Source organism: Felis catus, chromosome C1 (genome assembly GCF_018350175.1).
Source record: "Felis catus isolate Fca126 chromosome C1, F.catus_Fca126_mat1.0, whole genome shotgun sequence".
Classification (NCBI taxonomy): domain Eukaryota; kingdom Metazoa; phylum Chordata; class Mammalia; order Carnivora; family Felidae; genus Felis; species Felis catus.
The window spans coordinates 33,363,424-33,432,840 of NC_058375.1; the positions used below are offsets into that span (position 1 = coordinate 33,363,424).

General features: G+C 47.7%; 4 protein-coding genes across 10 annotated transcripts in view; 2 read left to right on the forward strand and 2 right to left on the reverse strand.

Annotated features, from left to right (window-relative positions):
• Positions 1 to 1,055: 1,055 nt before the first annotated feature.
• P3H1 (prolyl 3-hydroxylase 1) lies at positions 1,056 to 21,659 on the reverse strand. The gene is made up of 15 exons (XM_003989962.5): positions 21,131 to 21,659; positions 18,044 to 18,196; positions 16,038 to 16,227; positions 15,709 to 15,840; positions 14,299 to 14,438; positions 8,623 to 8,712; positions 8,273 to 8,325; positions 7,977 to 8,098; positions 6,038 to 6,165; positions 5,817 to 5,912; positions 5,247 to 5,397; positions 2,814 to 2,931; positions 2,356 to 2,431; positions 1,937 to 2,077; positions 1,056 to 1,519 (listed from the first exon to the last, which is right to left on the reverse strand). Exons 1-15 carry the CDS (start codon positions 21,593 to 21,595, stop codon positions 1,385 to 1,387), a joined length of 2,190 nt encoding a protein of 729 aa, XP_003990011.2. The 5' UTR covers positions 21,596 to 21,659; the 3' UTR covers positions 1,056 to 1,384.
• A 251-nt stretch (positions 21,660 to 21,910) lies between these two features.
• CC1H1orf50 (chromosome C1 C1orf50 homolog) lies at positions 21,911 to 30,830 on the forward strand. The gene is made up of 5 exons (XM_045035652.1): positions 21,911 to 22,045; positions 22,165 to 22,280; positions 28,795 to 28,881; positions 29,377 to 29,508; positions 30,307 to 30,830. Exons 1-5 carry the CDS (start codon positions 21,913 to 21,915, stop codon positions 30,490 to 30,492), a joined length of 654 nt encoding a protein of 217 aa, XP_044891587.1. The 5' UTR covers positions 21,911 to 21,912; the 3' UTR covers positions 30,493 to 30,830.
• On the forward strand, positions 29,377 to 55,427 carry TMEM269 (transmembrane protein 269). Of its 6 annotated transcripts, XM_045035650.1 has the most exons (9): positions 29,377 to 29,508; positions 38,504 to 38,615; positions 39,495 to 39,557; positions 40,603 to 42,881; positions 43,626 to 43,764; positions 48,517 to 48,614; positions 49,297 to 49,440; positions 50,071 to 50,271; positions 55,196 to 55,427. In XM_045035650.1, exons 4-9 carry the CDS (start codon positions 42,827 to 42,829, stop codon positions 55,330 to 55,332), a joined length of 774 nt encoding a protein of 257 aa, XP_044891585.1. In that variant the 5' UTR covers positions 29,377 to 29,508; positions 38,504 to 38,615; positions 39,495 to 39,557; positions 40,603 to 42,826; the 3' UTR covers positions 55,333 to 55,427. The 6 variants fall into 6 exon arrangements, with proteins under 6 accessions (XP_044891585.1, XP_044891586.1, XP_044891581.1 ...); XM_045035651.1 differs by lacking the exon at positions 29,377 to 29,508 and having other exon boundaries at positions 38,492 to 38,615; positions 40,603 to 40,711; positions 43,620 to 43,764; XM_045035646.1 differs by lacking the exons at positions 29,377 to 29,508; positions 38,504 to 38,615 and having other exon boundaries at positions 39,335 to 39,557; positions 40,603 to 40,711; positions 43,620 to 43,764.
• A 7,470-nt stretch (positions 55,428 to 62,897) lies between these two features.
• The window catches only part of SVBP (small vasohibin binding protein), a 6,875-nt gene continuing 355 nt past the window's right edge, over positions 62,898 to 69,417 (reverse strand). The window contains exons 2-3 of one of the 2 annotated variants that reach the window (XM_023258578.2): positions 68,672 to 68,812; positions 62,898 to 63,331 (exon numbers count right to left, since the gene is read on the reverse strand). In XM_023258578.2, coding sequence (XP_023114346.1) covers positions 63,245 to 63,331; positions 68,672 to 68,785 — 201 coding nt within the window. In that variant the 5' untranslated portion in view covers positions 68,786 to 68,812 and the 3' untranslated portion in view covers positions 62,898 to 63,244. Of the gene's footprint in view, positions 63,332 to 68,671; positions 68,831 to 69,417 lie in introns of both variants that reach the window. The other variant, XM_023258579.2, reaches the window with a different exon arrangement.

Genomic DNA, 69,417 nt, shown 5'->3' on the forward strand with positions numbered 1-69,417 from the left:
AACCTGCTCGCTTCCACCACCTTCACCGCCGGCACCCTGATCCACATTACCCTCCCCTCCCCCACTGAGGACTGCCGCAGCCTCTTCATCTGGTCCTTGCCCCAAAGCCCCTCCTCCACATACACCCTTCACCGAGGCCTTGGCAAGGTCAGCAGATGCTGTCACTCCTCCGAGGGCTTCTGTCTCACTGAGTCACGGCCCAAGCGTCCACGGTGACCGATGAGACCCGTCTCATTGGCCGTCCTTCTTGCCTACTCTGTGCTATGTTGGCCTCCTTGCCCTGCCCCTGCCTCCTCTGGGCCTGACTCGCTTTCTTTCCTACCTTGAAAGGTCACACACACATGAGGGAGCACATGCACACACGTTTACACGTTTGTTACCTGTCTCCCCCCACTAAAATAGAAGCTCTGTGAGGCCAGGGACTTGTTTGCTACTGTATTTCCAGCACAGGCACTTCGCTGGCGCTCAGGACATCACTCCTGGTGGAGTAAATACATGAGAACTCAGAGTGCAGGTTCCCAAACTCCATACCCCACAGCATCTCAAGCCCAGGAGGAGAGACGGGCTTGTGGCCAGTGGAGCCGTCTGCTCCTTGTCTCCCGGAGGTGTGCGTTGTCCTGCACACGAAGGCCCTGAGGTACGGGGACTCTGAGGCCAGACGACAGAGCAGGACGCATGTGGCTGACATGGAGGCATCACGCCAGAGCACTGCTGACCAGCTGGTCGCTGCCAGAGAGGGATTAATAATAATCCCTACCATTCATCCAGAGCATTCCAGTGTACGAAGTGCTGTCACAGCCGATACCGAACCCGGGCCACACAACTGCCAGGAGGTGGGCAGAGCGAGCACCGGGGTCCCCATTATACCGATGACAGCTCTGAGGTTAAGTGTCTGGCCCACGGCTGCACAAGAAGTGGCCGAGCCGGGCCCTGAGCCAGGCGTCCCCACACGGCACCGGAGCTGTATCCTGCCCAGAGCGATCTTTATCAAGTGAAAGTTCTACAGCAGGTGGACATATTTCGACCCTCCAAATAAACTACTGAGTAAAAAAAAAAAACCCCACAAATCATTTATTCTTTGGTTGTCTACACAGACACTTAAATACCATAGTGCTGTCATGTGGCTGCCTGTGCAGGCCTCCAGGGGCGGCTCGGGGCCTGCGTCCCGAGCCCACAGCCAGGTCCAGAGGAGAGAGGGCCATCCTGCCATGTCCACTTCGGGGAGCAGTAGCACCGTGCGGATAGCCGTGAGCAGGGTCCCGTTGGCCGGGCAGCAGACGGAACCTTCTCACTGCTCCGCAGCCCCCAGGGGCCGGCCGGTCCAGGGCGCAGGACGTTTACTCCAGGTGGGTCTGGCCACCCACCCACAGTGAGCCGGACGCCGTCAGAGCTCATCCCTGCGCCCAGCCTCACCGCCAGAGAGAAACTCCTCGACGGGCTGGGGGGGCCCCTCCTGGGGGAGGACCATCTCTTCGGGGTTGAAGAGCATCTTCACCAGGTCATCCGCCTGCACCCTGTCCTACGAGGACAGACCCGCCTATTCAGAGAGGCCTCGGGACCAGGCACTCCCCTCTCTCAGGCGCTACTCGCCCGAGAACAAGAAAGTCTTCCTCCCTGGCTTCTGAGCTCCCCTCCTTCCCAACAGCTCCTCCTCTCTGGGCGGACAGCTGGGGTGCTGCCCAGCCAGGGAGTCAAGCACCAGGATCGTCCCCGATCCTGGCATCCCTGACCTACAGCCCCGTTTACAAGTAAGGAAGAAGGGCCGGGGAGGACAAGGAGACGTGGCCACGGCGACACATCGCTGGAGGGAGGGGCCTCTGTGGACTCAAGGCCTGGGACTCTTGTCATGTCTAAGCCACTGGCAATGAGACGGGAAGGTGGGAGCAGAACCCAAGCCCTTCCAGGAACAGACCACAGCGGTACCAAGTGCTCTCACCCGCTCGCTGTGCCGGGCGTCCAACGTGAACCACAGGGCAATGGCACAACGCTGGCCTCTGGTGACAGCCCTCACTCCGTGCGGGTTTTCGGTGCCTGAAGAGAACCCCACAGCCCTTCCGCACTGGGGCTGTACTTCTGCCTGAAGGAGACACAATGTGTGGGGTGGTGGGGTGGTACATGGGATGGAGACTGTAACCTGTCTTCAGAAGGGACACGGGATCATCAGGGTCCGGGATCAAGGGTAGTTCCTCAGCCTGGTTTCCCAAAGACCAGAGCTGGAGAGGTGGCCATTCAGAGGAGTAGGTGACACATCTCAAAGCCCCCCGCCCCCGGCTTGAGGAGGGGAGCCCTGGCCGCTGGGCCCATGGCGCTTTGGGCGTTTCTGTCTCCCAGGGATGGGGACAAGGGCATACTCACTGTCACAGTCTTGGCGTCTAGTTCAGTGAAATAGAACGTTCCTCCATCGAAGTCTCCATTTAGATAAAGAATAGCACTGGGAACAACAGACAGCGTCTTGCCAAGGGCCTCCTCCTCCTCCCCACCCTCCCTTCCCCTCCCTTCCCTGCCCTTCCCCTCCCTCAACAACCCACAGCTCCAGTTCCTTCATCTCCAGGTGCTCTCAACCAGCAGCTGGAGGATGGCTTCATGGAAAGAGAGCCTTCTAGACCCTTCTCTGAAGCCTCAAACATGACCCCAGCCTTCCCACCCCTCTACCCTCACTCCAGAGAATCCGCTGTCCTTCTCATGACACCACACTGGAATGACTCCCTAACTGACCTCCTAGCCAGAGGGCGTGGGGATAGGGATTGCATTCTGGGGACAGCTGGGCCCACAGCTCCGTGTGCGTGTGTGTTGGGGAGGGGGACAGCTGTCACCTGTAGTCCCGGAAGGTGTAGGCGGGGGGCTCCTTGATGCATACGAGGGCCTCGGCGTTCAGGATGCAGTTGTCCACGTGGACTGGGTGGCTGCTGTCCTTCCTCTCAGCCTGTGCCTCTGGGGCCGGGGTAACGCACATTAACGCGGGGACACCTCAGGAGACACTGCAGCTCTCCTGTTGGCATGGGGGGGGTACTTCCCCAAATGTGTCTGGGTCTATGGAAATGGCCAATGAACTAGGGGGGTCTCTGGCTCAGCCACCAGCCCAGAGGCCAGGACAAATCTGCAGGTTTCCCAGGAAGGTTCTTGGTGGGGCAAACAGGTGCAGCAAGTAGGATCAGGAGGCTCTAACCAAAGGGCAGGTTCTGGGCTGAGCTGCACGACCCTACCTTTCTGGCTACAATACAAAACAGGAACCCCCAGGTAAGTAAAAATGAGGAGTCAGGAGGGTGGTAGGATGCAGGCAGGGTACGGTGAGACTCTATATGCAGTGGGAGACAAGGTGAGGACGGCATGGAGGGGGAACAGATAGGAGCAAAGGTAAAGAGTTAGCAGGGTGCCTGGGTGGCTCAGTCGGTTGAGCGTCTGACTTTGGCTCAGGTCATGATCTCACGGTTAGTGGGTTCAAGCCCTGCGTGGGGCTCTGTGTTGACAGCTCAGAGCCTGGAGCTTGCTTCAGATTCTATGTCTCCCTCTCCCTCTCTCTCTCAATCAATCAATCAATCAATCAAAAGGTAAAGAGTTAGTCTCAGTAGGGCTTTGCAGGTGGAGGAGCCATGCAGGAGGAAGGTCGTGAAAGAGAACAGACGGCACGTACTCTAGGACGCCAGGCAAGCACGCACATCACACGGAGCCATCGCCCCCAGCGCAAATGTCTGGCATGCCCTGAGCAGGCTGGTGGCCCTGTCAGGTCACCATAGATTCCTCCTACTTGTCCCCACCTGTGCAGCCAGTCATCAGGCCCTGTCCCTCCACCTCCTACACCCCCCTCGTGTCTTCCCTTCTCTTTACTCCCAACACCACCTGCCAGCTCTAGGCCTTTGTCCTCACCCACCCAGGTCACGGCTGACCGGCTTTCCTCCCTCTGGCTTGATCCATGCCCTCCGAATCTCTCAACACAAAGCAGCAAAACTAACCTTGTAAAAAAGAGGTCTCACTGAGTCCTTCCTGCTTGATGACTCTTCCCAGCTTCCCACTGCCCATGCCCCCAGCTTGGGATGCCGTGACACATATAGTTGTGTATCTGACACATTCCTTTGGGTGTGTCCAGATTTTGATAGAAATCCAAACCTTCCGGGGGAGAGTAAAGCTCTCTAATCCCTACCACCTAGCCACAGTGCATCAGTGCGGAGAGCCTCTGAAAGCTGTGGCACGACAGATCTAGCTGTAGGCCACGTGTGACCCCCGCCCCCCTCCACAGGCACTGGCCATCCCTCACCCCTCCTCAGGACAGCAAAAGGGATAGAAGAGAGGGCGAGTGGGCAAGGAATGACCTTGAATGTGCTCTGACTTGGTTTTTGTTTTGTTTTAAAGATTTTATTTTTAAGTAATCTCTACACCCACTGTGGGGCTTGAACTTACAATCAAGAGCTGCATGCTTGGGCTTCCTGGGAGGCTCAGTCAGTTAAGCATCTGACTTTGGCTTAGGTCATGATCTCATGGTTTGTGAGTTCAAGCCCCGCGTTGGGTGAGCTTGAGTTTTGGGCTCTGCGCTGACAGTGCGGAGTGTATGTGGGATTTTCTCTCCCTCTGGGATTCTCCTCTTTCCCTCTCTCTGCTCCTCCCTCGCTTGTGCACTCTTTCTTTCTCTCAAAAAAAAAAAAAAAGAGTTGTACGCTCTGACTGAGCCAGCTGGGTGCTCCTTAATCTTCCTTGATTTATAAAATTAGATCTCTCACAGATTTGGTATTTAACAGGTGGTGACGGAGACCTTGCAACTTAGCTCATGATTGATCTACACACCTGTACGTCCAACACCACTGCTGAGAACCAATGGCCTACAGGATGAAAACCAAGTCCTGAATGTAGTTCTCCATAATCTGGCTTCTGAAGGCCTCCCCAGTCTTATCTGACTACCCCAACTTCACCCCCACTCCCCAGAAACGGCCACTTTCTTAGCCCCATCACCAGGTTGTCCAATGCCTGCCCTCGTTTGCACATGCTGTTCTCTCTGGCTTAAACAACCTCTCATCACCTGCGCACTCCACAGCTCCTATTCATCCTACACAACTGTCATCACCTCCTCCGGGAAGCCCTCCTGTCCTCCCAGTTGACTGTAACTTCCTGGGCTGCACTGATCGCACTGGGCTGCCACTTTCTGGTTCCCCAACTAGGATGAAAAGGACCTTGTCCTGTTCCTCCCCACATCCTCGGCACCAATGCCAGGGCACAGAGCGTGTGCAGTGAGAGCGGCAGGGATGGAGAAGGCCCACCTTCGATGGCGGTGCGGCACACCAGGTGGGAGTAGGAGAAGTAGAGGGGGGTGTCCAGGCGGAAGTAGGACTCCATGACGCGCCGCACCTTCTCGGTCACGTTGTAGTACAGGTGGGCGCTCTGCAGGGGAACCTTCCCTTCCTGTCCCAGCTGCCAAGGAGACCAGCGGTCGGCTGCCCTGAACGCCCGTCTGTGGGCTGACGGGACCCACCGAGGCAACAGGCCCCCCTCCCTGTCCCTTGCCCAAAGTGCCAACGCTGCACCCACGCACAACAGCCCCCCAGTGTTACACCCGCCCCTCCTCCACCCTTCTCTTTATGAACAGTTTGTGCAGCCCTTCAGAAAGCACTCTCCCGGCTCTGGACACCGGTCAGTCTTGCTGCCTCACTCTGATCACACTGAGTTTACTAGCCAGGACTCAATAGTCCACCTCCCTCAACTTAATTCATCCCGTGACAGGCAGATACCTTCACCTTTCCTGCCTCCACCCCCAACTCTCCCCTCTCCCAAAGCCTGAGTGTCCCCTCTCCCCATCCCCCACACTTTAGAACACTGAGTATTGGTTTTACCTTGAGGGCCTTGAAGACAGTGACTCCATAGAACTTTTCACTGGGGGTGTGTGGGGAGGTCTGACCCCGGTAGCCATCTCCTGAGGTCGCTGCTGCCTACAAGGCCCAAAACACAGGACGTAGACAGGGCAGCTGGGGTGGTTAAGGGTGAGCAGTGAGGGGCACTGGTGCAGGGGAGGCTGGGCCTTGGGGTGAAGGCCCGGTCACCGGGTTTCCCTTACGTTGGTAAGTCTCTGCAGCTCTCGGCACTCATCATCGGAGATGACACCATCCATCACCACCCTCTGGGAACCATTCAAGACTTTGGAGTTCATGGTGAGACTGATGCCTTCGTAGAGCAGGGGGCCACCTGCAAAGCAGTCATGAGACTGGGCTGAGACCTGCAGCAGTTCTGTCCAGACACTCTCCATTGGATGGGGATAGAAATTCCAGGTGTTTCCAGGTCACCAGAGAAACCTCCTACTCGGTCACTTCCAAAGGTGGGGTGGCCAGGAGGACAGAACTTGGAGCTGACAAGACAGAAGAGCCAAGCGCTAGTCCTGGCTCCCAAACAGTTGTTGGTTCTTGGGGCTTTGCCAATAAGGAAACATCACCAACACATTCCTAAGACCATGAGCCCCAGAATCAGAAAGAACATACTTATTAGCTGTGTGACCTTAGCAAGTTACTTAACCTCCCTGAGCTCTAATTTCCTCATCTGGAAAATAGCATCTACCTAAGTCTGATGCTTGTTTGATGTAAGAGAACAACAAGGCAAATTAAAAACCTAGCACAGGGGCGCCTGGGTGGTTCAGTCAGTTAAGCATCTGACTTCAGCTCAGGTCATGATCTCACAGTTTGTGAGTTCAAGCCCTGCGTTGGGCTCTGTGCTGACAGCTCAGGGCCTGGAGCCAGCTTCTGATTCTGCATCTCCCTCTCTCTCTCTCTCTGCCCCTCCACCACTCACACTCTGTCTCTCTCTCTCTCAAACATAAACATAAAATTTTTTTTAAAGGGGAGCGGCTAAATTAGCTGCCCCGTTTCAAAAAACAAAAACAAAAACAAAAAAAACGAGCACAATCCCTGGCACATAGTTAATGCTCAAAACTTTAGTTCCCATCATATCATTGTCACCAGCAGCAGCGGTATTTATTTACAATGGGGACTTCCATCTGCCCAACCCACCCCCCCAGGCAGTTATGAGGATCCAAAGAAACAATAGAGTGAAAACGGAGGAATGCTGGGCCAATTCTTTTCATATGCTAATCTTGTTAAATTAACCACTGTCAACTTAAGCCACAGCGGAGCAAAGGCCAACCTTCTCTTCTATTTCTCGTGGCCTCCCTCCATGCTGGGGACCCACTGGAGACGCAATTCAATTCCATCTATTTACTGAGGCTGCACTGTGTGCCCGGCCCCCGCGAGGGTCTCACACCTGAAGGTGGCACCTCTTCCAACAATTATGCACACGGGCAGACCTCGTGCAAGCACAGAGAAGGCTGCCAAGGAAGCTCAAAAGGAAGACGGAGGGGATCCTCAGGGCTGGGAGTTTAAGAAAGGCTTTGTGGACAGAGATGATGGGCGGGCCCTGGGAGGAGGGACAGGCTGGCAGATGAACAGAAGATATAAGCAGGGGAAGAGCTCAACATGAGGTGAAAGGGGCAGGCAGGGTGGGTAGGGGCAAGGTCCTTGTATTTGGAAGACTGGTCTAGCCACGTGGCGGGGGAGGGGAAGGACAGACCAAGGAGGGACAGGAGTGCTCTGACAGCACCGGGGCCTGCAGCACCGGGAGAGGAGAGGCCTAGGGAGACAGGTGAGGAAAAGCAGTTTCAGTGCAGGTTGGAGGGGGCAGGCACGGGGGCAGAGCCCTCGGATCTGGAGGCTTGGTAATAGGGTACATGATGGAAGCGGTGTGTGTGTGGGGGGGGGGGGACAGGATGAGGTCTGTGCTGTAAACACTGACTGCAGTGAGCTGAACCAGCATTGCAGTGACAACAGGAATCCTATCTCTTAACCAAAGACCAATCGTCAGTGCCCCTTCTGGGTGGAAGTCCTGGTGAGTTAAAAAGGGCACCAGGCGAGGCTAAGCCTGGCACAGGTCCTGGGGCTGGTCAGCTTGCGCAAGGACACCAGCTTGCTGTGTACATGATAGCCGCAGACCCCCAGGCTCTGACCTCTCACCTTCCCGGGTCAGCCTGCTCACATCCAGCGACTCCTTGGTCTTCTCCTCCACCAGGGTCTCAATCTCCTTCATGAGGTTTCCGATCTCCTGGGAGATGCGGACGGCTGTTTCCCTTTCGGACCTGTGAGCACGGCCACCCTGAGCACTGTGTTCTGGGGCCACCCTGGCTCCCACCCCAGCCTCCCAGCCTGGACCAGCCCACCCCCCTGCCAGGAGTTCACATCTGCCTGGGCTCAGGAAGCCTCGAGTGCCTCATCAGGCCGGTCCAGCCATGCAGTTTCTTCAGGGGCCTCACTTTTGTTTCTCTTGCAATCTTTTGGGAATCACCTCTTCTGGAGTCCATGAATCCTAAAAGCAGATCAGGAGAAAGATCAACACTGTAGAGTGACCTGCATCCTCCTCCAAGGTCTCCGTGCGTAGATTAGGGCCTACGGGAGGACCCGCCTCATCGCCTGCCTCCTCTCAGGAGGTAAAGTGAGGTGTGGGAGCCGGAGTCACCCCTGGCTGCCCAGAACTCCCCTTTGTCTTCCTCTGCCTCTCGTCCACAGGTTTCACAGATCCCATGTCTGGCTCAGGCCCCTGATGGTTTTTGCCCAGAGTCACACAGCTAGCCCCCTCACCCCCAGCTCCTGCATCCTGGCTCACCGGGTCAACAAAGGGAATTCCGAAAACATCGTAAGCGAAGAAGAGCAGTTCTTTCTCCAGCAGGCTGCGCTGTCGGTACTCCCGGGCACTCTGAGGAAAAGGAGTGGAAGGAAGGCCCTGGAACTCAGTCCTGTTAGCTCTGCAGCAGGGGTGGGGAGGGGGGAGTCCAACCCCACATGCTGCGCTGTTGCTCCCTGCGTGACCCGAGACTCCTCTCCCACTCCCACTAGTACTAGTGTGTCTGTTCTCCAGCACCTCTGTGCTCCGGGTTCCTCTGGCCTGGCGCAAGCAACGCCTCTGAGGGTGGCATAAGGCCCTCTGCCTCCCCCCATTAATCTCCGAGACAGGAAATCTGATGATTCTCAGGAGATGGGGAAATACTCCTCAAAGAAGGAGAGTTCTTTCTGGACTTCCATAGGGGTTCAATGCTGAGGCAGGAGACCTCGGTGCTCCGTGACCCATGTGTTATCACTTAACCTTTACAGCCACCTTTGAAGTTGACAGTATTCATTTTAGAGACAAAGACGCTGAGGAGCAGAGGGGATATGTGACTTGTTTAAGGTGACACTATAGGAAATGGAGCAGGGACCGACATTCAGACCCAGGTCTTCCCAATCCTGAAGCCCATGTGATTTTGGTTAGGCCCCTGCCTCCTCTCAGACTCTGAGCAGACCGGATCCCTCCCGGAGTCCCACGGCTGCAGCTACAACAGAAGGGTCTGGCCTTCCGGCCCTCCCCACACATGCTCACAGAGAGGGCTTACCCAGGGCAGAGAAACTAAGTACCTTCCAGGGTCACATCTCTCCCTAGGTGCCCTGCTAGCCTCAAGCAGCAGAAGGAGGAAAAAAAAAAAAAAAGAAAAAGAAGACACCATCAATTGAAAGAAAAGATGAGGGCAGTAAGGAAAGTGTTAACAAGACATCAATGAGTTCTACATCATCTATCATATTTACCCAACGGGGAGATGGAAATTTTCTCCTAAGGAGTTTAAGTGGTTCACCAAGTTCTAGACACCCAGCTAGGTGTGTTCTCCCATTTAACCCTCTCCCACAGCTCTATGAGGCTCCTAGGAAGAAAATCCCACTCCTGTGTCTATTCACTCGGCAATGATTTGTGGAATATCAGCTATGAGACAGGAACTGTGCCAGCCCTGGGGTAACGCAGGGCCAGAACTGGGTCACCACCACCAGCCACAGGCCACTGTGCGAGTCAGCCCATCTCCTGGAGCCAGAATGTTCTCATCTGTAATGTGGGAGAATAGCGCCCCCTACCAGGGCTGCTGCGGTGATTAAATGAGATGATGGGTGTGAACCACACAGCACAGTGCGTGGCCTGGGACAGGGCTCAGCAAATGCTAGTTACCTTCTTTCCAGAAAGGAAAAGTTCTAGTTAAAAGTGGTTTATTTTCTCCCTCTGCTCCAAACTCACTAATACGACTATAAGTGGAGGGAAAAGGGTCTTAACAAGACAAAGGCACCTGAAGCAGCACCCTCTCAAATGAGACGGTCCCCACCTAGTGGCCAAAGAGGACAACTACAAGGTCGGGTCTCCACAGGAGAGGGGATCGCAAGAGAAGGGTTATTTCTTTTTTTTTTTTTTTTTAATTTTTTTTAACGTTTTATTTATTTTTGAGACAGGGAGAGACAGAGAATGAACAGGGGAGGGTCAGAGAGAGGGAGATACAGAATCTGAAACAGGCTCCAGGCTCTGAGCTGTCAGCACAGAGCCCAACGCAGGGCTCGAACTCACGGACCGCGAGATCATGACCTGAGCGGAAGTCGGCCGCTTAACCAACTGAGCCACCCAGGCGCCCCGAGAAGGGTATTTCTATTGGAGACTCGGGATTCCAGAGCCAGGAAGGAAGAACCTTGCTTTTTTTCCTTCAGGGCAAGCTGGTGGCCCTACCTCACCATATGAGAATCAAATGAAACAAAAGCTGTGGAAGAATTTTTCAGACTAAATGCCACACACATCGGAAGAGTGGTTATTTTCAACAGTAAGCTCCGCAACAGCCACAATGGGAAGTTGGCTACTGCCTCATTCTCTGCCTCCTTCTCCTGGTGAACAGGGGAGAATTTAGCTACCTGGGGCTGGAGGACAGACAGGGCAGACCTGTGGGGAAAGCGCCCTGCTCCACCTGTATGTACCTGAGTTAGGTAGGCAGCACCACTCATGTGTCTCCAAAGCTGGAAGTTTGGTTCTAATTAGATGGGAAGATGGAGCAGTGAACCATTCTGCCATCGCCACCTCCTATTCCACCTAGACAGTTCCTTCCTCCAGCCACTGCCTCCCTCCGCCCAGCAGCCCCCCTCTGCCTTGCCACCGTAGCCCTGTACTGGTCTCCTGCTTCTAGCTCCTTCCTGTTCTGAGCCTTGCACCGTGTCAGCTGGTCGGGCTACTGTTTAAATCCCTTCGCGCACCCACTACTGTCTGCCTTATGGAATAGAGGCCAAGGTCCTGGGAAGGCACTCAAGACCCTTCAAAATCTGACCCTCCCAGGCCTCGTTGTCTGTAACTCCCCAGTATCATCTTCCATTTATGTGGGACAATCGTCCAGGTTGTTTGCACATGCTGTTCTTCATCTAAAAGGCCCTTCCTTTCCTCATTCACCTGCTGAAGGCTTTTAAAACCAAATGTCAATGGCACTTCCTCTTGTGAAGTCTTCTGTGACTTGTCAGTCGATTATTTCCTTTTTTTTTCAATTTGAGAGAGTGAGAGAGGGCACATCGTCAGGGGAGAAGGGGAGAGGGAGAGAGAGAGAGAGGGAAAATTTGAAGCAGGGTCCACACTCTGCATGAAGCCCAATGCAGGTCTCGATGCCATGACCCTGGGATCGTGACTTGAGCCAAAATCAACAATCAGATCCTCAACGGGCTGAGCCACCCAGGCGGCCCAGTCGATTATTTCTCTTCCATGATTCCACTACAGCTTGCATACGTATCCACTATTAGATTTACTATGGTAGTCTGTAAATTTTGGATTAAATGCCTTTCTGTATCATCAGTGCCCTAAGGTTGTGCTTTAGATGGCATTCAAGGGCACTTGGGTGGCTCAGTCGGTTAAGTGTCTGACTTCAGCTCAGGTCATGATCTCACGGCTTGTGGGTTCGAGCCCCGTGTCAGGCTTTGTGCTGACAGCTCAGAGCCTGGACCCTGCTTCAGATTCTGTGTCTCCCTCTCTCTCTACCCCTCCCCTGCTCGTGCTGTCTCTCTCTCTCAAAAATAAACATTAAAAAAATTTAGATGGCATTCAAAAAGACATGAAAGTAATACATTATAGTGATTCTAGCTCAGGTTATGATCTCACGGTTCATGGGACTGAGCCCCATGTTGGGCTCTGTGCTGACAGTGTGGAGACTGCTTGGGATTCTCTCTCCCTGCCTTTCCTCTCTCTCTCTGTCTCAAAATAAATAAATATTAAAAAAAATTTTTTTTAATGTGTATTTATTTTGAGAGAGAGATACAGTGTGAGCAGGGGAGGGGCAGAGAGAGAGGGAAGCACAGAATCCGAAGCAGTCTCCAGCTGTCAGCACAGAGCCCGACTTGGGGCTCAAACCCACTAACTGTGAGAGCATGACCTGAGCCAAAGTCGGACACTCAACCAACTGAGCTACCCAGGCGCCCCATCAAAATAAATAAATATTAAAAAAATCCCACATGTGTAGCTATAAGAAATCCACAAAGTGCCAACAGCCATAAATACAAACATTTTGGTCTCTCTCCCTACCCAGGACCTGTAGGCCCATTCCTTGGGGGTAATTTGACGAACAATTTCTCATCAATCTGTCTAAAAAGTATACAGTTGAAAAAATACCTATGTGTTTTAAAAAACACAAATAGGATAGAATATAACTACAGATCTCTTTTGTTTTCCTTACCTAAAACAGTCTCATGGAGACAATTTCACAGTGGTGCACAGTAATCTGCTCATGCAATAAAACAGGTGTCTTGTATACCATTGAACAGATGTACTGCCATTTACGTAGACAGTTCCCAAACTGACGGCATTTAGCGTGGTTCGGTTGGTTGCTTTCGGTGGCAAGGTTCTGATGCATATCTGTGCCCGTTTACCTCTGCATACCGGGGCAACTCTGCTGCGGGCCAAATCTCTGGCGGTAGAATCGCCAGTTAAACGAACAGTCCCACCGACAGTCCCGCCAGCGGCGCGGGAGTGTGCTTGCTTTTGCACCCCCTACATTTGTCCCAGAAATTTGGTGCATAAGCAAATGGGTTGCCTCTAGAGTAACAGTAGCTTTTGGCATCTGTTTGAAAAACTGGTCCAAAGTTACTTTTACACAGTATGTAGACAGGGTTTGAGAGGAGCCAGCAGGACACAGGCGACAGGCTCGCCGTCCTAAGTCTCACTCATTCTCCTGTTCTGAAACCAGGGATCGCTCCTGCAGTGATAGGCCACCCCCTGTTTCAAGAGATGGCTGAGGTAAGAGGTGAGGAAACCGGCCACTGGCTGCTTGTGTCATATACCATCAGTAAGGCCCTCGTGATGCTACCTGTCCACAAAACACTTGGGAGATATTTGTGCCTGTTGGCTTACAAAGTGCATTTATACTCAGTATGTTATTTGACCCTCATGCCCATCTTGTGTTAAAGAAAGAGTAAGAACCACAATCCCATTCTATGGAAGGAAAACCCGAGACTCAGAGGGGCCATGCCATGTGCCTGAGATCCCACACGACATGCAGAAGTTTATACAGCTAGTAACTAGAGGAGCAGGTGCTTGAGCCCAGACTAGTGACTTCAAATCCAACTCACCGTTCTGGGCTCAAGAAGAGGGTCCAGGGCGTGTACAAGGCGTATGTGAAAATATCAAGGATCATAGTACCACATTTCACTAAGTTTAAAAACAGAACTTTAGGGGCGCCTGGGTGGCTCAGTCGGTTAAGCAGCCGACTTTGGCTCAGGTCATGATCTCACGGTCCGTGAGTTCGAGCCCCGCATCGGGCTCTGTGCTGACAGCTCAGAGCCTGGAGCCTGTTTCAGATTCTGTGTCTCCCTCTCTCTCTGCCCCTCCCCTGTTCATGCTCTGTCTCTCTCTGTCTCAAAAATAAATAAATGTTTAAAAAAAAAAACAGAGAACTTTCTATGTTTCTAAGTGCAAAAATAATACCATTCGCTGAAGGGAATTTAGAAAATATAAATGGGCAAGATACAAACATCACCCAAATTCCACCACCTAGAAATAATCCACCACCTAGAAATGACCACTGAGCATGTCAGAGAGTTTCACTTTGGTCACTGGGTCTGCTTGGGAGGGAGTCGGGCATAATGCTGAGAGAGGGAGAGCTCAGCTCACACAATGGCAGAAAGAAGGGACAGGGAGGAAACGGAGGCAAGAAAATAGGTGAGTGAAAAAAGAGTTTAGCTTGAAGTAAAAAAACGATAGATGTTGGCCAAACAGTATCAAGTCTCAAAGCAGAGGTGCCAAGAAAGGGGCAAAGGGGTGCCCGCATTGCAATTCTGTTTTTCTTTTACGACTCAGACAACAGACTTCGGGGCCCCGATCGCACCGAGAGAGGCTGTTCCCTTGTTCCTGAGTGACAAGTGCATTAGTGCCCTCACACCTCCCTGTCCAAGCAGTGCCAGACCGCACCCCCCCCCCCCCTTCTGCCCTCTGGTCTGGGTTCAGCTCGCAGCTGCCAGAACTAAGGCAATCTCTCACCTCACGGGGGCCAATGGATCTGGCTGGTTCTTCTCCAAGCATGGCTGTGTAGTAGGCCAGATTCTGGTTCATCACCTCATCGTTGGGGAAGAAGAGGAGGTAGGTCTTGGCACATTCAATAGCCTGTGTATAATTCCCAACTGCAGAGCAAAAAAAGAGACGGCTGGGAAGAAAGGGCCTAATCCTGGGTACCAGGAACCACTGAGGCCGAGTCTCAGTGCAGCTCGAGGCGGTGATGACACACAAGATGGCCCTGCTACCTAACACAGCTGCTTGATCTGAGGGGGAAATTCTAGAATAAGAACAGAAGTTACATAAATACAGAATATAGAATTGATTTAAGATGCTCAACATCCTCAGGCCTGCCTAATGTTTAAAAAAAATTTTTTTTAATGTTTTATTTATTTTTGAGAGAGAGAGAGAGCATGAATGAGGGTGGGGGGCAGAAAGAGAGGGAGACACAGAATTTGAAGCAGGCTCCAGGCCCTGAGCTTCAGCACAGAGCCTGACACGGGGCTTGAACTCATGAGCTGTGAGATCATGACCTGAGCCGCCCCTCAGGCCTGCCTAATGTTGAATGCCCACATCTTTAACATTTCATAAGTAATTTAAACACTACCCTCACATGAGACCAATTTCACGAACATTCCCATCTTCCTACCTTCTTTTCCCTACAGATTTTCAGAAGATGGGGACAGACCAATAGCAGAGTGCCTCTCTGACAGGACAGTTCTCATGCACATGTGTTGGTCTCCCCAACTCAACTAATAAACATTTTATACTTGGGCCGCCTGGCTGGCTCAGTCAGAAGAGCATGCGACTCTTGATCTCAGGGTCGTGCGTTCAAGCCCGTAGAGATTTCTTAAAATAAATAAAATTAAAAAACAAAACAAAACAAAACACTAGATGCCTATCTTCTAAAAAAAAAAAGAAAAATAAATAAACACTTTACACTCTTGAGTGTGTGGCGATGCTTAGCACACAGAAGGAACTCAGGAAGGATCTGTTCATTGCTGCTTGTTTGGATACTGGCAGTCCCCTGCCCGGAGCATCAGCACTCTCCTAGGGAGAAGGGCCGGAAAATGTCCTGTGAACTGGTTTAAATGGCAGTAATGGTAGTATATACCCTTGCCTTTGCTCTACCTTAATTCAGATGGGAAATCAGGTTATAAATGTTACAGAAGGGAGGAGAGAGGTCCTAGGTCCTCTCCCAGCTTTGCTGGTTGCTGGCCTCGGCTCCTGGGGCCAGTGCCTTGTCACAAAGCACCCAGGGGTCACCTGGCTGGGTGCCTCCCAGAGTCACAGTGAGAAGCCAAACACGTTGAAGCAGCACAGGGGCCATCGTCCCTGCCTACCTTGCTTTGGGCATTCTACTGAAAAGCAGCAGAGAAGGAAGAAAGTCGGTCTTACTGTTATAGTAGGCAAACTGCAGATAATTATAATGTGATGGGAGGAAGTCTTCAAAGGGCTTCTCTCGGCTTGGGTGGGAAGCCAGCTCCGTGACGCAGTTCTGCTTACAGCTGAGGACCTGGATGTAATGATCTGAAAGGAATCAGAGGGGTAGTAACCATCAGGTCGACCTTCAGGATTCAAATTCTGGTGAAGATGAACACGTTCAAGCGAAGGGAACTTTCAGGCCCATCCTCAGACGGCGGGGATTGAGGCGGAAGACGCCGTGTGCGCATCGTCAACCCGTGGCCCCCCGGGCGGCAGGCGAGGGCAGGCCCGCGGCCGCGCACCTGCGATGGCCTGGAAGAGGTCCGCGTTGTACTCCAGGTAGTTGTAGCCGTCATAGTCGTAAGGCCCCTCGCAGAGCGCGCGGCACTCCGCGTCCGCCACCGAGTACTCTCGCAGCGCCGCCTCCAGGTGAGCCACGGCTTCGTGCGGCTGCTCCTCCGAGTAGAGCCGCACTCCCAGCCGGAACTCGTGCTACTGGGAGGAAGGGGGGACTCAACTGCGGGCCGCCGCACCCAGCCCCCGGCCCTCGTGCCCCCACCCCCACCCTTGGCCACCTGCACCTGCGTCCTCATGGCCTGCCTCGGGTTAGGGACGCAAAACGGTGGCTGCTACCCAGTGGAGGCCTTTCGTAAACGGCCTTCACAGGTTTCTCTGGACACTCCAAAGCATTTAACTCAATCTCGATAAAAGATACACGGGAGTTCGTTGCAATTTTCTTGTACTTTTCTATAGGGATAATAGTGTTCAAAATAAAGATTTAATGAAAAAGGGCTCTTAGATGCTAGAATGAGGTCGGTGCCGATGGTAGCAACCTTTCCAGCATAAGGGGTGATGTGGGCTGCAGATGACTGTAGAATGGGTTTTGCTATCTGTGACACATAGCTCCCATTCTCGTGTACAGCAATTTTCATTTGCCACAGAGTCACTAAGACACACACACACAAACTGTGTGTAGTTGTATAACGTATTTGATGTACACAATTTACTTTTAAAGTCATTTCGGTATTGTTTGTTTCTAATATCTCTATTTCTAAACTATTAAAACTTAAGAGAACATAAGCTCTTTACAAAATGCTATTAGCATCACAGATAATATCTCTTGTGGGACATGGATTTCTGCTAAACAAATAGAATAAGATTATCAAGGAACACTGAACCACTTATTGTAGTGAAAGCAAAAACCTACACAGTAGATTAATATAATTATGCAAAAAATGGACTGTCATGCAACCATTAAAAATTGTATTTTCAAAGAAAATCTGAAGTCATGAGAGAAGCCTCATGATATAGTGTTAGTTCAAAAAGGATTTTGAAAAATACAACATGATACCAAATTGGGTTTAAAAATTAAGATATAGTGGAGGCGCCTGGGGGCCGAGTTGGTTAAGCATCCAACTCTTGGTTTTGGCTCAGGTCCTGATCTCATGGGTTGTGGGATCAAGTCCTGGATCTGGCTCTGTACTGACAGTGTGAAGCCTGCTTGGGATTCTCTCTCTCCCTGTCTTTCTGTCCTTCTCTGACTTGTGCTCTCTTTCTCTTTCAAAAATAAATAAATAAACATTTTAAAAAATTAAGATATAGAAGACTTTAAAAATAGGCTAAAATATGAACTACTGGTTTTCTTTTTTTTTTAAATTTTTTTAATGTTTATTTATTTTTGGGACAGAGAGAGAGAGAGAGAGAGAGAGAGAGAGAGAGAAAGACAGAGTGTGAGCAAGGACGAGCAGAGAGAAATGGAGACACAGAATCCAAAGCAGGCTCCAGGCTCCAAGCTGTCAGCACAGAGTCAGACACGGGTATCAAACCCATGAGCTGTGAGATCATGACCTGAGCCAAAGTCGGACGCTTAGTCGACTGAGCCACCCAGGTGCCCTGAGCTACTGGTTTTATTAAGATGGCAGTATTATAGATGATTACTTTCTCCTTTGTACTTACCTGCATTTTTCTAGTGTTGTACAATGAACATTTACTACTTCTGTAATCAGAAAACAAGCCTAGTAAAAGTCACTTTAATAAAAAAAGAGAGAGGGGGGTGCCTCGGTGGCTCTCCGTCAGGTAAGCATCCGACTTCGGCTCAGGTCATGATCTCACGGTTCATGGGTTCGAGCCCCGCGTTGGGCTCTGTGCTGACAGCTTGGAGCCTGGAGCCTGCTTCGGATTCTGTGTCTCCCCCTCTCTCTCTCTGCCCCTCCCCCGTTCATGCTCTGTCTCTCAAAAGTAAACAAACATTAAAAAAAATTAAAAATAATAAAAATAGAGAGAGAGAAAGGGACAAAGTTTTTTTCACCATATGGGGTTTGGCCTCAAGATCCTTGAAGTCAGCCTCCTTCACCCCAGACATGGTTTGGTAATAGTCCAGATTCTGCCGCATCTCCATGTGTTCAGGATTGCCCACGAAGAAGGTATGTGCAGCTGCTACTGCTTTCTCCAGCTTGTTTATCTAAGAATAAAGCACAAGAACATAATCCTCACATCCAAGCCCTGAAGGTTTGTGTCCAAATGCACAGTCCACGGTAAACAGGAAATCCCAGCCTTCCTGAGCCATCCACTCAAACAGTATGCTCTAGACCTTGCCAGCCGCAGAAAACACACCTATTACAGGAACTACATACCAGAAATTAGGAGCACAGAGCCCTGGGCAGAATTAGCCTTTCTCAAATCAGGCGTAGCAGTTCCCCAAATCATTGGAGGTGAAACCTTCAATAGTGTAAACATTCCATTTTTATTTATTTTTTAATTTTTTAAATTTCTATATATTGTTTAATGTTTACTTATTTTTGAGAGATAGAGACAGAGGACAAGCAGGGGAGAGGCAGAGAGAGAGGGAGACACAGAATCTAAAGCAGGCTCCAGGCTCTGAGCTGTCAGCACAGAGCCCAACACGGGGCCTGAACCCATGAACTGCGAGATCATGACCTGGGCTGAAGTCAGACACTTAACTGACTGAGCCACCCAGGCACCGCTAAACATTCTATTTTTAAACAAAGGTCATATTGTGGGGGGAATGCTATGGAAGATTGACTGCCCAAATAATATATTTGCAAGATTCAGATGTGGCAACTGAGCTGAAAAATGTGTAATGCTTCAAGAATTTAGTAGTAGAGGAGAAAGAACAGTTAACAACGACGCCGTGTCTAAGGATTTCCCTAGAAGATACTTTTCTTTCTTTTGCATGAAATAGAATCAAGTGTTTTTGACACATTCAAGGAAAAGATGAGTGACTGAAAAATCCTAAGGTCTTATGCAAAATCCAGACACGGCATCTTCTGACTCAAAGCCTGGGGCTCATGAGGTTAAAACAAGTGGTTATGTTGAAACCTGAGGAGAAAAAATTGTGCTACATGCCACAATAATGCCCATAGCAATGGACTCAAGCATATCCGTGTTACACAGTTTCCTATGTAGAAGCTAAAATAAATCACTGATGATCTAATGATTAACATGGGCTTAAGTGTCAGACAGATCTGTGACAAAGCTAGGTTTAATTAGTCACTTGCTGGGGCTTTAGATAAGTCACTTCAAGTTTACTCTCTAAATTCAGTTCCCTAATCTGTCATCTGCAGATAGCACTCACTAACTCACAGGGTTGTTGGGAATGTTACACAAGGTGATATACATGCAGCTTCTAATACATGGAGCTGGGCACATACAAAGCGCTCAATAAATGTTAGCTGGTATAATCAATATCCTAAAAACTTTTTCCTTTTCCTCTTAACCATCAGAACTAGTAAAGGCCCATTAGATAAGGAGTTGGCCCTGGCTCTGACCCTAAAATAGCTAGGTAACCTAGGGTCAATGATCGCCATCTCTGTACCTGTTTTGTTAATTGTACAGTTAGAAATTCTCCCACGCCTGTCCCCTTTATGGATTTATTCTCCCACTGTTATCTTTCTACATTGCTCGTGCATTTTCTCGTTCTCTCTTATCTTCTCTCTCCACCCCCAGTCCTACTTTACTAAGCACCAAGGCACCTAATTTCCTTCTCTCGTGTGGACAACCCACACTCATCTCCTAATGGTTAGCCCCGCCACCTCTTTCTCCTTCTCCCAAGGCTGATTCCACCTTCCAGAAATAGCATTCTAAAACCTGACACTGGCTCCTGAAGCCTGCAGAATTCTCTTCTGAGTCTGGCCTCACTTTACCTGGAATGGCCATTCTTCCTCTCCTCTAGCGAGATTTAGGACTGACTTCAATTGTCAACTCTTCTTTCAGTCTCCCTGGTTTCTCTGAGACAAAGCTAGGTTCTCCCTCCTTTGTGCTCCCACAGCCCTATGTACATACCTTTTTTAGCCTCTTCTATAGTGATTCTTAATAGGGAAGCGATAGGAAACAAAACAATGTAAAGTTAAGCATTTTAATGACCTGTACAAGAACTGGAATGTAGTAGGTATTCAGGAAACATTTGTCAAAGAATTTTAGAAAGTGCTGTTAAGTGACACGACCAAAGACATGACCCACTTATTTTGGTTTCAAATACAGTACTTGCCCAAGTAACAAGGAGGAAGGGAACAGAATTGTGTAAGCAAAATGCTTGTGGAGAGGTGGAAGTCTGGTCTCCACAGTTCTCTTAAGTCTCTCTTTAGGTGGAATTGAAGGTCTGTGAAACTATGGATATAATAAATATGCAGCACAGCTCCTCCTTCTTTGTTTCCCCCCAATAAAATGGGTCTAAGAATAGCACCTACCTTACAGGATATTGACAAGATCTGGGCAAATAAATCAATAAACACAAAGTTCTTAAAATAGCGTCTGGAACAATGTGCTGGCTATCATCACCACCACCACCACCACGCAAGCCAGGGACGCTCCAAATCCATGGATACACTTGGTCTTAAGCCACTCTGGAATTCCTAAAAATACTCATTTTCTTTGAAAACCTGACAATAGCCAGAGGGTCCCCCCACAGCCTTAGTGGCTAGACAGCCCCTACTGGCGACGTGGCAAACTCACGTCCTGAAAGAGAGCTGCAGTAATCGTGTGGCAGGAAAAGCATCACTGAACAACGAACCGGAAGGAAGATATTGTAGAAAGGTCCTAGCTTCTCACTCGGACACTTACAATGAAATCCGGCTGAGAGACCCAAGCTGCCGCTTTAGTTCCCTCTAGGAGGCCTCCCGGGGAATACAAGGCCAAGGTTTGCTTGGTCGTGCCTTAACCCCACGCTGGACCTTTGGGGTTACCATCTGCCTATGCGAACCTGGCGTAGCAGGTCTTCCGGCAGGGTCCCTCTTCTCCCTGGGTCCGAGGAGAGCTCCCCGGCCAGGAGGCCACCTTCCCTCTCCGCGGATACTTCCCCGGCCCCCCAGGTTCGCCCGGGTCATCTGCAACCACGCCCAGGAGGATCCCTGCCGCCCAGGGCCGGACAGGTCTGCACCTTGAAGTAGGCGACCTGCAGGTAGTTGTAAGGGCTCCGCTTGCGGAACTCCAACTCCAGCTCCTCGCTGAGCGAGTGGGCGGCCGGCGGCCCGAGGCAGCGGCGCAGGCAGGCGGCACGACGCAGCAGGCCCCCAAAGAAGCGCAGGTCGTGCAGGGCGGCGGCGCCCGAGGCCTGCGCCAGGCTCGGGGACGAGTCGGGGTCCAGCTCCCACGGGAGGTCGGCGGCACACCGGGTGCGGCAGCGCAGGCGAAGGGCGCGCAGGGCGGCCCTCGAGCGAAGCGCCCGCTCCATGCTCAGGACCACCCCAGCCCAGTCCCCGCGCGCGTAGGCCGCGGTCCCCTCCGCGAAGAGCAGATCAGGCGCAGGCATGTCCCATCCCGTCTCGGACTCGACCTCGGCCCGGGAGGCAGCGGCGGCAATCGCCAGCAGTGTGGTCAGCAGCCTCAGAGCGCGTGCAGCCATTGCCGCCTCAGACCTAACGGGACAGCCTGCCACCCGCCACGGAGGCCGGAGTCCCACCCCCGAGGAGCCCCGCCCACCACGTCCCTCCCCTCCCCTCCCCACCCCTTCCCTGAGTGGAGCCCCGCCTCCCAAGCCCGGTGGCGCATGCCCACGAACGTTGCACTGCCCTTTTTGGCTTTCCCTAAGCCAGCACCCCGCCCCTCAGCAGAGCCTAGGGCGTCAGCTGGAGCCCCGCCTCCGGGTTCAGGCGGTGCCCCTCAGCCCTGATGGCCAATGGCCAGGGAACACGGAAGCTCCGCCCACAGGTCTCTATGCGCATGCTCTTCCCTCTCGCGCCGCGGTTGGGGACGCAGGGAGGTCTGGCTGTTGTCATGGGGGACGCCGAGGCGCCGGGGCAGTCGGGGGGAGTCCCCGCAGACCAAGGCGTTCAGCCGGCTACAGGTCGGGGAGGTACGCAGGGCGGGAGTCCGAGCGGGGAAAGAAGCCCTCACGGAACAGCTAGTCTCCCGGGCTGCGCGGGAGGCCGAGGGCGGGCGCTCACGGGCTGTGTTCCTGGGTATGTGTCGCAGGAGCCCTGGTGGAGTTCACCCCGACCCCCGGAGGCCTGGCCCTAGTGAGCCCCTACCACACCCACCGGGCCGGGGACCCCTTAGACCTCGTGGCGCTCGCAGAGCAGGTGCAGAAGGTGAGGAGGCGCGGCTGGGGAAGTAAAGAACCGTTTTGGTTCACGTTTGGCCCAGCATCTTGAGACTGGGACCTCACAGCCAAAGCCAAAGCGAAAGCCATTTGCTTTTTGTCTCCATTTTACAACTCGGGAAAACTCATTGTCATTGAGGGTCGGTAGTCTGACTCGCACTCTGAGCTTCTGAGACCAAAGGCTCCATCTGCCATATGAGTGCCCATAATCTCCTTTCGTGGGAAGTTTTGCACAGCACTTTGAATATTCAGTATTTCATTTGGGCCTCAGGACAGCCCTGTAAGGTAGGCAGTACAGAAGTTATTCTTCCCATTTGACTCGTGAAGAGAAGTTTCCATGCAAGTGTCAGATTACCCTAACGGATTCTGCAGGGATGCATAGTCCACTTACTTTAAACCGCTTCCCATTAGATCGTTATCTGTGCCCTGAACGCTTTTAGAACGTAACATCTTTTAGAAGGACAGGGACTTTTTGAAATTTATTTTCATTTAATTTATTTTTAAAATTTATATCCAAGTTAGTTAGCATATAGTGCAACAATGATTTCAGGAGTAGATTCCTTAATGCCCTTTACTCATTTAGTCCCATCCCCCCTCCCACAACCCCTCCAGTAAACTTCTGTTTGTTCTCCATATTTAAGAGTCTCTTATGTTTTGTGCCCCTCCCTGTTTTTATGTTATTTTTGCTTCCCTTATGTTCATCTGTTTTGTATCTTAAATTCCTCATATGAGTGAAGTCATATGATATTTGTCTTTCTCTGGCTAATTTCACTTAGCATAATACCCTCCAGTTCCATCCACGTAGTTGCAAATGGCAAGATTTCATTCTTTTTGATTGCCGAGTAATACTCCGTTGTATATATATATATACCACATCTTCTTTATCCATTCATCCATCGATGGGCATTTGGGCTCTTTCCATACTTTGGTTATTGTTGATAGTGCTGCTATAAACATTGGGGTGCATGTGTCCCTTTGAAACAGCATACCTGTATACTAGAAGGACAGGGACTCTTAAATTTTGTCCTGTGTTCTCATTCACTGGGCACAACATTCCCAAGCCCAGTGCTTACACATTCATTGCCAAGAGAATAAGGAGGAAATGTGAAATAACAAAAAGCATCAGAAATTTTGACACGTGCGTGTTAATCCCACTGTTGATAATAACTTGCACTGTAACTTAAGGGAAATTACTTTTCTCTGGACTTCAGCTTCTTCATCTGTAAAATGCAGGGTCTCAACTAGGAAAGTTCCTAGATCTAAAGCTGCGAAAAACCAAATTCCATCTAATTTTTTTTTATAAATTTTTTTTAATGTTTATTTTTGAGACAGAGAGAGACAGAGCATGAACGGGGGAGGGTTGGAGAGAGAGAGAGAGACACAGAACCTGAAACAGGCTCTAGGCTCTGAGCTGTCAGCACAGAGCCCGACCCAGGACTCGAACTCACACACCGCGAGATCATGACCTGAGCAGAAGTTGGTCGCTTAACCCACTGAGCCACCCAGGTACCCCTCCATCTAATTTTTATCAAGACTTCCAGTTGTAGAACCCTCTTCAATATGTACAGATAAGGGGCCCTGCTGCTCTAAAGCTTCTGATACTCCTCTCACCCTTGTGTGCACTATCACATTTGGTTTTGGTTATATTCAAAGGTCTTTATTTTGTTCAAAATATTTAATAATTAATGTGCTCAAATTCCCTCACATAAACATCTCTGTACTTCAGGTTTTGTTTTTTTTTTTAATTTAAGAAGTATTCAAATGCTTAGGAAAGTGCTTTTGATTCAAACTTAGTGACTTGTCTTTTCTAGAGAGGTGGGAAGCAAAGCATAACTTTTATAGATTAGGAGAGGGGCGCCTGGGTGGCTCAGTCGGTTAAGCGGCTGACTTCGGCTCAGGTCATGATCTCGTGGTCCGTGGGTTCGAGCCCCGCGTCGGGCTCTGTGCTGACAGCTCAGAGCCTGGAGCCTGTTTCGGATTCTGTGTCTCCCTCTCTCTGATCCTCCCCCGTTCATGCTCTGTCTCTGTCTCAAAAATAAATAAACGTTTAAAAAAAAAATTGTATAGATTAGGAGAATACCATGTGTCTGTTTAACTGGATCACTTGTTGGGAGGGAGGCAACTAGGCCCAAAGCTTGGGCAAACATTTTCATGGCTTACTGAGTGACCATCATATTTATTACAATGGCCTGAAACAACAAAAAAAAGAAGATGGAACACAGTTTTTGCCCTTCAGCGTATGATCTAGTAAAATACAGAGGATGCATTATGGTGCTGCCTCCTTTTTTCCAATATTATCAATATTGAGCAGCTGGAATAAAAACACTAGAAACAAACAGATTGAATCAAGCATATTTACTGTTTTTGTCCTGAAATGTACTTTGTAGCAGGACTGACTGCTGCCATGCCATTTTGGTATTGATGTGTGTTTAGAATGCTCTAGAGGTCTGGTATTAAGGCAGAAATTTGGAATCAGACTGATCGGTGTTCAAATCTTCAACTGCCATTTATTAGCTGTTATTAACCCTTGGACAGGTTGCTTTACCTCTCTGGGTATAATTCCTAAAATGAGACTGAAGTTATCATCTCCAACTTCATAAGGTATTATAAAAATTAAGTTAGATAATATATGTGAAGGGCCTCAGAATGATTGGGGCCAGTAATTAGAAGTACTCTTTAGTAATTAGAAGTGTTTAGTAATTAGAAGTACTCTTCTCATTTCTGTTATGAATTAGACTGTTTTGTTTATAGGGAACAGATTTGCTGCCACCACCTTAAGAAGAAGATTAATAATGAGGCCACTCCTAACCTAGAACTCTCTTAGCTCTAGAAACCACCTGCTTTCTCTTTGGCCACCAGGTGCCTCACTGTCCTTGGAACAAAATGCAGTACTTTCACCATGGGCCATAAGGCCTTGCATGATCTGGTCCCTGCCCCCTTACTGACTACTCATTAACTACTGCCCCTCGCTAACTGCCTTTCAGACATAACTTCTCCAGTTTTTGTTGCATGGCTGGCCCTTTCTTTTCTTCAGACCCAAGTCAAATGTCACATCTTCAGTGAGGCCTTCTTGTCTATTGAAGGTTATACTCCACTCCATCCAGATGATGGTATTATTAAATTGAATATGGGTACCTGGTGGCTTAGTCAGTTAAGCATCTGACCTTGGGTCAGGTCATGATCTCATGGTTTGTGAGTCCGAGCCCCACATCCGGCTCTCTGTGTCAGCAAAAAACCCACTTCAGATCCTCTGTTCCCCTCTCTCTCTGCCCCTTCTCAGCTAATGCTCTCTCTCTCTAAAAAAAAAAAAAAAAAAAAAAAAGTAAACAGGGGCACCTGGGTGGCTCAATTGGTAAGTGTCTGACTTCAGCTCAGGTCATGATCTCCTGGTTCACGAGTTCGAGCCCCCACATCGGGCTCTGTGCTGACAGCTCAGAGCCTGGAGCCTGCTTTGGTTTCTGTGTCTCCCTCTCTCTCCCTGTTCCGCCCCCACTCATGCTCTGTCTCTGTCTCTTAAAAATAAATAAACATTAAAAAAAAAAACACATTAAAATAAATAAATAAATAAATTGAATTTGCATCTAGCCTGCTCATGCATGCCAATCCCTGCGGTGCTTACCACTACCTATTAAACCAGTTACTCCACTCACTTGTTACCTCTGATCTGCTTCTACCACATAATTCTGGTTATTTTCTTCATAATAGCACATCATTATTCTGAGTCCACATAATACTAGCTCTAATTGTCTTTCTTGTTGGTGTCTGTATCTCTTACCAGAGCTGTGTTCTGCATTATGGTAGCCTCTAACCACATATGGTTGTTGAGCATTTGGGCTATATGGTTAATGCAGCTGAGAAACTGGATTTTAAATTTTATGTAATTTTAACAATTTACATTTTAAAATGTAATAATTGATTCAATTATTGGACACTTTTGAAGTATATTTGGAACAAGCTGAGTATGTGAACTGACCCTTTTAAATGCAAATTTTATGAAGTTTAAGTACCGATTGAGTATTTCTTTTAATTTTTTTTAATGTTTGTTTATTTTTGAGAGAGAGAGAGAGCACACACGAGCAGGAGAGGGGCACAGAGAGAGGGAGACACAGATTCTGAGGCAGGCTCCAAGCTCTGAGCTGTCAGCACAGTGCCTGATAGGGGGCTCAAACCCACAAACTGTGAGATCATGACCTGAGCCAAAGTCAAACGCTTAACTGACTGAGCCACCCAGGTGCCCCAGATTGAGTATTTCTCATGATAATTTGGTATCTCGATAGTATGAGTGTAAAATATAAGTATATACTTAGTATGAAATGTAAAGTATTTCATTAAAATTTTTTATACTGATTACATGTTGGAATAATGTTTTTTGATGTATTGGGTTAAATAAAATATTATAATTAATTTTACTTATTTATTTTTATTTTTAACACAGCTGCTAGAAAATTAAAAATTTACTACTTTGGGGTACCTGGGTGGCTCAGTTGATTAAGCAACTGACTCTTGGTTTCGGCTCAGGTCATGATCCCACAGTTTGTGGGGTTGAGCCCCTCATTGAGTTTTGTGCTGACAGTGGAGCCTGCTTGGGATTCTCTTTCTCTCTTGCTTTCTCTGCCTCTCCCCCACTCGTGCTTTCTTTCAAAATAAATAAACATTAAAAAAATTACATATTTTACTTCATATTCTGAAGGACAGTACATTAGGCTGCAATCTTGATGGAGGTAGGGACTTCTTTCTCCTGTTTCTAGTATGTCCAGGGCCTGGCATGATGTCTCATACACAGTGGCTGCTCAGTCTCTATTTGTGGAGCAGATAAATGATTGACTCTGTTGACTCCATTGTTTTCTTCTCATGTGATGCTGGCTTATACCTGACTTTTACCTTGAGCTTCCTCAACTCACCAGCAAATTCTCTTAATATTTCTTTTTTGTATTTTTATTAAAATAAAATTTAAATATATATAATATATATATATAATTATATATAATATATTAATTATAATATATATTTTATAATATTATATTATTATAATATATCTTTAAATATATTACAAAATATTTGTAATAAATTTAAATTAAAAAAATTTTTTAATGTCTATTTTTGAGAGACTGAGACAGAGCATGAGGGGGGAGGGGCAGAGAGGGAGACATGGAATTGGGATCAGGCTCTAGGCTCTGAGCTTTCAGCACAGAGCCCAACATGGGGCTTGAAACCACGAAGCCTCAGTTGGAGGCTTAACTGAGCCATCCAGATGCCCCTAAAAAAATTTTTTTTAATGTTTATGTATTTTTGAGAGACAGAGACAAGAATGTGAGTGGGGGAGGGGCAGAGAGGGAGGTAGGCACAGAATCCTAAGCAGGCTCCTAGGCTCTGACTTGTCAGCACAGAACCTGACGTGGGGCTCGGACTCATGAACTGTGAGATCATGACCTGAGCCAAAGTCAGACGCTTAACCGCCTGAGCCACCCAGGCACCCTCTTGATATTTCTTAGTTTGAGTTTAATCTCGTAATTTCTTCTTAACTTGCCATATACCCCTAGACATTAATCAGGTTTTCTTGATAGTAAGCTGGAAGTCTTTGACAGATTTCTGATGCCTGAGTGATAATCCTTCCCATTGGTCACACCAGTCTCTCTGGTTTTGAAAAGTGTTTGATTTATTTTAAGCAATTTCCATTGCCTTCATTTGCACTTCCTAGCACAAGACAGGAAGTCTTACGTGCACAATATAACATTGTTTCAGATCTACATCCTAGTATAGTCTTTAAAGGCTCAGTGGGTAGTTAGAGCATGTGACTCTGGATTTCACGGTCATGAGTTCGAGCCCCACATTGGGCCTGGAGCCTACTTAAAAAAAAAACAAGAAAGCATTTGAAGTAACAATTAGGAAGGCAAATATAAGTTAAAATATAACTAGGTATGATGTAAATAATTCAGCTGAGGCAACGGTCAGATTAATAGGTCCTTCCTATATATAGCTAGATTCCTACATAACAGGTGATAAGAACTTTATCACAAGTGTCTTTTTATTTTAAGACCCATTCCAGATCTCAGAAGTATTTAAACATGAGAAAAATAAATGGAGACCTGAGGAATAAGTGTGTTTATTTGGGCAAAGAGTAAGAGGGGAAGTATTTTCTGTTGAGGAGAGGGCATATTCTGTACATGTGTTAGCATGTGAGAGTAGACCATGTTAGAGGACTGAAGAAGTGCAGAGTGACTGCAATACAGAGGGTAGAAAGCTCTGGGACGTAGAAAAGAAGGAGGACTTAGTTCTGCTGTGTGGGGTCCTGGCAGGGTGAGCTTCTTATAAACAGTGCTATTTGAGTTGGGTGGGAACTGGGTGAGATGAGTGCGAGTTCCCAGGACTGTGTTGAGGCTAGGAAGGGTATTTAAGGCATAAGCGAGGATGTTGAGGTAACTCTTCACTCTGAGCTCTAAATACGAACATTGTCGAAGTCTTATCCTTTTTCCACCCACAGTTTGGTTTTGTCTCACCTGTAGGCTGACGAATTCATCCGAGCAAATGCCACCAACAAACTAACAGTCATAGCTGAGCAAATCCAACATTTACAAGAACAAGCCAGGAAGGTGAGTAACATGTAACAGCTTTTAGGTCGGGACTCCTTTTCCTCATTTAATTCATAGGTCTGCCTGGTCTTGCTTATAATCGTTAAACTATTTTGTCTTCAGGACCTCCTAGAAATATAGAAGTGTTGAGCAAAATAGAGTAAGCCCAAGAAGTTAGGTATGAGGTAAGCTTTTTCACTGGGAGACAGTTTCAGTGAAGTAAAGCATTTTGAGGGGAAAAACATGTTCTCAGTTTTAAAAGAAATGTACATACTGCAGAAAAATAGGAAAGAAATTTAAAAGGCACTCAAAGCCAGTGACGTTCACCAATGCAATTCTTCTAAAGGCATTTTTACAGTCTAGTAGCATAGTCTAATTTTTGTCTCCTCAGAATCATCTGGGTCCTAGTAGTGACTGTGTGCTATGGGGGAGCAATTCCTAAGCATTGATTGGGATAATCGCTGAGTGTGCCTGTTATGTCCAATACTTAATTTGTTACATCTCTGTGGTTCTTAGGTACTGGAAGATGCTCGCAGAGATGCCGACTTGCACCATGTAGCTTGTAATATAGTAAAAAAACCTGGCAACATTTATTACCTTTATAAACGGGAGAGTGGTCAGCAGTATTTTTCTATTATTTCTCCAAAGGTAAGAACATGTATTTTTGCGCAGAAATCTACTCTGGTCTTTGAGAAACTCTTGGCATATGTGCGTGAAGATGTAGGCATAAGGGTTTGTAAATGGCCTTCTAGAAAATTGGAGGTTTTCGTGAGCCCTGGCATGACTCTTTTTTTTTTTTTTAAACATTATTTTTTTTTTTCAACGTTTATTTATTTTTGGGACAGAGAGAGACAGAGCATGAACAGGGGAGGGGCAGAGAGAGAGGGAGACACAGAATCGGAAACAGGCTCCAGGCTCCGAGCCATCAGCCCAGAGCCTGACGCGGGGCTCGAACTCACGGACCGCGAGATCGTGACCTGGCTGAAGTCGGACGCTTAACCGACTGCGCCACCCAGGCGCCCCTATGACTCTTAAAAAATATACATGAAAAACACAAATTATCTCACAGTCATTATCTCTGTTAAGGGAGGTATCTGATGTATAATGCAGTGAGGATGATTCTGACTGGTCTGAAGTGAAAACCCAAAAAAGAAATTTGTGGCATACAATGAGGAAGTGAGGGGAGCCTGGGTGGCTCAGTGGGATAATGATTCTTGGTTTTGGCTTAGGTTATGATCTCACTGTTTGTGGGTTCAAGCCCTGCATCAGGCTCTGCACTGATGGCTCCGGAGCCCGCTTGGGATTATCTGTCTCTCTCTCTCTGTGCCCTTTCCCCGCTTGCTCTCTGTCTCTCTCTCTCAAAATAAGTAAATAGACATTTTAGAAAATGAGCTCAATTTCTTTACCTTCTACCCTGATGAGAACTGACTCCTTTGCCTTCTTTAGGAATGGGGGACAAATTGTCCACATGACTTCCTTGGCGCCTACAAGCTCCAGCATGACTTATCCTGGACTCCGTATGAGGATATTGAGAAGCATGATGCTAAAATCAGCATAGTGGACAGGTTGCTAAGCCAGCCAGCGGCCCTGCCTCCAAGCACTGAGCCCGCCTTCCAGGGACTGACTGACTGAGAGAGGTCTCTGACAAACAGCTCTCACAACAAGGACTTACCACTATCACCTCCTTGTTGCCCTCATTTTCTGCGTTGATGGGAGGGGGCATGAGAATTGAAGTCTTGTGGGGGAATCATGCACTTCTTGAGAGGAGACCCTGTGTGCATATAAATGCTGTTGTAATTACTTTCAGTTCCGATGGTAATGAATCATACCAGACCCAACCAGTGACTTTCAGAGTACTGGCCAGTGTACTTTCTTTCTCCTTTATCTCCATCTGTTCTCCCGTAAGTCAGAGCATTGGAGAAAGAGGGGTGTCTTCTACCCACATAAAGGTTGGCAAGGCATTTTCCAGAGAGGACTGTTTTTAGTCTTTTTGTAACTGGAAGTGTTTGAGATTGGGTTGAGGTTGAACATAGTGGGGAAAGAGACAGAGAGAGAGGCAAACCATAAAACAAACTTTAACAATAGGGAACAAACTGAGGGTTCATGGAGGTGGGTTGGGGATGGGCTAGATGGATAATGGGGATTAAGGAGGGCACTTGTGATGAGCACTGGGTGTTCTGTGTAAGTGATGAATCACTAAATTCTACTTCTGAAACCAATATTACATGATATGTTAACTAGAATTTAAATAAAAACTTGAAACTTAAAACAAAGATTGGGTTGAGGCTGTTGAGCAGTTAGTGTAGCTCCAACTTCAGATGTGTCTGGGAACAGGAATGTTGCGTAATGGAGGATGATGAACAGCTCGGCTTGCCTGGACTAGACAGTGTGTGATTCTGGTATTTTTGCACTCTTGCGGAAGTGTGGCTTGCCTGTTTTGCTCTTTCTGCCTACTTTGAGTGACTGGAGATTCTGGGGCAGCAACAATGGACAGGTTTGGGGAAGGTCTACCTGTAACCTCACAGAATTCTAGACTTGGAAGAGATGTGGGAGGCTGCCGCGGACCACTGTATGGATCTGTGCTGTAGCCTTGCTGAAGAGGAGATCCAGAGTTTAGCCATCTGCAGCAGGCCAACTCCATTTAAATGGCAACCTCAAACTATTGTGGAAGAGGGGCAGTGGGTGAGAAACAAGAAAAAGAGCCAACCTGTTGATCATGAGTTAATTCAGATTGAAACTTATTTTAACCTGAATTACCCAGTAATTTAGCAGAGGCTTTTTAGCTGAGTTCCTCTAGTTCTCATTCTGACTAGACTCTTGTGGGACTCTACCTCACCTCGTGTGTTCAGTGGAATTAACTAAATTTACAGCATATCCAGTGTGGCTGTACTTCAGTGCCATATATCTTATCACAGTCTGCTGTAACCACAGTTGCCCAAGTTCCTTTCTGGGTATGGATGTCTCTTGTGCTGATCTGCTTGGTAATATCCTAACCTCATCCTAGTTTTCATGGCCTTTCCTCATAAGGTGTATTTCTTGTTAGCTGTAAAATGGTCCATTGAAGGCCTCACACAGAATGGGGCTAGAACCGGACAGGTGATACTTGGTCATTTGTTTCATGGGGGGATGCTCTGTGGGGTCAGCTGCAAAAGCCTCTGATGGGGATGGTGTAGGGGACGGACACACACACACACACACACACACACACACACACACACACACTTTAGTGGTATAATAGTTGGTTTTGTAAGTTTCCAGGTTTTCAAAAGGTCCTGACCTGCATGGTAATGACACATTCTGAGTAGGTGTTTATTAGTTATCTGTTGCTGCATAAATTACCAGAAACTTAGTGGCTTAAAACAACACACATTTATGATTTCATAGTTTCTATGGGTCAGGAGTTCAGGCACACTTAACCTGGGCCCTCTGCTTCAAGATTTTTCACAGGCTGCGTTCTGATTATTGGCCAGGACTGGGTTCTCATCTGAAGGCTGGAGAAGGGTCTGTTTCCAAGCTAACTTAAATTTTGGCCCAATTTTAATTCCTCCTGTTGGACTAACATTGTTAATTCTGTTTACCAATAGACTATTAACCAGAAACTGACTTCAGTTCCTTGCCACATGGGTCTGCCCAACATGGCAACTTTCTTTATCAAAGCCAACAAGGACGAGTCTGCCAGCAGGATGGAAGTTACAGCTTTGTGTATTCTAATCACGGGAGTGACATCTCATGCTTTTGCTGTATTCTGTCCATTGGAAGCAAGTCCTAGGCAAGCCCACACTCAAAGGAGGGAATTAAACGAAGGCGTGAATACCAGAAGGCAGAAATCATCAAGCAGATCTTAGAATCTCTGCCACAGTGCTTAGCTGAGAGGGAGACAAGAAGGCTCTTGGGTCAAAGAGGCAGTATTACAAAGTGGTTAAGCATGGTAGTGGTAAAGTCACGATGGGAACTGGACTCTGCTCTGACAAAATAACTTCCCCAGCTAGCATCCCTCCTTCCTCCTGTATCCTTCTCCAGTCCATTCTGCAAAAAATCAGCAGCTTGATCTTTTTAAAATCCAAATCTCCCTCACTCTTTACATTTCCTAACCACTCTAGAGCAAAAAAGAGCAGTGGTTAAAAAAAAGTTCTTCTGTTCAGCAAGGTGCGCTCCCTGCACTGACCACCAGGTAGTGCCATTGCTCTTTGCTACTTCTGCCAATTACCAAACTTCGGGAAAGTCAGTGGCAATGTGAAATGACTTTGGAGGTAGCACCTCTGAGTGGGGATCTAGGACCCCTTGGTTATATACAGTAACCACTTTTCATTCACCCATCCATCTACCCATTCAACGATTTTAGAAGTATTAAGTGCCTTCTAGGTTCCATGTTCTGGAGAATAACACAGCTGAATAAAACAGGCACCTATTCCCAAGAAGCTCACAGTCTAGTGGGGGAGGAACCAAATCAACAATTATAGTGTGGTATAAAAAAGGCTATGATAGGGGCGCCTGGGTGGCTCAGTCGGTTAGGCGGCCGACTTCGGCTCAGGTCATGATCTTGCGGTCCGTGAGTTCTAGCCCCGTGTCGGGCTCTGTGCTGACAGCTCAGAGCTTGGAGCCCGCTTCATATTCTGTGTCTCCTTCTCTCTGACCCTCCCCTGTTCATGCTCTGTCTCTCCCTGTCTCAAAAATAAATAAACGTTAAAAAAATGAAAAAAAAATAATAAAAAAGGCTATGATAGTGGCATGTAGGATATGGAGCACCATGGAAGGATACCTAACGGCTTGGAGAATTTAGGAAGACTTTGTGGACGAGCAGACACCAGCTTATGTGTTGAAAAACAAGAGTTAGAGCTTGTTTGGACACTCTCACCTGTCCTCTAGAGAAAGATGTCTTTGGAATTTGGAGTAGGGTTCATTTTTGGATGTTTGTTTGTGAGTGAAGAAAGGGATATCCATTTTAACAAGCCATGTCAACCAAACTAGTCCTGGCAGTCAGGAGGGCTAGAGTGAGGTACGGCCTGGCTAGAAAACTCTTTCTCCTCCTCCTCCTCCTCCTCCTCCTCCTCCTCCTCCTCCTTCAGAGAGAGGGGGAGAGAGAGAGGAGAGAGAGAGAGTGCGCAGGGGGTGGAGGGGGAAGAAGAGAGAGAATCTTAAGCAGGCTCCATGCTGAGCCCCCGACGTGGGCTTGATCCTACAACCTTGAGATCATGACCTGAGCTGAAATCAAGAGACGGAAGCTCAACTGACTGAGCCACCCAGGTGCCCCTAGAAAACTCTTACTTCTAGTAGCTAAGAGATAAGTAGATGAAGAAGGGGAGGAAAAGCAATTCCAGACTAGAAGCAATATGACATTTGGAAAATTTCAGCCAGTTTAAAGTGAAGAATGTGGGCCAGGGGCTATGGGAAAAGGGTTAATGGAAAGATTTGGGGGTACGTAGCTGGCAATATTGGCCTTTTAGAAATCTGTTTGGGCGTTAGAAGATGAGTGGAGGGAAGACCATTAGGAGCTTCCATCCCTAGTCCAGGCAAGAGAGGACAGAGGCCTGAACTAAGGTAGCAGTGATGGAATGAGATATATAATTTCATCAGTTGTAAGGTGTACTTTTCTGCCCCCACGTTTTAATATCTCTGAAACTCGGATGCTTCTAAGTCAGTGGCACGTCGTAGTTTAAGTGGCAGCACTTTTTCCTTTCTCAGAGCTGCATAACATAATGCTGTGTCTTACAATGGTTGGGGTCTTGGATTTGATAAAGCTTGGCATTTTGAAGGTACAATAGATTGCAGCTTGTTAAATAATAAGATGTCGGGGGACGAGTGAGAAGAAAGTCTTAGGTGATGCTTGAATTTCTGGCTTGAATGCTGATATGGACGTTGGGGATCCACGCAACAAAATACGGAAGTGGAAGACATCCTGATATTTCCCAGAATAATGAGCAATCTGTGTTTGCTTTATTAATCCACCATGCTGGTCCTGTCCAGGTTCACTAGGTGTGAATAGCACCTGACTGTACTTGTCTCTCTCCACCCTAGATGTCTGGAAGGAGGTTTGCTGGGTCTTAACCTTCTCAAGTTATCAGTCAGTCCACCAGTATTGGGAGTATTGGTACCGTAGATGCGAAGATGACAAATACTGCTTAGTGAGCTTTTATTCTGCCAAGCATATCCATTACCTGATTGAATTTTCATATAACCAACTATCTATGAGGTATATTGTATTCCTGTTTTAGAAAATGGAAACATTTGCTCAAAGATTAAGCAACAGGCCCATGGTTATAGTGATAGAGAGTGGTATGGCTCAGACTCAAACTGTCCTGTTGGATTCAAGTCTGAGCATAACCAGCCCTAGAGGATCCTGACATAGAGGTGTAAGAAAGTTAGATACCAAAGCGACAGAGGAAGATGTGCATATGGGATACCATAGGAGTAGTTCACTGGGATGTGTAGTGATGAGCACACAGGGCATGTATATCACGGCCCGGAGAAGTTAAGTAACTTACCTAAAGACATAACTCATAAGCAGTGGAGCCCATGTTCCTGGCACTAAAGCCTGTGCAAACCCCCCAGGCACAAGATAGGGTTCATCCCCTTAAAGAGCTGGAGATTGGGAGGAGGGAGCTGCTAAGTGCCTGGAGTGATTATTTCTAAAGTACCTTTGATTCAGTGGACCAGCCTCTAGTTGAAAGCTTTTGTCTTCATTTTGATTTGGAATATTACCATCTCCTGCTTTTTTCCAACCTCACTGACTACACCTTTTCTGTCTCCTGACATCTAGCTTTTGGATTGCTCTGGGGCCTATTCCTTAGCCCTCTTTTCTCTCTATTAGGTGATCTAACCCATTCCCACGGATTACATACCCCCCATATGCTGTTGACGCACTTACATGTCTCCAACCCTGCTCTCTCCTGAGCTTCATGCAGACTTACTTACCCAACAGCCTCACTTGACGTCACGAATAAACCTAACATGTCCAAAATGAGTCTGGAATTCTGCCCCAAGCGTGTTTCATTGCCAGTCCTCTCCACTGCCATCAACACCTAGCTCACTGTTTTGGAGGCCAGAAATCTAAGTCATCCTCGATTCTGTTTGTTCTTCCTGTGCCAGTCAGCAGGTCTTCTCAGCTGTCTTCAGAATATATCCCACATCTGACTGCTTCTCACCACTTCCACCCGTACCCCTAGGGCCAGACCACCGCGGTGTCTCTGGCCTGGACTAATGCAGTGACTTCCCAGCAAACCTCCCTGCCCCGGTTCTCACGGTGCTTCAGGCTAGCTCCACAGAGACTGGTAGCATTGCCCTTTATTATTGTTATTTTTAAATGTTTATTTATTTATTTTGAGAGAGAAAGAGCCTGAGTGGGGAGGGGTAGAGAGAGGTGGAGAGAGAGATCCCAAGCAGGCTCCATGCTGTCAGCACAGAGCCCAATGTGGGGCTTGATCTCACCAACCGTGAGATCATGACTGGAGCCCAGATCAAGAGTTGGACGCTTAACCGGCTGAACCACCCAGGTGCCCCGGTAGCGTTGTCCTTTAAAAATATAAATTGGGTCCCAACACTTCTCTGTAAAGATGATTCAAGAATTTCTCATTACACTTAGGCTACAGCCCAAGCTTTTTTCCAGGATTCTGTGTGGTCTTGCCACGTTCCTGCTGACCTTGTCCCTTTAACAAATCAAGCTCATTTCTGCTTCAAAGGCTATACATTTGCTGTTCCACCTGCCTGGAACATTTCCCCCAAGGTCTTTGCATGGTTTGTGGCTTCTCGCCATTTAGGTCCCTGCTCAAGTAGCACTGCACTGATTCCCCTGTGAGAGATACCAACTCGTCTCACGTCAAAATAACTTCTGGCCCTGCCTCGTTTTCCATAGCACTTCTCACAAGCAGACATTATTTGTGCCCACACTCGAATCTAAGTTCCGTGAGGACAGAAACAGTGTCTGCCTTGTTCGCTGCTATATCCCTTGCACCTGACATAGTGCCTGGCACGTAATAAATACTCTAATGTACGAATGGATGGACATCTATACCTGTGTACTTACTTAGATCTAAGTCAACATCACTAATAGAAATGTAACGTGAGTCACATGTATGGTTTTAAATTTTTTAGTAGCTACATTAAAAAATAGAAGCAGGTGGTATTAACTTTAATAATACATTTTATCTCACCCAGTATATCCTAAATATTAACACTTCAAATAATACTAAAAAAATTAGTGTGTTATATATGAAATAACACGCTAATAATTTTTTAGTATTATTTGAATATATATTCCATATATATATTCCACATATATGTATTCCAACTCATAACTCATATATATATATATATATATATTTGAATATTTGAACTCTGGTGTGTATTTTACACATCTAGCACATCTCAATTCAGACTGGCCACATTTTAGGCACTTAAGAGCCGTATGTGGCTAGTGGCTACCATGTTAATACAAGTGTAGACAGTCTACTGTTCTTGCTCTCTACTTTCTTGTGAGATTCCAGAACAGAAGGAAGCTAGAAACTTCTGACAGACGGGGACAAGTGTCTTTTGTAGCTATCCCTCCTTCCTCTCCCTCTTCAGAAGGAAGCCTTGGGGATGTCCAGGCTGACAGATGCATGATCGTGTGCTTAGAATAATACTGATAATGATTGAACTTCTACTCTGCACTAAGCACTTCATATAATCTCATTTAATTCACACAAGAATCCCATTTTACAGATTAGGGAATAGGTTCAGGAAAGCAAAGTAAGATTTACACATCTGGTAGTGTTAGTGCTGCAACATAAACTTGGTTAAGAGGTAAAGCCAGCATTGCCATTAGTATGCTGTAGTGGTTTTTGTTGTTGTTTGGCTTTTATTTATTTATTTATTTATTTATTTATTTATTTATTTTTTCAACGTTTATTAATTTTGGGGACAGAGAGAGACAGAGCATGAACGGGGGAGGGGCAGAGAGAGAGGGAGACACAGAATCGGAAACAGGCTCCAGGCTCCGAGCCATCAGCCCAGAGCCTGACGCGGGGCTCGAACCCACGGACCGTGAGATTGTGACCTGGCTGAAGTCGGACGCTTAACCGACTGCGCCACCCAGGCGCCCCCGTTTGGCTTTTTTTTAGAGAGAGAGAGAGAGAGCAAGCAATCACAAGTGGGGGAGAGGAGCAGAAGGAGGGAGAGAAAGAATTGCAAGCAGGCTCCACACCTAGCACAGAGTCCGATGTGGGGCTCAATCCCCCCACCCTGGGATCATGACCTGAGCTGAAATCAAGAGTCAGCCGCTCAACCGACTGAGCCACCCAGGCACCCCAGTAGGCTGTAGTTTGTAATTTGCCACTAATGGTCCATGTGGCATGGACAAATTAAGGTAAATACAAAGGAAAGGAGGAAGCTGCCCTGACTCTTGGACTTGTTGCCTCCTTTCTGGTTTTCTCTTTTAGTTTCTCAGACACCTTAGGTCCGACTTTAGTGTTAGAGTGTGTTCAGGTCTCATTTCCACTAATTATTAAAATCAACGAATCCCCCATTTCCTCTTCTGGAGAGTAGAAACGCTAATGCTAACGTCAAGAGCATTTGAGAAAATCCAGTAAGATGATAATGTGTGTAAAGCACCGTGAACAGGGCCAAAGGCTAGTCGCCACTCAGGACACGCTCCTCTTTCCCCCTCCAGGTTGCTGGGAGAGACAACAGTGTCACAGGACCGTGCAGCTCCGCCCCTTCCCTTGCATCTTCTCCCGTGGGGTCCTGGAAGCCAGTGCTGCTCTGACTCAGCGTTAGGGCAGGTGGGAGGATGTGGGGCAGGTGTTAGAACCTGTGCCTGGGAACCTACCCAGTACTAACAAGCTTCTTTCTGTAGCGCACTATTCATCCAGTTGCCAAATCCAGACACCTCTGGGAGGCTCTTACCTTCTCCCTCTCACACCTCTCCCACACCCTGGGGATTCTTTTCACAATGGCTCCTAGTCCGGCTACTTCCATTCCCTTCCGTTGCTGTCCAGCGAATGCGTCCTTGCTTCAGCCTGCCTCATCTGTCCTGTGGTATTACAGACCCTTCTTCCACACTGGCTGCCAGAATCATATTTCTAAACCAAAGTGACCATGTCATCCATACTTAAACCAACATTCAGGACAGTGTAAATTACTCAGCTTGCCATTCATCTGACAAATACTGGGGTGAGATGGGGTGACTTACCATATGCCAAAGCAGTTCTTACAGGTACAGAAATACAGCAGTGAACCAAACAGCAAAAGCCCTGCTCTAGGGACCCGTCACAGTCTGGACCCCAGCAACCCTTTACAGCCCTGTCTTCCCCAAAGTCCTTCCAGCCCACCTCCCCTGCACCATGCACTCTGGTCTCTGCCTCTCAAGGCTTCCTTTGCTGGCCACGTTTGGAGAGACCAGTCCCCTCCTCCTAGATCCCTCCATTCCCCAAGTTGCCCACAGGGTGGCCTAGGGCTCCTCTGCAGATTGAGGCCCCTCTTCCAGCCAACTAGAGCCCTGCTGCCCCTCCCTTGCCCCTCCTGGATTGTGAGCTAAGAGCCAGGGGTGAGAGGCTTGGGACCTGCGTGGCTCCCCCAGGCCTGTGGTGGCTGCCACCCACCACACAGGAAGCGGGGAAGGAGTGCGGCCCTCACCCCACCCAGGAATGTCTGGTCCCCAGGTAAGCATCCTGACAAAGCGCGTGACCCTCCCAAGATTACTGTCAGCGACCAGGACCCTGTGGGTAAGCGCTGCCCTAGAGCCCAGCCTGCCTCCATCTCTTCCATCTTCTCAGAGGGGGTGTCTTCCTGGGACCCCCGCAGGGCCTGGACAGGACCGAGAACTGGGAGAGGGGGCGTGGCTATCTTTTGGGGGTGTGGTCTGTAGGGCTGAGGGGTGGGGAGCATGTCTAACTAGAGTGGCTGCGCCCCGGAGTCCCTGCGCCTGATGGAGCGCCCTACCTGAGCATGCTCACTGCAGTTTGTGCCCTGGATGCCAGACACAGAAGCTGTGCAGCCTCGGGCCAGGCCGTACCCTTCTGCCCTCTCCTGCCCACAGCCCGCGTCTGCAGTTCCCGCTTCCTCACTTCTCTGCCCTCTCTCACCAGCCTCAGGGCTGCCTTCCTTTTCTTCACTTTCTCCCCTCCACTCCCAACCATATCTGACCCAGACACATCACTGCTACTCAAGGTCATTCAGGCATACCCCCAACTGCGACCTCCCTGCCCACTACGCCTCCGGCCACCCCCCCCCCCCTTCCTCCCGGGGATCCAGCCTCATCGTGCTATTGCACCTTTTACCCCTTTGCCCCTTCATCCTTGGAGCCCCTCCCCAAATGTCGCCACATCAGAGAAACCTTTCCCCACCGCCACCGCAGACTCAGTCTGGTGTTCCCTTGTGCGCCCAGAGAAATGGGACAGCGCCTTGCCCGTCGTAACACTTGCCGCACTGCCCCTACTCGAATCTACCTCCCCTGCCAGACCCCTTCCTTCTTGGCGATGCAGCCTGGCTCTTGTTCTTTCTGCCCCAGAACGTAGTCCTGGGGGTAGCAGGCATCAACAAATGTATCTTAAAATGAGTAAATGGAAGACTGTAGGCATTAGGTAGATGCTGGGTGTGTGGAGGGTCTGGATTGTTGAGAGTTCATTTGAGAGGGCTTCTTGGAGGACAGACTGAACGGGCTTTGGTGTGGGGGAGAGATGTGATTTGGTGCAGTGAGAGGATCCTGGGGAAGCACCAGAGTGACACATTCTACCGATTTAACGATCCTTGAACAACTTCTATTGTCAGGCTTCATGCTGGGCACAGGGGACCTCAGTCTGCACTCAAGTTGCTTGCCCTGCAGTCGACAAGGAAGACAAGAGAGGTGGTGCCAGTGTAGAGTGCCGAGTGTCACACGGTGAGCACACAGACATGTGGCAGTGCGGAGGAGGAGTACTCACTCCAGGGGAGAGTCAGCGTTCCCAAAGAGGACCACCGGCCAACCCGAGAGCAGAGGGAGGGCCGGAGCCAGGGGCAGTGGAGAGAGGAGGCTGGGGGCTGAGCCAGCCTCATCATAAGGGCTTGTACACCAAAGGAAGGAGGTGGACTCCATTCCCGGGGGAATGGGGAGCCACTGACGGGCTTCCGCAAAGCTCGGGAGTGACACGATCTAGTCCTGCAGGCCAATGCTGCGCGACGCCTCAGCTCTGAACCCCTCCTCAGAGAAGTCTTGTCTGAGCCCTCTGTCAGGCTGGACCCTCTTCCATGCTCCCCTGGCAGCCTGGTCGACTCCCCTTTTCTGGGCAGGGTTGAACACCTCTGCTGGCCTGAGCTCCTTGAGACACGAGGCCAGGTCTTAATCGTCTCCATGTCCCAAGCACCAGGCGCTCATTCTTGCTCATGACCAAATGTTTGTTGAATGAATGGATTGCTCCTTTCTTGTCTGGATTTCTAGAGCCCTTACTCTCAGGTCCACGTCCTTTTACACCCGGAACCTGTGCATTATGTTGAAAATAGCATTTAATTGCGAAAGAGGAGGCCCAAGTCAAGTCCTGGCTCCATTTCACGGGGCCAAGTCACTTGACTTTCTTGAAACCTCAGATTCTTCATCTGTAAGATGGGGTACCTTCGTGAACAGAGGCTGGGAGTCCCCACATGCATGCGTGAGTCTTGTGTCCCTGGGTAGACTGTATGCTCCGTGAAGGTGTTCCCCAGCACCTAGTGCAGTCTGAGCTTACAGGGAGCACAGTGCTCAGTCCTGTTGGTTGGTAGACAGCAGAGTGCAGAGTGGAGGGGAAGGAACACCTAAGGTGAAGTTGTAAGCCCTGTCCTGCCACTTCTGTGTGACTTTGAGCAAGGTTCTTCCCCTCTCTAAGTCTTCCTTGTCTCATCTGGCAACTATGGATATTAACCGTCACTTGGCAGACCTTATGGGCCAATGGAAACCATAGACATGAAAATGCTTCATGAATGAAAGAGATGATAGAGTAGATAACCGATCATTAATTAAAAACAAAAAGACAAAAAAACAACTCAAGGAGTACAGATGAGGTGTGCGTGGCAATTGGTAGAAATGCCCACAGGCATCTGCTGACTACCCCTGACAGGCAGAGATGCTGGGTTGCTGCCCTGGCAGCAGCTGGGCTGGGGACAGAGGTGTTTGGTCTTGCTGGGGTCAGCCCTGGGGTGCAGGAGAGACCGGGAGGGAGGGGTTCCTGAGGAGGGACTGAGCAGCCGGCCTTGGCTCTCCTTCCCTCCCGGATTTCTTGGGCAGCGTTCTTCTGTCTTAGGTTTTGAGGGGTCTCAGGAGTCCTGATGGCCTTGGTGAATGGGACCTGCCTGGGGGAGCAGTGAGCCCCTTAGTGCTGCCTGATCAACTCCCAGTTCCAAACTCCCAGTCTAGCCCCCTCCTCCCGGCCTCCGACATCTTGGTGGCAGGGCTTATGGGCCCTAATTTGTCTTAAGTCCAGCCTGCGGCAGAGACAGGGGCTGGGCAGAGGGAGTCTCAGCTTCCTCACCTCTAAAATGAGTGAGGATGAAACGAGAAAGCGGCTGCGACAACACCTCGGAACTTGCGTATTTTATTCAGGTGCAGGATTGCTGTTTGTGGGCAGCGTGTTTATGGTGACCAGTGGGGTGTCCCTGTTTCAGGGAGCACTGGGGCTCTTTCTCCCCAAGAAACTTGGTGCCACAGGCCATTTATGTGTATGGAGTGCAGGTTTGGTGTTGGAGGCAAAACAGAGCCGGCCAGGCTATGGAAACAGGCAGGGCCAGCTGATTCCCTGGGCTCTGAGGGGCCCGGGGCAGGGCCGCTTCCTCTTGGGCAGGATGAAACCGCCCCGTGGGGCTGGCCCCCTGAGCTCCTCCTTGGCCTCCTACCCCACAGACCGCCTCCTTCCGGACCTGTGCCCCCGGCAGAGGAAACACCAGACTTAGAATCCAGCAGGCAGGATTACCTTTCACTCACTGAGGATGTGATTTGAGCCATTATATCTCCATTTCTCTGAGGCTCAGATTTTGCATTCATCAAATAATGACAGCACCGTCTCCTGAGGTCGTCAGGATCAGGAGAGAGAACAGAGTGAAAGGTGCCTTGTGCGCCGTTTTGTGCTGGACGCATTCATCTCTTGTCTCTCATCTCTTCCCCTGTCGGAGCTGGGCCTGATGTTCTGGCTGGGGCTCGTCAGAACCAGGACCTCGGGGCACCCCCGCTGCAGCCCCGTCCTTCCGAGGGAAAGAGCAAGGCCTGCAGGACAAGGGAGGCTGACTCTGCAGTGGGTCCCTTTCGTGCTTTCTACCCCTCGGGTAGCCTCTCGCCCCCTGGAACATTCCTGGGGGTGAGGGGCTTGCCCTTTCCCAGTGTTATTTTTTATTCCTGTGGGGCTCCCCTCACAGGAATAAAAAATATGAAAAGTAGCTTTGTAATTTTTTTTTTTTAAAGGGCTCACCTATGACAAAAGGCTCATCTCCCAGATAGGGGAAGGGCCCATATCCCTCATACCCTGGGCCATGGGGGTACCAGGAGGGCCAACCGTGGGCTGGAGGGAGCTCTGCACTGTAGGCAAGGGGGCAGACGGAGGGGTTGGAGACTGTGGCTGTACTGGCGTGGGGGCTTTGCTGTTGTGCCCTCCCAAGACACCCGTTTTTAGCACCTTGGTCTTTACCTCCTGGTGTCCTCCAGCTACCTCCTGTCTCATTCTAGTCAGTGAAACAGTGTTGGGAGGGTACAGTTCTGGGATGAGGTCCAGGGAACAGGAGCTGCCTGGTCCTGGGGGCCTCTTTTGGGACACTTTGACCTTGGGAACCCCTGACCCCTCTCCCCGGAGCCTCAGATCCGTGCACCAGGTTCTTCCTGACCAACGACCAGATCCATCTCTATATGAATGAGTTCTCCTGGAAGGACGTTACCAATGCCTTGTCCCTGGCCAACATGATCCTGGGGCTCTTCTCCATCTTCTGCAGCGTCTGCAAGTAGGTCTGGGGCCCAGGAGGATCTTAGCCGAGAGCTGGAGCCAATGGCATGCAGGGAGGAGCGGGGAGCCTAGATAGCCAGGCACTGAGGCCCAGGATCAACCGGGGGCAGAGAAAGGGTAGTGACTGGGAGTCAAGAGGCCAAGATCCTGGCCTCAGCTCTACTACCAGCCTGATATGTGACTGTAGGTCGCATCCCTGAGCCTTGGTTTCTCCATCGTTAAAACAAGGAGCTCGCACTGTGATCTCTAGGTTCCTTCCAGCTGTGGCAGTCCGGAATGGTCTTTATGAGAAAACCAAGAGATTCTATTCTGGTGGCCTTTACATAATCCTTGGGGTAGGCAGGCTATCATGAGAAAGTTTTGATTCTTAAATTAGAACATATGATCTGGGGAATATTTACAGTCAGCACTATTATGGAAAATCTGGGACATGTTTATAGGCCCCTAAAAAGTTGTAAGCAAATTATATTTCTACAAATTGAATCATATTTCAATGCCTTGGCAAATCAGTTTTTTTTTTTTAATTTTTTTTTAACGTTTGTTTATTTTTGAGACAGAGAGAGACAGAGCATGAACGGGGGAGGGGCAGAGAGAGAGGGAGACACAGAATCGGAAGCAGGCTCCAGGCTCCGAGCCATCAGCCCAGAGCCCGACGCTGGGCTCAAACTCACGGACCGCGAGATCGTGCCTGAGTCGAAGTCGGATGCTTAACCGACTGAGCCACCCAGGCGCCCCTCATATCAGTTCTTTAAAGATAAATCCTTTATAATGCAGCCTCCTAACTTGTTTGATTCTCTATAACCATCAGCAAGTGACTTCTCTGGATCTGTTTCTCATCCATTAAATCATTTTACCTGATGATGTTTGAGTTCCCTTCCAGTTAAATTTTATGATTCTCTAAGTCTGGATTTCTGGGGGTCTTATAAAGTAGAGCATATCTACAGCAGAAAATCTCTAACTTCTTAGTTCAGTGCAATCTTCTGGGAGTGTAGCTAAAAAAATTTTTTTTTAATGTTTATTTACTTTTGAGAGAAAGGGAGAGACAGAGGCATGAGTGGGGGAGGGGCAGAGAGAGAGAGATACACAGAATCCAAAGCAGGCTCCAGGCTTTGAGCTGTTAGCAGAGAGCCCAACGTGGGGCTCAAACTCACAGACCATGAGATCATGACCTGAGCTGAAGTCAGACACTTAACAGACTGAGCCACCCAGGTGCCTCAGTTTTGGGAGTGTCATTTTAATGGCACGGTGGTGGGCCCATTTCCCTTTAGACACATAGGTATGGCTCTAAAGAAAGGTAGTGCTGAGCTTGTTTGGAGACAGCCGAAGCCTGGGGTGAGGTTCTCTGCTTCTGCTTGGTCATCCAAGCATTGCCATCAGGGTGTAGACTTAGGAATGGCATTCTAGGGCAGCCTTGCCTGAGACTATGGTGGCTGCTTTTAGAGGGGTCTGGGAGCATGTGCTGGACCAAAGCACAGAATCCTTGAATGTAAGATCTGAAAGAGATCTTGGAAATCATATAGAGCATCAAAATATGTGAGATAAAAAAACAGAACTGCAAGGAGAAATGGGCAAATCCGTTATCGTAGTTGGGTATTTCGACACCCCTCCATCAGAAACTGACAGATCCATTTGGCAGAAAATCAGTAAGGAGATAGTTGAACTGAACAGCACCATCAGTCGACTGGATCTAATTGATATTTATAGAGTATTTTACCCAATAACAGCAGAATACACATTCTTCTCCTCACACTTTTGGGCTATAAGACATACCTCAACAAATGTAAAAGAATAGAAATCATATGAAGTATGCCCTCAGATCCCATGGAATTAAAGTAGAAATCAATACCAGAAAGATAACTAGAAAATCCCAAAATATGTGAAGGTTAAGCAACACGATTCTAAATAACACATTAAAGAAGAAAATTATTTTGAGCTAAAAGAAAATGAAAATACAACTTATCAAAATTTGTTGGGGTGCCTGGGTGGCTCAGTTGGTTAAGCGTCCGACTTCGGCTCAGGTCATGATCTTGTGGTCCGTGAGCTTCGGGCTCTGTGCTGACATCTCAGAGCCTGGAGCCTGTTTCAGTTTAGTGTCTCCCTCTCTGCCCCTCCCTTGCTTGTACTCTCTGTCTCTCATAAATGAATAAATGTTAAAAAAAATTTTTAAAAAACCCAACTTATCAAAATTTGTGAGATGCGGTGAAAGTGGTAGTTATAGTGAAATTTGTAACATTGAATGCATGTATTAGAAAAGAAACCTCTGTGAAAGACAACATCAGGAGAATTAGAAGACAAGCTATAGGCTGGGAGAAAATATTTGCAAAAGGTACATCTGAGAAAGGACTGTAAAATAGACAAAGCTTAAAATTCTTCAATAAGAAAACAAAGAACTCAATTAAAAAATGGGCCAAAGACCTTAACAGAGACCTCATCAAAGGAGATATACAGATGGCAGTAAGCATGTGAAGATACTCCACATTGTATGTTAGCAGGGAGATGTAGTGAGATATTACTACACACCTACCGGCCAAAGGAGTTGCCCAGAACACTGACGACATCAAATGCTGGCAAGGACGTGGAGCAACAGGAACTCTCATTCATCGCTGGTGGGAACACAAGATGGTTCAGCCGCTTTGGGAGACAGTTTGGCAATTTCACAAAGCTACACCTAGTCTTACCATATGATCCAGCAATCACACTGTTTGGTATTTATCCAAATGAACTGAAAACTATGTCCACACAAAACCCTGCACTTGGATGTTTATGATGTTTAATTTACAATTGCCAAAACTCGCAAGCAACCAAGATATAGTCTAATAAGTGAATAGATGAATAAACTGAGGTATTTCCAAATTTTCCAAATAATGGAGGATTGCTCAGTGCTAAAAAGAAATGACCTATCAGACCATGAGAAGGCACAGAGGAATCATAAGTGCATATTACCAAGTGAAAGAAGCCAATATGCAAAGGCTATATACTATATGATTGCAGTGATATGATATTCTGGAAAGGCAAAAATATCAAGATAATAAAAAATCAGTGATTGCTACGGGACGGTGGGGGGAATGAATAGGTGGAGCACAGAGGATATTTAGGACATTGGAAATAATCTTCATGATAATATAATAACGGATACTCATCATACATTTGTCCAAAACCATAGAATGTACAACACCAGAAGTGAACCCTAAGGTAAACTACGGACTTTGGGTGACTATGTGTCAACATAGGTTCATCCTTGGTACGTGTCAAGAATTAGAATGTACTGTTCTGGTGAGTGATATTGATCATGTGGGAAGCTATGCATAGGTGGGAGGTGGGGGGGGTAGATGGGAAATTTCTGTAGCTTCCTTTCAATTTTGTTGTAAACCTAAAACCTCCCCCAAAAAATAAAGCCTTAGAAAAATTGGGAAAAAAAGGGAGATAGAAATCAATAGTATAAGGCTTCCACCTTAGCAAACTAGGGGGAAAAAAAAAAGCATGTTAAATCCAAAGTAAGCAGAAGAAAATAATAAAAATGAGAGGGACACCTGGGTGGTTCAATCTGTTCAGCATCTGATTCTTGACCTCAAGTCAGGTCTTGATTTCAAGGTCGTGGGTTCAAGGTCCGCATTTGGGCTCCACGCTCTGGGTGCAAAGCCTACTTAAAAAAGGGGGGGTGGGGGGCCACCTGGGTGGCTCAGTCAGTTGAGCGTCCAACTTTGGCTCACGTCACGATCTCGAAGTTCGTGAGTTCAAGCCCCACATTGGGCTCACAGTGCCAGCCTGTCCACACAGAGCCCGCTTCTGATCTTCTGTCTCCCCTCTCTGCCCCTCCCCTGCTTGTGCTCTCCCCAAACTAAATAAATATTAAAAAAAAAAAAGAGCAGCCATCAATGAAATTAAAAATAAGAAATCAGTAGAGACGATCAACGAAACCCAAAGCTGATTGATTCTTTGGAAAAATCAATAAAATTGATAAGCCTCTAGGCAGGCCAACCAAGAAAATAAAGAAAAAAAGAGAAGACACAAACTACCAGTATCGGAAATGCAAGAGAGCCATCACTACTGATCTCATGGACTTTAAAAGGATAATGAAGGAATATTATGAACAACTCTGTAAGTGACGTAGCCTAAATGAAAGGGACCAATTCCTTAAAAGTCATGAGTTACCTAAACTTGCACTAGGAGAAGTAGCTTATCTGAATAGGCCTCTATTAAATCATTTGGCACAACCCCCTCACTTTCCAGATGGAGGAAGAGAGGCCTAGAGGGGTAGGGAGTGGTTTATCTGAGAAACCACAGTGAGATGGTTGCAGAGGCTGGGAACATAGGACCCCTGTGCCCTCAGATATGCCTGGGATTTAGAGTTGGAAGGGACCTTAGTGATTATCTAAGGGGCTCGAGGCACCCCCTTTAAGACTGTGGGTTGAGGGGCGCCTGGGTGGCTCAGTCGGTTGAGCGTCCGACTTCAGCCAGGTCACGATCTCGCGGTCCGTGGGTTCGAGCCCCGCGTCGGGCTCTGGGCTGATGGCTCAGAGCCTGGAGCCTGCTTCCGATTCTGTGTCTCCCTCTCTCTCTGCCCCTCCCCCGTTCATGCTCTGTCTCTCTCTGTCCCAAAAATAAATAAACATTGAAAAAAAAAAATTAAAAAAAAAAAAGACTGTGGGTTGAGAGTATGGCAGGGGTGTGTGTGTGTGTGTGTGGAGGGGTTGCCCAGTGCAGCCCATGACACAGCTGTCCTGTCGGCGCCTGCTGCCCTACACTTCAGGAAATGCTACAGTGCCTCCTGGATGCTTCTGATCAGCTTCCTATTAGACATGGCAGTTGGGACGATAACCAGACACCTCAGCCTCTGCTCCAGATCGGGTGAGTCCAGGCCTCAGACCACTGATCCTTGACCCCAGGAGCCCATCTCGGGTCTCCCTCCATCTTCTCACATCCAGCAGGCTTTCAGGAGTCGGCACTCCTGCTCACCTCCCTCCGAGGACAGCAGAAACAGCCGGAGAACCATCCCGGAGCCCTATAGTCCAGATCTAGGCCCTCCCCCCGCGGGCTCCCCTGTTGATCGTCAGCCATCCTTGCCCAGGCCGCAGTTTCCTTGGCGGTGCTGCCTCCCCGCTAGGGGTGCCCCAGGAATTGGGAGTGGGTGGCGGCTGCGGTGCTTGGGAGGGGGGAAATGAAAAATCACCCCAGCAGAGCGGCCGGTTTAAAATACAAGAAAATATTTCCATGTAAGAGTTTGCTTGAAAAAAAAAGGGTTCCGTGGCTTGTGAACTTGTATCCAGTTGTGGTCCAACCCTGGATGTTAAAGGGCGGGAAAACTAAGACCTGAGAAGGAAAGATTTGCCTCAGGCCGCATGGTCCATGTGAGGCAGAGCCAGGAGGCCCCCTCCCCGCCCCGCCCCCATCCTTGATCCCTAGGGGAGCAGTTGTTGCTCTCTGGGACCTCAGTCCCGGCTTGGCACCCCTGCAGCACCCCCACCACAGGGGACTAAAGTGCAAGACAAATGAGCATAAGTTCTGACCTCGACCTCCTGGCCTGGAGCAGGGGTGGAGCTGAATGACTTTGCTGTCTTCACCACCTTTGGCCTGGCCTCAGCCCTGCTCCTAGGCGTGGATGGGCCTCTGAATGCGTTCCTGGCCGTCATCTATGTGTTAGCTGCTACCTTCCGCCTGTGTTTTTATTCAACCGGTGAGTGGACCCCAGCCTTGTAGCTAAGGGTGGGGAGCCACGGAGGGGCGCTGTTGGATGCCAGAAGCCTTGGGGGGGGGGCGGTAACTGACTCCTCCCCTCCTCTTTGGTTCCTTTCCCTTCCTTGTCCTGTGCCCCAGGCCCACTGGAGGCTGCAGGCTGCACTGGCAGAGACCTGGAGAGGGGCAGGGGCCCATGGTTCTCGGACCAGCTGTGCCTTTTTCTCATTGTATGACCTTTGGGTGGTGCACAGAGACTCACAGAATCCAGAACTAGAGGTCATCCTCCACAGTTTTCTACAACAGATGGAGAAACTGAGCAAGGCAACCAAGGGCGGTTGCCTTGCCCAAGGTCACAATGCAAGGGGGCATAGAGGTGGACTAGAAGACCTCAGAGGACCCTCCTGCAGAGCCTTCCTTGGTGCTGGGGCCCATGCCTTGTCCCAGCCGCCTGCTTCCCCGTGGGGATTCGGCACAGAACCCACACACCATCTCTGCGAACGGCTGACCGCTTTACAGCCTGCCATTGCCTGGCGAGGAGGGGGATCTGGAGTGGGTGGCAGGGAAGACCCAACGGGCTGGCTTTGCTCAGCGGGAGGCAGCTGATCTCCACCTCTTCCTTCCCTGGCAGGTGTTCCCTTCACATACAAGGGTCTACCCTGCCGCTATGCTTCCTGTGTTTTGGCCTCCACCTGCCTTCTGACCAGAGGCAACACGTTCATTCTGTCTTGCATGGCCTCACTTATGATTCTGTTCATGGTGGACCAGAGCTACTATCCACGTGATGAGATCCTGGGGTCTGAGAACTGGAAAAAATTGATGTATCTGGGGGGTGAGTGAAAATACTGCTTTCAAATGGCACCAGTGCTGGTCTATTATCACTGCTGCTCATGGCCACCCTGTACCTCGCCCCCACACTCCCGATCTCCCTTACCCTGTTTTATTTGTGTCCATGGAGTTTATCAGCATCTGAAATGTATCTACTTTTTTATTGTCTATACACACTAAAACTGCCCCCAGATAGAGGACTCTCTTTCATTCGTGCAGTAATCCCTGGGCCTAGCATTGTGCCAACCACGTGGTAGATGCTCAGTAAGTATTTGTTGAATGCTGTTAAGTTCAATCAGGAACACCTACCATATGCTGGATACTGGGAACCAAACTGATAAACTAGACAAACCCTTCCTGCCTCAGGATTCACAGTCTAATAGGGGAGACAGACCCCAACCAAACAGTGGCAGAAATAACTAGAAATGCATAGTTGTTGGTTTTTTTTAAGTTTATTTATTTATAATGACAGAGAGGGAGAGAGGCAGAGAGAGAATCCAGCAGGTTCCATGCTAACAGGGCGGAGCCCGACGCGGGGCTCAAACCCATGAACTGTGAGATCATGACCTGAGCTGAAACCAAGAGTTGGACGCTAGAAAGGCATAGTTTTGATGCGTTGTGGAGCACAGGGTGCTCTGAGAAGGGGACTTAATGAGACTGAAATGGTCTGAAGGGTGGAAAGGATGCTTCAGAAGGTAACATTTAAATGGAACCTGGGGGAAGGTGGTCAAAGGTACAGACTTCCAATTATAAGTTCTGGGGACGTAATGGACAACATGGTGACTACAGTTAACAATACCATGTTGTGGGGAGCCTGGGTGGCTCAGTAGGTTAAGCGTCTGACTTTGGCTCAGGTCACGATCTCACAGTTTGTGGTTCAAGCCCTGCCTCGGGTGAGCATGAACCCTGCTTTGGGTGAGTCCCACTTCTCTCTCTCTCTTTCTCTCTGCCCGTTGTGGGATTCTCTTTTTCTCTACCCCTTGCTCACTTGTGCCCTCTCTAAAAAAAAACAGGGTGCCTGGGTGGCTCAGTCGGTTGAGCGTCCGACTTCAGCTCAGGTCATGATCTCACGGTCCGTGAGTTCGAGCCCCGCATCGGGCTCTGTGCTGACAGCTTGGAGCCTGGAGCCTGCTTTGGATTCTGTGTCTCCCTCTCTCTCTGCCCCTCCCCCACTTGTGCTGTCTGTCTGTCTCTCTCTCAAAAATAAATAAACATTAAAAAAAAAGAATATTGTATTTGGAAGTAGATAGGAGAGCAGATCTTAAAAGTTCTTGTCGCAAGAAAGGGAAATGGGTAACTGTGCAGTGGCAGACACTAACGAGACTGCTGGTCGTGTCACAATACGACCACACACAAATATCGAATCATTACGCTGCACACCTTGGACTAATACAGTTTTGTGTTATATGTCCATAATATCTCAATAAAACTGGAAAAAATAAAAAAGGTGACCTTCAAGATGACTGGCTAGGTGGGTGAGAGAGGTAGTTCAGAAGAGAAAACGGCATTTTCTAGGCTCTAGGCTAGAAGGTGCTGGGTGCGGTCGTGCAGCCGTGTGGCTGGAACTTGCTGAGAGATCCTAGTGATACATACTGAGTCCGTGAAGGGGGTGGGTTTGGGGAACTGATCCTAGCGGCAAAGGGGAAGCCTCCGAAGGGACTTCTGAGCAGCGGTTTTAAGTGGCCACTTGGACTACAATGCGGGGACCAGATGGCGGGAGACTGAGAACAAAGAGGAAAAGTGACTTGCTGTCATATGAGAAGTGGTGGCAACAGAGCAGACGAAGGGACTTCAGATGCATGTTGGGAACAGAACCGATATTGAGGAAGCCCTGAGGTCCTGGCCACACTGGGGACCTGGCGGATATGTCCCTAGAGTTCTCCCTGACCTAGGGCCTCCTTCAAGGAATACCAGTGTTTCTTCTTTTGGGATGTGCTCATGGGGACAAGACAAACATCTACAGGGATACTTGGTTTCTTTCTTTATTCCCTGTGGGTCCAGTCTGGTTCATAGGGTCCCTGTTTCCATCCTGACCGTCCTTTTTTTTTTTTAATTTTTAATGTTTATTATTTATTATGAGAAAGAGAGAGAGAGACAGAGTGCAAGCAGGGGAGGGTTAGAGAGAGAGGGAGACACAGAATCTGAAGCAGGATCCAGGCTCTGAGCTGTCAGCACAGACAGGGGCTCAAACTCATGAACCGTGAGATCATGACCTGGGCTGAAGTCGGATGCTTAACCGACTGAGCCACCCAGGTGCCCCCTGACCTTCCCTTTTAGGCTCATACCCTTTCTCTGTACCACCAGCACCGACGCCCCTGCTCAAGTTCTAGGCAGTGGCTCCTCTGTGGCCCAGCTAGCAGAGGCAGAACAGTGTTGAGAAGCATCTGGGTTTGCTGCTAAACAGACCTGAGTTCAAGTTCCAATGCCAGGACGCGTTAATTGCATCAACTTGGGCTGATGACCTCATTATTTTGAGTTTAGTTTTCTTCATCTATAAAATGAAGCCAATAATTCCTACCTCAGGATTCTTGAGATTAAATGGGATAATGCAGATCAATCCTCTGGCACAGATGTGTCCTGTAGGGAAATTTCTAGTCCCTTCTTCCCTCCACCTGCCCTCCTATCTCTCAGCAACAGTGTTTCCCACAATGCTCTTTGCTCCTGTAGATACTACGGCTCCCCTTTTCTCCCAATAAACCATATGCTTGGCCTCAGCCTTCCTTGGATTGTCTTGGCTGTGAGAATAAAGGAGGAAACTGTACCTCACAGATTTCGATACCACTTAATACCAGAGCCCAACTGGACAGATTCCAAAATGGCCACTCTTGATATTCCTCTTACCTGGAGTGCAGCCAATCACCTTTTTAGACGGAGGTTCCGTCTCCCCCACAGAGCTTCTGAAAAGCCGGCCTGTGGCTGGGAGACCTCATGTCACGCATTTCCCAGGACAACTCTGGTTTAAAATATTGTCCCATTGCCTCAACAGATCAGTGACTGTTCTGAAATATTAAGCATTCCAAAGCTCCAATACATCTCTGTAACTGAAAGTGGCCTTCTGTCAGATCATATGTTCTGATTTCTCTTGAGGAATGTATGGTAGTTATCCCCACGGAAACGATGTTGCCTCGTACTCTCCAACCCTCTTTGAGCTTTCCGAGGCTGTCTAGTTTTCACAAGTCAGGCAGACACGGCTTTGAATCAAGACCTTGTACAGGTTATATCCCCTCTGTCTCTTCATCTGAAAAACAGACTGGATTCTCAGTCACAGAATTATTGTGAAACGTAAATGGAGCGATCTTTGTAACATACCTAGCAGATTGTCTAGTGCAAAGTAGATATTCCACAAGTGTTGGGGCCCTTTTGCCTGTCGGTAGTGTATCTCAGATTCAAATGTGTTGGGGGTCCCCCAAGACCACCCCAGGTTCAGTGGTTCTCTTGGGGATTCACAGGATGCATATAGTCATACTCATGGTTAAGACTTATTACAGCAAAAGACACAAAGCAAAGGCAGCAAAGGGCAGATGAAAGGGGCAAAATCTGGAGGAAATGAGGCACAGCCCCTCAAGTGTCCTCCCTGTGGGGCCACCCTGCACAAAACTGTGACAACACCCATGAAAGTCTTGTGTACCTGGAAGCTCTTTAGAGACTCAGGGTCCAAGGTTTTTATAAGGGCTGGCCACATCAGCACCCTAGACCTAGCAGTACCAAAATTCTAGACTTACACAGAAGGAAATCAACACTCAGCACAGTCTAAGGACGGGGAACCATTCTTGCCCATTAGGGAAAGTTCTATATTAGAAATAGACTCTTTTTTTAATGTTTATTTTTGAGACAGAGAGAGACAGAGCATGAAGGGGGAGGGGCAGAGAGAGAGGGAGACACAGAATCCGAAACAGGCTCTGGGCTCTGAGCTGTCAGCACAGAGCCCGACGTGGGGCTCGAACTCACGGACCGTGAGATCATGACCTGAGCCGAAGTTGGATGCTTAACCGACTGAGCCACCCAAGCGCCCCAGGAAAGTTCTATATTGATATAGGGAACTGTTTACTAGCCATGTTCCTGGACTCCAGTTAAAGGCCAACCTGGCAAGCAGGCCGGCCTTCGTTCATTCATTCGTTCGTTCGTTCGTTCCTTTCTTTTTTATTTATATTGAGAGACAGAGTGACCAGGGGAGGGGCAGAGAGAGACGGAGAAAGAGAATCCCAAGAAGGCTCCATACTGTCTGCATGGAGCCCAATGCAGGGCTTGAACTCACAAACCCAGGCACCTTGCAAGCAGGCCTTTCTAAAGAGAGCTGTCCCAGGTCTGCTGTGCTCTTCTGCATATGTGTAACATTGTATTGCCCACTATCACATATTAAACTTGACACAATTGGGAATATATATGTCATTCATATATATATATATTTTTTTCTTTTTAATGTTTATTTATTTTTGGAAGGGGGGAGGAGAGAGTACAAGTAGGGAAGAGGCAGAGAGAGAGGGAGAGAGAGTCTCAAGCAGGCTCCATGCTGTCATCACAGAGCCTCACACAGGACTCGATCCCACTAACCCTGAGATCATGACCTGAGCCAAAATCAAGAGTCGGACGCTTAACTGACTGAGCCACCCAGGCGCCCCTGGGATGGATGGAGATATATACATATATTTCTAACAAGGGGTCTGGACAACTCAAATTTATTCTCGGCTAAGACTGATTTCTGATCTGAATTCAACCAAATGGAACCTGAGTTTGCATTACATTATAATTATCTAGTTACAAAGAGACAAAACCTCTTAAAGGCAGGGCTCGGGTCTCGTTGGTTCTTGTTTCTTAGGCCGATGAGTAAAAACTGAAGGATGGGAGGATGGGGATGGGAGAGAAGAGGGCGGGAAATACACGAAGACAGCTTCATAGACATGGAATGTTTGCCTTTTTTCTCCCTCCAGGTGTCATCATGCTGCTTGTGTCTCCATTCTCCCTAACTGCTTTTTACTGCCTGATGTGGTCGCTGTCCTACATCTTCTTTCCAGATGCTCTGTGGGGCAAGGCAGCATGCTTCAAGCTACAGCAGCAAAGAAAGTGAACAGCTTCACCCACTCCCACTGGCCTCTGTGGGGTTTGTGCCAGCATATCGGGCGAAGCCTTGCCTTATCCTCACTAAATCTTTCTTTGTCCCTATGTCTCCTGTGTGCTAGATACGTGTGCCTTGAACCAAGGCAACCCACGATAGAGCCAGTGGCCTTCACTTCTTCCTCTTTACTCCGGGTTCTGAATCCCTTGGGGACAATAGCCATGTCATATACAACAGAATTCTTTCCAAGATAAAGTTGGGTTGGGTTTGAGTTCCAGCCCTGTTACCGGCTGGGTGATGTTGTGTACTAAGGTCAATCCCTTGGAGTGGGGTGAAACCCTTTAGCATTGGTATAGTCTCCACCTTGGCCTGATCCTTATTACTCCAGGGCGCGGGGGTGAGGGGGCGTGGGGGGTGCTTATTAAAGCATTTCTTAAACTTGCAGATTGGTTCAGTAGAGCAGAGCTAATCACAGGACAATCATGCTGCCCAGTGTGAATGTATACAGGATTTCGTAACTTAAAATTCTACATTTCGACAGTCAAAGCTTCTGCCTTTTGCTTCAGTTAGAGATTAGACACATTGGCAGCTTGAAGGCGTCACCTGGTTCCCATCTGGTTTTTTCCTCAACTATCAAATACTAACCTCTAGATATTCAGATGCCACTTCATATTTTTTTTTTTAAGTTTATATATTTACTGAGAGAGAGAGAGAGAGAGAGAGAGAGAGAGAGAAAGAGTACCAGCAGGGGAGGGGCAGAGAGAGGGAGAGACAGAATCCCAAGCAGACTCCGGGCTGTTAGTGCAAAGCCCAACCTGGGGCTCGACTCCAGAATCGTGAGATCATGACCTGAGCTGAAGTCAAGGGTCGGACACTTAACCGACCGACCGAGCCACCCAGGCACCCCACACTTCATATTCTAAAACCCAAATTGAATAAAAATAAAGAATATTGTATGGAACCTTAAAGTTGCCCCTCACAAAGAATTTAGGCCCGAAGGCAGTGACTCCCCAGCACTGCCTCTGGGCCCTCTACCTCCAAGCAGTATACCAAAGGATTGTTGGCTGGCTTGGCCCCTTCCCCAACTCTGCCGCCAGAGAACCTTTTACCTCAGATCTAATTTCTTGGTTTGCAGAACAATGTATTTGGTAAATAGGTAGGAAGTCTAAAATTAGATTTTAAAAAGAACCATCTGGTGAATCACACTGCCAGGATCTGGCTTTGAAGGAGCAGGTCGCGCCCTCCTCGTCCCTCCTGCTCTCCGTTCATATCTGTTAGATCATTTATATTTTTTCACGGGTAGATGAATATGTCTGTGTGCCACCAGATTTTAAGCTCCTTCAGTTCGCATGTTTTTATTTCTGCTGTTTGCCACAGTGCCCGGCACTCAGAAACGTTTGCTTTGCGGGTGAATTGATTTTGTTATGCATTCTAGCAAATTAGATACAAGATTTCTATAATGTAGAAAGAACCTTACAAATATACATCTATACACCCGTACAAATGCATGATGTCCTTGGTCCTACACCCTTATTTCAGAGATGCTACCCTTCATCAGAATATTTTAGGAAATCCAGTTTGAGAACTGTCTTCACATACGCTCTTAGAGGCCAGCACGTAGCACAGTGCCTAGACATAGCAGGTGCTCAAAAAATACTTGTATTCTGAACCAACCAAATCTAGTCCCAAAAATCTACTATTGAAGATTAGCCAATGATGGTTTTTTTCCTGGAGCCACGTTATTTATCAGATTTGGCCTCCAATGACTTCTGGCTTTTTCTAAAATTTTCAACTACATTCAAAACAAGATGCAGTCTGAAAGAGGATTTCTGTGTCCATTTTGAGCCATAGCAGCAGAGTTAAAATAAATAGGCAGACCCCCCCCCCCCACCTGTCCAAAAGGGGCTGTTTTGAGCAGGAAAGTACCCATTTGAATATGTAAATTGTGCTTCGCTTAGAACAATAATAATTCATACTTCATTGTCTCAAACTCAAGTTTAGGTTAGTGACACAAGGATAGTTATAGGTCAACCGGAAGCCTCTAGATTTCACAGAGGTGATGCGTGCTTCCTTCCAACCACGTGGAGGGACGGCTGCCCTTCTACACTGGTTCCGGGGACTCAAGCTGCTAATGCTAATCATGCAGGCCTTCCTCAGTTAGGAATAAAAATTTTAAAGTAGAATAGCTAAAATAGGACATTGTTCTAAAGTAAAATAAAATTAATAAAAAAAAATAAAATGTTTTATTTATTTATTTATTTATTTATTTTTTTTTAACTATTTATTTTTGAGACAGAGAGACAGAGCACGATGTGGGGAGGGTCAGAGAGAAGGAGACACAGAATCTGAAACAGGCTCCAGGCTCCGAGCTGTCAGCACAGAGCCTGATGTGGGGCTCGAACTCACGGACTGCGAGATCATGACCTGAGCCAAAGTCGGCCGCTTAACCGACTGAACCACCCAGGCACCCCATAAATAAAATGTTTTAACATAGAACAGCTCTCAGGAACAAGTGGAAAGTCCAAGACTTTAAAAATATGCTTCTTAGGGCGCCTGGGTGGCTCAGTTCGTTAAGCACCCGACTTCGGCTCAGGTCATGATCTCGAAATTTGTGAGTTCGAGCCCCGCGTCAGGCTCTGTGCTGACAGGTCGCAGCCTGGAGCCTGCTTCGGATTCGGTGTCTCCCTCTCTCTCTCTCTGCCCCTCCCCTGCTTGGGCTCTGTCCATCTCTGTCTCAAAAATAAATAAACATTAAAAAAATAATAAATGAAAATACGCTTCTCAGATGAGCCCCTGAAGTCAGAGGGGTTGGTTCTTGATTCCAGGCAGCTGTACTTCTCCCCTCGGGATAGAATATAGATTTCCCTTCTGCCCCCCCCCCCCGAGCTATCCTGTGCCCAAGGAGCAGGATCAAGTGACTGAGAATTCTGGGACTATTTATTTATTTAAGCTCTGTGACCTTGAGTGACCCATTTCCTTAACTGTAAAATGGAGTATTTACTTCCTCTCTGGGTTGCTTTGTGAATTAAATGCAACACATAAGATAACTAGAATAGGGAATGGCATGTAAAAAGTGTTAAAAGCTAGATCTCTCCTCTCTCTCTCTCTAGGCTTTCTCCCTTCCCATTATACACCTTTCCATTTAAAATAACAGTAATAATAACAATTAACATTTATTTAGTCCTTTCTATGTGTCAGGAATTGTTCCTTGCACTTTACTCTTTCACTTAATCCCCCATACAACCCGATGGCACGGTGACTGTAGGCTTAAGGTCAGCAGTTCTCAGAGTCTGGTCCACGGACCCCTGGAGTTCCTGAGACCCTTTCAGGCTTAAAACGATTTCCTTTTTCTTTCTTTCTTTCCTTTCTTCTTTCTTTCTTTCTTTCCTTTTTTCTTTCTTTCTTTCTTTCTTTCTTTCTTTCTTTCTTTCTTTCTATTTATTTTTGAGAGACAGAGAGAGAGCATGAGCAGGGGAGGGGCAGAGAGAGAGGGAGACACAGAACCTGAAGCAGCTACAGGCTCTGAGCTGTCAGCACAGGACCCAATGCAGGGCTCGAACTCACAAGCCTCGAGATCATGACCTGAGCCGAAGTCAGACGCCCAACCGACTGAGCCACTCAGGCGCCCCAAAACGATTTTCTTAATAATCCTGAAACAGGAACGAAAATCACTGTTGACATTTTGCAAAGCAATGGTGGGTAAAGCTCCTGGCGCCTTGGTGTGAATCTAGGCTGTGGCACTAAATGGTATTGGTAGTTAATGTGCTTTTCCCTGCCATATGCTCACGGTGAACAAAACAAAACAAAAAAATCTCACTTGAGAATGTCCTTGATAAAGCGGTAAAAATTATTCTTTTTATTAGACCTTGACCCTTGAGTATACATCTTTTTTTTTTAAATTTTTTTTTAACGTTTTTTATTTATTTTTGAGACAGGGAGAGACAGAGCATGAACGGGGGAGGGTCAGAGAGAGGGAGACACAGAATCTGAAACAGGCTCCAGGCTCTGAGCCGTCAGCACAGAGCCCGACACGGGGCTCGAACTCACAGATCGTGAGATCATGACCTAAGCCGAAGTCTGACGCTTAACCGACTGAGCCACCCAGGCGCCCCTACATCTTTTCAATATTCTGTGCAACAGTGGAAGGCACGGGTAAAGAACTCCATACTGATATTATGATGGTTGTCTCCAGGAAAAGCATTGCTTTTAGTTTGAGCTGAGCTAGCTGCATTTCTTGTAAAATACCAAAAGGTGACTGACAAACTAGGGTTGTTCAGACTTGGTTTTCTTCAAATACGAGCTGAGACTGTCACTTCATGAAACAAGTTTTTGTTACCAAGGGTAAAATTTGAGCTTTTCAATGACTTTTCGAACACTTGTATCTAGTACCGTGGGCTTGACAGCTTTCCAGTACTCAAAGACTCTTCTGATGAGATCAGTGGGGATATTGATGAAAATGTTATTTTTAACGGTATATAACAGAATGTGTAAACATTTGAAAGATCTGCATAAGTCAGTGAAGCGGTATTTTCTAAATGATCCGCGCCAGATGTTACAAGGTCACGCATAAGTGATCCAAAGGGCAAGAGTCAAAGACCAGTGGATTTTAATGTAACACAGTACAAAAAGTTCATTAATATGGTATCAGATTTCAAGTTGCAACTAGCCTTTAAGAAACTACCACCCGCTGAATTTTGGTATTTGTAACAAGAACATCTAAAATGATCATTAAAATACCCCTCTCTTGGGGCGCCTGGGTGACTCAGTCGGTTGAGTGACCGACTTCGGCTCAGGTCATGATCTCATGGTCCGTGAGTTCGAGCTTCGTGTCGGGCTCTATGCTGACGGCTCAGAGCCTGGAGCCTGTTTCAGATTCTGTGTCTCCCTCTCTCTCTGCCCCAACCCCACTCATGCGCTGTCTCTGTCTCAAAAATAAATAAAACATTAAAAAAAAATACCCCTCTCTTTTTCAACTACATATCAATGTGAGGCCGGATTTTCTTCACATAGTTTAACCAAAACAATATAAGAATGCAGAATGCGGAAGCAGATATGAGAAGCAGCTCCTTTCCTGTAAGCTGGGTGTGAGATTGGCAAAAATGTAAACCAATGCTGCTCTTCTCACTCAATGATTCTTTATTTTGAAAAAGTATTTTTTTCACAAAAAAGTTATTTCAAAAATATTCATTTAAAGTGAGAAAAATCAACCACAGGTTAACATAAATAATGAAAACAAAAGCTCTTCGGGGCCCTCCATTTTTAGAGTATAAAGAAATCTGAGACTGAAATGTCTGAGATTCACTGACTTAGGGAGACAAAAACTTGTCCAATGTTCATAGAGTTAGTAAGCAGGGGACCCAAGCGTCAAGCAGCCTGACTTCCCAAGTCAGTGTTCTCATGAATTTTTAAAACAAATTTTAACGTTTTATTTTTTGAGAGACAGAGTGCGAGCAGGAGAGGGGCAGAGAGAGAGGGAGACACAGAATCCGAAGCAGCCTCCAGGCTCTGAGCCGTCAGCACAGAGCTCGATGTAGGTCTCAAACCTACGAACGCAAACCAGGAGATCATGACCTGAGCCGAAGTTGGATGCTCAACCGACTGAGCCACCCAGACGCCCCTCATGAATTTTTTGATGCAGAACTTCAAAAACATGTCTTACCTCTGAGAAACCGGGAGTAGATCTCCTCAGGGTTAGGGAATCCCAGGCAGGGAAGCAGACACAAGGTGCTCCCAGTTTCACTGATCGTGCTCGCAAGAGCCTTAGTGTTCAACGCTATTCCAATTAGAGACTCAGAGGCCTCTGGAACCTTTACCTGAGGCAGATGAAACTTCTTTCCCTTTAAGTGGTGAATAAAAAGATGACTCAGTCTTGCCTCACAGGACTCAAACTTTTTTTTTTGCCACAACCTACAGTAATAAGGAACTTTTCCCTCCAATGCAGCTGACGCTTTCAGAAGTATACATAAACCTGAAACAAAAGCCTCATGAAACAGTATCTTTACCATATGATATTTTTGAATCTATTATTTTATTAAAAAGACAAGCGGGTCATAATTTATTAAATGGATTTTACAACCACCTGCAGTTTGAAAAATTGGAACACTACAGTATTTCTCTTGGATGGAAGATATCAGGCTGACATATATTAATACAGGCAATTCCCTACTAAGGATCAGAATCTTTCCGACCAATGCTCATGTATTACTTGGTTATTTGACATTTGAAACATTTCCCGTGAAACAAGATGGTTGGGAAAGGAAGTAACATTCACTAAGGATCTATTACATGCATTATCTCATTTATTACTCCAACAAATGATCCTGACCGGAAGAAAATACTCCATCACACAGATGGGAAAAATTAAGGCTCAGAGATTAGTAACTTTTCTAGTGTAGTAGAATTTGACCCCAAGACACTTGACTCCCCAAAATGTGCTTTGTAGCACACTACAGCATTTTCTTAGGTTTATAATCACTCACTCCAAACCTTGGCTTCTTCTCCAAAAAATAAAACCAAATAATCCCTATTCAACCCAAATTGAGCAGAATATTATAGAGCCTAATCACCATTTATGGGGATAATCTTTGTAGAGGTCATCCTTAATTATAACTTGGGCTCTCAAAAACACATTCTCCATAGTGGTAGCAAGATTCTTATACCCCGCAAATTCCCCAGTTGACTCCTAAAACAAGCCACAGCAGATGGGAACAGAATTCTCAGTGATTTCAGAGGCAGCAGGGAGACAAAGAGGAGATGGGGACTGCTTGAGACACCCCCAAGGCCAGTAGGGGAAATCTAGGTATTTCCAGGGTGGAGACTTAAGGAGGTAGAGTCTGGCTCCTTTGCCCTGACTAGGTCTACTTCATTTGCATACATATTCCCACTGTCTTGACATCCCTTTCCCTACTCCCCAGGAGTATCTGGGGAAAAAGAAAAACGCTCCTTTTGCTCAGCTTTAAGAGAACTCTGTTGCTAAAGCTGAAGTATGAACCACCATTCCTGATACAAGTGCCTGAAGCAGAAACAACTTTACACTCCGATACTGAAAGATGGCAGGTGGAAGAATGGGTAGGTGAATGGTTCTTGAGGAACCAGTCTGAATATGCCCATCGCAAACCTGTTTCCAGGCCTGACAAAGTGATTCCCGGAATGAAAAGCAAAAAGCACCCGCACACTCTCCCTGCTGGTGCAAGCCTGCTGCTAACTGTCCATCACGAGGTCAGAGGAGTCCTAGCTGCGGCCCTCCACCCCGAGTATTGGCTCGCGTGGGAGTGAAGCGTCACGTATTTATGTCCGTGTGGCTGAAAATTCAGGAACTGTTGGGTGTGCTGGGCTTTTGCCCCAGGAAGGAGAACTGGAAGCACTGACTTTCTCTTCCCTCCTCCCTTCCACTCCCTCCCCAAGGACGATGGGTTGCCTCTGCTCACTTCAACTTGTCTTACCTATTACATTCTTCCTTTTTATTAATTTTTATTGGTTTAAATTCAAGTTAGTTAACACACAGCGTTATCACATCCTTTCTGACTCCACTGTCTATGGCTAGGCACCCCCCGCCCCCAAGCTAAAGTGAGCAAACGAACATTTTATCAGTCTTTTATTTATATTTTTGGAGAAGATCTACAGTTTCACGAGAAACACTGATTTTTTTCTCAAACAATAGAAAAAAGTTAAAAAAAAAAATCTAGGGTCTAGTGTCTTAGAAGAATAAAACAATCTCTTCAGCAAGCATCGGGCCAATTCAGACGGGAGTAACCAGTGAAGCAGGAGTCACACACAGGAAGTTCACATTTATCCAGTTTTAGGAAGAACCCAGATGTCGTCTTGTCTGGTGCCGTAAGGTTCCAAGTGGACCGGCTCGGCCTAAAACTGGCAACAAGCTGACCAGCACAGCCTCCGGGGGCCGTGTCGTTTGGACACGGGTGGCTCACTCTCCGGGAGGCTGCATCTGTTTACAGAACTCATCGAACTGCTGCTGCTCCAGCTCTGTCATGACTCGGTTGAGGGCATAGATCTGAAGGGAGAAGCCGACATGTTAGCAGACGAGGCAGCTGCTTAAGCAGACACCACAGGCTGGGTCAGGGGCAAATGCCGGGCCTGGGGCAAAAATGCAGGGACAGTGATAACGGAGCACAACAGACGGCTACTGATTCCATCTGGAGCATGAGGGGAGAAGCAGGCAGGTGGCTTGATCTGGCTTTTGAAGCTTCAGTAGGATCTGGACAAGCAGGGAAGAAAGGACATACTAGGGGGCGGGCAGAGCGTGGTGTGACGGAACAAACAGAATGGAAGAGTACAGGATTAGTTCTGGAACCTTCAACTATGCTAATATGAAGGATATCACAGCGTGTGGGGAGGTGGAGAAAGCACTGAGGATGTTGAAGCCTTAAATGCCCTGCCGAGGCATCTGGACTTTGGCCAGACTCTGGAGAGCCAGCAAGATTAGTGCGCAGGGGAGCAACCCGATTGTATCTCTGCTTTGGGAAAGATAACTAGAGACCATGTGAGGGATCAAGTAGGGGAAAAAGAGATTACAGGCGCCTTAGGAGGCATCATCACAATAGTCCAGGGAGGAGGCGGCAAGAACATGACGACGTAGGGCAGGCAGCGGCGGTGGAATGAAAATCGCGAGAGACATTCTCAGGTGAAAGGTGGGGTATCTACCTCATTCCTCACCTTTATCCTTGTGGTGCTGATCTGTCCACTAAAGAACAGAAACATCATAAAACGCCCCCAGTTGTAAAAGAGAAAAATGAAGGAGTGTGTTTGTGTGTGGGGGCGGGGGGATGTAACTTGGATCAATTTAAGAGAAGACAAGAAAGGGGGAGAAAAGAAACCGAGCAGTGAGACAAATAGAAAACACAAAATAAAGAGCAGAAAAGGCAACCAAATGTGTAAGAGAGGATCACTAACGATGCAAGATGGTTCTTTGAAAGCAGTAGAGAAAATCCTGCAAACCTATGACAGGGTGAACAGAGATAAAAAGGGGGAGACACAAACATGACTGGCATCAAAAAGAAAAGATAATCACTGATCTAACGGAGACTAACTCCAAGTATTATGAACTTTGTGTCAATAAGTTTGAAAACTTAAAATGAAATAAATTCCTACAAAGAGTAAAATGATCAAAACTGACTACATAGAAAGGGTGAATGATCCTACAGTCCCCCCCATGTGTCTACTGTGGTGAGACCCTATAATCTCTAAGGAAAATGGGAATCCCACACAGTGATGAGGACAGTTACAAGCAACATAAATGATTATCAAAAAGCAGAATACTGATGGTTAAGGGGCACCTGGGTGGCTCAGTCGGTTAAGCGTCTGACTTCAGCTCAGGTCACGATCTCGCGGTTCACAAGTTCAAGCCCTATATCGGGCTCTGTGCTGACAGCCCAGAGCCTGGAGCCTGCTTCAGATTCTGTGTCTCCCTCTCTCTCTCTGCCCCTCCCCCACTCGTGGTCTGTCTCTCTCTCTCTCTCTCAAAAATAAAAACTTTAAAAAAGCAGGATACTGATGGTTAAAATGGGTAGCTTTTAGGTTATATACACTTTACCACAATGAAAATAAATGCATAGATCTGAATAGTTTAAAAAAAAAAAAAAAGCGGAGTGAAGAGAGCCAGTCACAGAATGTAGTAACATATTTAAAAATTCAGAAACATGCACAACTAGATAGTATATTGTTAGGCCACAAAGTATTACTTGGGAGTACACAGTGGAAGAGTAAATTAGTACAGAACAGCAAGGGCACGATCGGCATAAAATCAAGAAATTAGGCCACGCTAGTGGGAAGGGTTGGGGAAAAGACCAGAGTGGGGCCCGAGAAGCTTCCAAGTTCCTGGTCATGTTCTATTTCTTCAGTTGGGTGGTAGGCACAGGGTTGTTTTATTCATCTCCTTTAAGTTGCACACATTATATATACATATGAATACACATACTTCTTATATATGTAGATTAGATATAGATCTATAGATATAGGTATCATATATTTGAACCTCGGCTTCATCCGTTCATGCTTTACTGAGCATTTTAATCTGCATCTGACTGAGCTGGGGACTAAGAAGGATATGAAGTAGCTTCTTGGAGACCAGAAGGCAGACTGGTAGAAGGGAAAATAAAATTAGCAGAGAAAGAAGGGACTCAAAATAGGTCAGCAGGTCTGAGCCAAGGAATGAAAGACTTTTGAGAAGAGTCGCTAACAGTGTCAAATGCTGCTTCACAGCCACATGTGCCCTCTGTTCCCATTTACCCCCCACATCGCTCCATCACATCGAACATTCTAGAATGTGCCATCTTTGTAGAACTGAATGGAAACTGTGTCTCCTTTTCCCCGCAAGGGTCTTGCCATTTCTATCTTGAGACTACATCCCAGACAGCACAGATAAAGCGAACAGCAAGGTCACTGTGGGGCAAAGCAAAAAGCAGGAGCCGAAGGTCAGATTTAGCTGGCAGTCCTGCCCCTCGATCCCTCAGTAGCTAGGGTTCTGTGCTTTAAAGTGAGGATAATACCTTCTACTTCACAAAGTCACATATCCTCTATCTCTTCCTTATGCCAGGCAGGATTTACAAAGGTCAGAATAATGGGAGGAGTAATAAGCCCTAGTGTGAAGATACACGTGGTCATGCACGTGCGGGCTGGCCCCGTGCCTGGGAATGTTACATTTCAATATTCCAATATTCCATTGCAGCATATCGCCATAAACACGATCAGTCCTTCAATTCAGAATCCGCACAAGTAAAAGCAGGCCAAGTGCCTGGAAGCACCCGGTCTCTGCTAACAACCTGCTGCCATTTACTGCGTGCTCCCTCGGTGCCAGGCCCTGTGCTAAGTGCCTTACATACATTTCTGTTCCTCATGACAATCTTGGAGGTAGAGGTCATCATCCTCGTACTAAGGGGGGACTGAGGTTCAGAGAGATGAAGCATCTTGTCCAAGGTCCCATGGGAAGAACTGGGGTTCATAGAGGAGCGGGGATTTAGAGTTGGACTAATGAATCTAACCTGTGGAACCTCACCAGAAGGATGTTAATAAGGACAAGAATGTCCCTGACAGCATCTTTCCTTACAGCGTGCACAAAGGACGGTTGCCTCAGGCTGTTTCTTAGAGCAACCCTCCAACTGTTCCCCAAAGCGTAATGCAATAAGAACATCTGGGGCCTGGATCCAGGTGGGGACGGGGAGGGGAAGAAGGGGAGAATAATTTGTTAGAATCCAAGTCCACAGCCCTCAGGCGGTCGGTCTTAACCCAAAGGCAGATTTCTGTGTATGGATTAACTTCAAACACTCTATTATACAGTTTACTTAGTATAAAGCGCCTCCCCCAATGAATGCAGCTCCACGAAGGCAGGCATCCTTCTCCGCCTGGTCCAGTCACGGGTCTCAAGCTCCTGCAATGGCGCCTGGCACCTAGTAGCAGCTCAGGACTTAATGAACGGATCAAATCAACAAAAATGTGAAGTCTTTCGCTATCAAGTAGGAAAAGAAGTGAGGAATGAGAACCCTCTTACACTGCTATCACCTCTTTGACAGCAATCTGGCAATGTCTAGTACAACGGAAATATACACAGCCATTCTACTTCTAGTTATAGATGCTCTACGGAAATTCTAGCACAGGTGCCAAAGCATCTATGACATCGAAAAGTTTTTCACTATGGTAATATCTGTAGTAGTAAAAATCTGCAAGTAATTTAAATGTTCATTACTGGAAGAACGGGTTAATATACCCAAGTGGGTTCATAAAACAGACTACTGTATCTCTTTTTCTCCTATGCTCATTTCTTTTGTTTCTTAAACTAAGAAACAGACTCTTAACTATAGAGAACGAATTGATGGTTATCAGAGAGGAGGTTGGGGTGGGGGGGATGGGTCAGGTGGATAATGAGCACCGGGTGATGTATGGAAGTGTTCAATCACTACATAGTACACCTGAAACGAATATTACACTGTAAGTTAACTAACTGGAATTTAAATAAAAAGTCAAAAAATAAAATAAAATAGATTACTGTAAGCAGTGATGAGGAATAAACTACATTATTATAATAACATGAATAGTCCTAAAAAACATAATGTAGGCAAAGGGTCAAATAAAACACAGAATTTTATTTTTTACTTATTTATTTTTCTTTTTTTAAAGGAGGATTTTGTCAAGTTTTAATTTTTTTTAATGTTTATTTATTTTTGAGAGAGAGACAGAGAGAGAGCATGAGTGTATGAGTAGGGGAGGGGCAGAGAGAGAAGGAGAGAGAATCCTAAGCAGGCTCCACACTGCCAGCACAGAGCCCAACGTGGGGCTTGAACTCACGAACTGTGAGATCATGACCTGAGTTGAAGTCAGATGCTTCACCAACTGAACCACCCAGGTGCCCCTACTTATTTATTTTTTGATAATTTTTTTGAAGATTTTATTTTTAAGCAATCTCTATGCCCAACATGGGGCTTAAACTCACACCCCCGAGATCAAGAGTTGTACACTCTACTGACCAAGCCAGCCGGGTGTCCCAAAACACAGAATTTTATTAATATAAAATTTTAAAACACAAAAGAACATTGTATATTGCTCAAGGATATCTATTAATATATTTGAGTGTAAAAGCATAAAACATTATAATGGTTGCCCACAGAAAGGGAAAAAGGGTGTAAGACAGGAATGGACAAAGAGGACTTCAAATTCATATGTAATTTTTATTTATCTGAAAGGCTCCAGGCGAGTATGACAAAATATTAATCACCACCAATCTGGGGTGCTGAGTACGCAGGTGTCTGTTATAATAGTCTGTTCTTCCATATTTTTTAATGTCTCATAAAAGGAACAAATAAAATGACTAGAAAGAGGGAAGACAGTGCAGCAAGCTTTCTTATGATATTAAATACTAAAAAAAAAAAAAAAACCCTACATGTCTGGATGTGCTCCAACAAAGGTAGTGTCAACAGTTTAGCTTTTCATTCTCAAGCTGATTGTGTCGACTGAACAAAGGAACAGGTCTGGTGGCTATAGGACCTGCGCCTCTTCTGGTTATGAGCAGCTAGCTGCTCCCCGGCCAAATCCCGAACATCTGTGCTAGAGGGTATCCAACACTTGTTGTCTCACTCTGACCCCTCCCTCACATGTCCCTTCTGTTTTTCCTTTCTTCCTTGCACAAAGGCTCTGCACCACGAATCACGTGGGGACGGTCAGGGCTCTGACAGTAACCTGGCATGAGACCCTGGGCTGCCACTCCATCATTCTGGACCTCGATCTCCTCCCAGGAGAGCACCTGCTTTCCTGGAGGCAGAACTGCATCACAGTTCTCTCTCCTGTCTCTATTCCAGCATCATCTCCAGCAGACCACAGGTATACTCGCCCATCTTTATCTCACCTCTGCTCTTTGTCTTTGCTTCAGCTCCTGCTGGGCTGATTTCTGCTTGGCCTTCTCCACTCTGCTGACAGGTTCTTTAACTTTGGATTTTTCTTTGCGGGCAGGTGGATCCATGACTTGGCTTCTGAACGCTTCCTAGCTCTGATGATGCAGAAGAGACTGATGAACAACAGAAAGAAAGAAGGAAAGAAAAGAAAAAAGAACTGCCGGTCACTTCCCTAACAATCCCTGAGCTCAGCCCCTTCCTTTGACAGGGAAGGCAGAGTGGCCCGGTGAAAAGGGTGCTGGATTTGGTGGACTAAGACTGAATCCCACCGCCATGACCTTGCTGGGCGTCACTGGGCGAACCGTTATAATATTCTATTTTTCTGTATTTTTAAATTTATAAGAAAAAGAAAAAGCAAGAAATGAAAACTAATATAAGGAGGGAAGAGAGTGCACCAAACTTTCTCCTGATATTAAATACTTAAAATCCCCTCCCCACTCTGAGCCTGTTTCCTGTCTGCAAAATGGGCCAACAGCCACATTCCCTGCCTCCTTCCGAGGCCTGCGGCGTGAGGATCAAGCCAGAGGACCTCTGAAACGTTCATACACTGCAGCGCGGTTCTGTGAGGACACCGCGGCCCGGCGGGGCCGGCCCACGCGTCGGAGCGGGTAGGCGGGGAGGCCCGGGCCTCGCGCGGTCTCCGGCCTCCGACCCGGCGCCTTCCCACGCCCCGCCGGCCCGACAGTTACGGCCCCCCTCC

Coding starts and splice junctions, on each gene's coding strand:
- P3H1 (XM_003989962.5), bottom strand. CDS start 21,595: ATGGCTGCACGCGCTCTGAGGCTGCTGACCACACTGCTGGCGATTGCC. Junction 18,197..21,130: donor TGCAGGTCGCCTACTTCAAG/GTGCAGACCTGT, acceptor CTTTATTCTTAG/ATAAACAAGCTGGAGAAAGC. Junction 8,099..8,272: donor AGATTGCAAGAGAAACAAAA/GTGAGGCCCCTG, acceptor CCGTGCTCACAG/GTCCGAAAGGGAAACAGCCG.
- CC1H1orf50 (XM_045035652.1), top strand. CDS start 21,913: ATGCTCTTCCCTCTCGCGCCGCGGTTGGGGACGCAGGGAGGTCTGGCT. Junction 22,046..22,164: donor GCCGGCTACAGGTCGGGGAG/GTACGCAGGGCG, acceptor TATGTGTCGCAG/GAGCCCTGGTGGAGTTCACC. Junction 28,882..29,376: donor TACAAGAACAAGCCAGGAAG/GTGAGTAACATG, acceptor TGTGGTTCTTAG/GTACTGGAAGATGCTCGCAG.
- TMEM269 (XM_045035646.1), top strand. CDS start 39,480: ATGTCTGGTCCCCAGGTAAGCATCCTGACAAAGCGCGTGACCCTCCCA. Junction 40,712..43,619: donor AGAGTGCCGAGTGTCACACG/GTGAGCACACAG, acceptor CTCTCCCCGGAG/CCTCAGATCCGTGCACCAGG. Junction 48,615..49,296: donor CAGCCTCTGCTCCAGATCGG/GTGAGTCCAGGC, acceptor GGCCTGGAGCAG/GGGTGGAGCTGAATGACTTT.